The 70,271-nt window shown below is 42.1% G+C and overlaps 6 protein-coding genes and 1 non-coding gene across 10 annotated transcripts; 2 read left to right on the top strand and 5 right to left on the bottom strand.

The window, feature by feature from the left end:
- Window positions 1-1,585: 1,585 nt before the first annotated feature.
- LOC104447877 (ABC transporter C family member 10) lies at window positions 1,586-9,067 on the bottom strand. The gene is made up of 13 exons (XM_039300620.1): window positions 8,789-9,067; window positions 8,472-8,700; window positions 5,944-8,035; window positions 5,418-5,738; window positions 5,249-5,335; window positions 4,466-5,053; window positions 4,219-4,383; window positions 3,264-3,558; window positions 2,919-3,133; window positions 2,541-2,846; window positions 2,395-2,458; window positions 2,069-2,308; window positions 1,586-1,940 (listed from the first exon to the last, which is right to left on the bottom strand). The coding sequence occupies exons 3-13, from the start codon at window positions 8,002-8,004 to the stop codon at window positions 1,828-1,830; spliced, it is 4,455 nt and encodes a 1,484-aa protein (XP_039156554.1). The 5' UTR covers window positions 8,005-8,035; window positions 8,472-8,700; window positions 8,789-9,067; the 3' UTR covers window positions 1,586-1,827.
- A 15,777-nt stretch (window positions 9,068-24,844) lies between these two features.
- LOC104447849 lies at window positions 24,845-28,258 on the bottom strand. 2 transcript variants are annotated; one of them, XM_010061582.3, is made up of 5 exons: window positions 28,060-28,258; window positions 27,860-27,912; window positions 26,895-27,059; window positions 26,141-26,242; window positions 24,845-25,177 (listed from the first exon to the last, which is right to left on the bottom strand). In XM_010061582.3, exons 1-5 carry the CDS (start codon window positions 28,154-28,156, stop codon window positions 25,043-25,045), a joined length of 552 nt encoding a protein of 183 aa, XP_010059884.1. In that variant the 5' UTR covers window positions 28,157-28,258; the 3' UTR covers window positions 24,845-25,042. The 2 variants fall into 2 exon arrangements, with proteins under 2 accessions (XP_010059884.1, XP_010059890.1); XM_010061588.3 differs by having other exon boundaries at window positions 27,860-27,909.
- A 1,155-nt stretch (window positions 28,259-29,413) lies between these two features.
- On the bottom strand, window positions 29,414-33,279 carry LOC104447840. 2 transcript variants are annotated; one of them, XM_010061574.3, is made up of 4 exons: window positions 33,102-33,279; window positions 32,388-32,429; window positions 30,604-32,241; window positions 29,414-29,969 (listed from the first exon to the last, which is right to left on the bottom strand). In XM_010061574.3, coding segments are annotated over exons 2-4 (2,040 nt in total). In that variant the 5' UTR covers window positions 32,389-32,429; window positions 33,102-33,279; the 3' UTR covers window positions 29,414-29,568. The 2 variants fall into 2 exon arrangements, with proteins under 2 accessions (XP_010059876.1, XP_039156481.1); XM_039300547.1 differs by lacking the exon at window positions 33,102-33,279 and having other exon boundaries at window positions 32,388-33,095.
- Window positions 33,280-33,526: 247 nt separating this feature from the next.
- Window positions 33,527-33,598, bottom strand: TRNAM-CAU. Its single transcript has one exon. It is a non-coding gene; the product is annotated as a tRNA-Met (tRNA).
- Window positions 33,599-36,376: 2,778 nt separating this feature from the next.
- On the top strand, window positions 36,377-40,483 carry LOC104447817 (probable inactive receptor kinase At4g23740). 2 transcript variants are annotated; one of them, XM_010061555.3, is made up of 3 exons: window positions 36,377-36,835; window positions 37,733-39,031; window positions 39,458-40,483. In XM_010061555.3, the coding sequence occupies exons 2-3, from the start codon at window positions 37,798-37,800 to the stop codon at window positions 40,219-40,221; spliced, it is 1,998 nt and encodes a 665-aa protein (XP_010059857.2). In that variant the 5' UTR covers window positions 36,377-36,835; window positions 37,733-37,797; the 3' UTR covers window positions 40,222-40,483. The 2 variants fall into 2 exon arrangements, with proteins under 2 accessions (XP_010059857.2, XP_010059849.2); XM_010061547.3 differs by having other exon boundaries at window positions 36,377-37,038.
- Window positions 40,484-41,347: 864 nt separating this feature from the next.
- Window positions 41,348-44,986, bottom strand: LOC104447809 (myosin IB heavy chain). Its single transcript, XM_010061536.3, has 4 exons — window positions 44,437-44,986; window positions 42,587-42,905; window positions 41,927-41,985; window positions 41,348-41,821 (listed from the first exon to the last, which is right to left on the bottom strand). The coding sequence occupies exons 1-4, from the start codon at window positions 44,729-44,731 to the stop codon at window positions 41,790-41,792; spliced, it is 705 nt and encodes a 234-aa protein (XP_010059838.2). The 5' UTR covers window positions 44,732-44,986; the 3' UTR covers window positions 41,348-41,789.
- Window positions 44,987-54,761: 9,775 nt separating this feature from the next.
- LOC104447803 (ethylene-responsive transcription factor CRF4) lies at window positions 54,762-56,809 on the top strand. The gene has a single exon (XM_010061522.3). The coding sequence runs from the start codon at window positions 55,388-55,390 to the stop codon at window positions 56,462-56,464; it is 1,077 nt and encodes a 358-aa protein (XP_010059824.2). The 5' UTR covers window positions 54,762-55,387; the 3' UTR covers window positions 56,465-56,809.
- The last annotated feature ends 13,462 nt before the right edge of the window (window positions 56,810-70,271 follow it).

The raw sequence follows: 70,271 nt of genomic DNA, 5'->3' as shown, positions 1-70,271 counted from the left end.
AGGGTGTCCATGGAGTAGGATCGACTTCGGATGTGGATGTCAAAATTGGCGGATGGAAGGGCAAGATGGAATTCGAGGTAATCCCTCTTGATGATTATGATCTCATTCTTGGTATGCAACTCTTCAATAGTGTGAGATCCATGATCGACATGAGGACCAAGTACCTCGTGATCCTCGATTTGAAATACCTAGCAACGATTCCCATGATCAAAGGGGTGCTCGACACCAAGACCATCGCGTCGATCCGACGCCTCGACAAGAGCTTGAAGGCCATGATGCGCATAAACAAGCTGTCCGAGGTGAAGCTGAAGGTAGAGTTGGATCCTGCTCCAACACACACCATGCGATTCAAGTACTCTTCCCCGAGGTTGAGTACGCGCCGCATACTCCGTCCAAGCCAAAGATGAAACCGTGTGCCAAGTCCGAGCTGATCATTGAAGGATGTGGTCCTTCATTCGTGAGCGTCCGAGCGAAGCGAAACAAAAACAAGAAAGCCCGTGCCAAAGCCCATGCTTGTGCCAAGAAGGCCGCCCATCAAGCTGTGAGTGACGAGGACGTCGCTCGATTGAGTGGGGGAGAATGTCACAGGCCGAAAGAGAGTCGACCCAAGAGGTTCCTGGAGGACGACCGTGACTCATCCGTGGAAGACCTCCTGCTTTCACTCGGATTCCCATCAAGACTTCTCCCGGAGATTTCCAAGGGTGGACATCACAGTCATTACACTTGATTCTAGTACTCTTCCCCGAGGTTGAGTACGCGCTGCATACTCCGTCCAAGCCAAAGATGAAACCGTGTGCCAAGTCCGAGCTGATCATTGAAGGATGTGGTCCTTCATTCGTGAGCGTCCGAGCGAAGCGAAACAAAAACAAGAAAGCCCATGCCAAAGCCCATGCTCGTGCCAAGAAGGCCGCCCATCAAGCTGTGAGTGACGAGGACGTCGCTCGATTGAGTGGGGGAGAATGTCACAGGCTGAAAGAGAGTCGACCCAAGAGGTTCCTGGAGGACGACCGTGACTCATCCGTGGAAGACCTCCTGCTTTCACTCGGATTCCCATCAAGACTTCTCCCGGAGATTTCCAAGGGTGGACATCACAGTCATTACACCTGATTCTAGAATTCTCCTTTCATTAATGTCAGTAGCTAGTAGTTACCATTAAGTGTCGGTAGTTGAGGCGGTGCGATCTCGTCTGCCGGTTAAATTATAGATCAATGGTTGTAAACCGAGGCCCTCGACTATAAGAAGGGGTGTCCACCTTCATTTGTAATCATCCAACATTTCAGCAATACAAAGCTCCTTTCTTTCCAGAGCTCCTCTCTCTAAACTTTCTCTCTCTACGATCTCGGTGCGCGAGCGAGTTGTGCAATTGATCAAGCAAGACTTGGCTTGGGTGATCCGAAATTGCCCGAGTCACCGCGTGGTCATGATCCCAATCAATCGGCCCGTGACACATGCATGCTGCTAGGGGCGACCACCAGCGACTTCATGGTGGAGACTCAGAAGATGGGACGTTTGCGTGGGTGGACGAGAGGATTATCTGTGTCTTCTCTTGGCTGAGAGGGAGAGAGAGCTAGGGACACTGCAGAGCTACTTTCCGGAGGGTACTCTTTACCCATTGCCTATTGCTCATTCATAGAGAGCATAGTTGCTTGATACCTGATACACAAAAGACAAGACAGAACTATCAATCCACCTAATGTTTCTCCTCTTCTACTCCACCCCCGCATTATTGTACAATTGAACAATCTAGTCAAAAGTCCCCTCTCCTGATTGCTAAAACACCCCAGAAGGGGAACCAGAGAATGCTTCACGAGGAACCCGAATTTTGCTTCAAAGGGTCTCCGCAGCATTCGAGTGCGACCAGTATTCCCTAACTAGCTGCCCAAACAGCGAGTCCTCTCTTTTCATTAGCTTCATTGGCTCATCGTACTCCACTAGCTTGCCTGCAATGCCAGAAACCGCCTTGATGAAATGCAGAAATTTGAAATTTTGATCCGAAAAATTGATGTAGGATCGTTGTTTTCCAGTGGATCAATCTAAGTGAAGACTAAGCTTAGGTAGAGGAACTCACCATCACTAATGGCAAGGACCTTTGTGCAGTCCATTACGGTTGGTATTCTGTGAGCCACGGTGATCACAGTGCAATCAGCAAATTCAGCACGAATGGTTCTCTGCAAAATCATGTCAGTTGCATTGTCTATGGATGCAGTGGCTTCGTCGAGCACCAGTATCCGGCTTCTCCTCAGAAGTGCGCGGCCCAAGCAGAATAGTTGCCGTTGCCCCATGCTCCAATTCGACCCATCTTCCACAACTGAAAAATGAAGCGTGGCTGTGATAAGTTTTTCACTCGAGGCACTATCAAGAAGGCAAGTTCATGGCTTCAACATAGAGCCTTACCCATGGAGTCCAGTCCCTCTTGTTTTTCCTGAACCGATTCTCGGAGCTGACACTTCCCAAGAACCTGTTTATGTGCATTACCTCGAGTTGGACACATCAATAGTTTCTAACACATGTATTCCAGGACGAAGAGAAACAGGGTTTACCTCCCAAATTTCTTGGTCAGTGTGTTGAGATAAGGGATCCAAGTTATATCTCACTGTCCCATTGAAAAGAGTGGGCTCTTGAGGTATAATCCCGAACCGTGACCTGAGATCGTGAAGTCCAATCTTAGTGATATCAACACCATCTACAAGAACTTTCCCTCCTGCAGGCTCCACTAGACGGAATAGAGCACCAATCAAGGTCGTCTTCCCACTGCCAGTTCGACCCACAATGCCGATTTTCTGCCCTCCTTCGAAAGTGCAACTGATCCCTCGAAGAACCAGGGGCGTATCGGGCCTATACCTTATCTGTTTTGCATTAAGATTCAGTGATCTGACTGTTTTCATTCAATAATCTAAACAGTGGGAGCAAAAGTCTACCTGCAGATCGACAATCTCAACTTTCCCCAAAGATGGCCAGTTGGCAGGAGGTCGGTTTTCTTCTATCAGGAGAGGGGCTTCGCTTGGTATGTGCATGTACTGGTTAAGCCTCTCCACTGATATTATATGATTCGCTAGAGTGCATTGGTTTTGAATCGAGTAGACGAGGGACATGTTCAGGGAAAGACCATAAGACAATGCCATTCCGATGAAACCTGTTACAACATAGGGGCAACCACAACAAAAAATTAGTCAATTGATCTATCTTCCGTCAAATTCCAATTGACTAACCATAAAATATAAATGCTCGTTCATAATCAAGAAAGATCAAAGACTTTTACTGACCAGGGCTAAATGTTCCTGGAGGAAGCAAAACCATGCATAGTGCGGCAGAGGACAGAACGGTAGCACTAAGTGTTTCTAGACGCTGTATCAACCATTCTTTGGCTGCAAAACTGTGGAAAAAGGGACTAGCATTCTCATCAATGAGTTTCAGGTTCTTTCTGAAGAACCTTTCCTCCTCTTCAAAAGCTCTTATTGACATTGCCCCTGCCACTGACTCAGCAAGATGATTTGCAACATAAGACTTGGTTACGCCATCAAGTCGCATCAACTCCTTCGCAGATGAAAAATAGTATCTCTGTTGACCAAGTTCAAGTTCGATTAGGTTCCAGATGGAAAAAAATGCACGCACACACCTTAACATATCCAGTGAAAAACATATGCAACATTAAATGACAATGTCATAAAAGGAGTCATGCCACAATGTGAAAGCAGAACATTGTCGGATGAGCATCAATTTACGACTTCACTCAGCGAGTCATAGTTCCAAATCAAACTTCGGCTTGCATTAGGAACTGAGTCCGCATCTCTTCAGTGTGATAAAATGTTGAATCCATAAAATATTCCTTCTATTTTGTAGAATTCGTATTCAGACTTGTGATCTTGTAGAGTTCAGTTGAAGAATCAAATGCTCGCAAAAGAATGCGGGTTCCTATGTGAACATTTTAGGCAATTATTAAATTTTACTGAAGATTCCCTCTTTTCTTGATGTGAAAGTGTTCTCAAAATCAAATCTTTCTTGGATGACTTTGGCCACAATGGCTTTTAACTGACCATACCATTAATTTATTTTTGGATTTACTTATATTTAGGACCAAACAACGCCACTGGAACAACAAAGATGTATCCAATCCGCATTAGTTGAAAACAAAACTAATTGCTCTTATCGTGATTCTTTACTGCCAACTGAAGTATTGCAGAACTGCAGCAACTAACTGTCACCAAGTCATAAGTTTACCTGTAACCGAATTGCAAAATATATCATCGGTATCGACACAAAAAGGACTTGCCACGTAACAACTGCAAGTACTCCAAGATTAGAATATGCATTGGTTGTTGCTCCCACAGCAAAAACCAAACTGAACGGCACATCGATATCCACAATACTGAGATCAGAGGAGACCTGCACGAGGGGGGCGAATTTATATACACATGAGTTTGGCAAATGCCTTTCACTCTCCATAATAACTTTTCGAGACGCTTACCCTGCTAAGTATCCTCCCCAGGGGTGTTGAGTCATAGAAAGACATTGGTGCACGGAAGAGGGAGTTTAGCAGCTGAGAAAAGAGAGATTTTGACGACTGAAGGCCAAGAACAACAACAGAGAGCGATCTAGACAGCAAAAACAGTGTGGACGAAAACCCAATCACCAAGTAAACCACAATCAAACGCAATGTGCTAACTTGAGGATTGTCCACATTCACCGCCATCCAAGAGTTTTGAGATATTTGACAAGCCACAAACATAACGTGAGAAAGACTGGCCATAGCAAAGTATATATAGCCTTTATTCTGATTCAGATATTGTAGGTAAGGTTTAAACCCCGTGTCTCCAATCTCCCTTTCCTCTTGTTTGATCAATTGACTGCCTTTTGGTGCTTTCTGTTGTTTCCCTAAGTATGTCTTCTTAATCTCTTGCAAGGATGCTCCCTGTTTTGTGGAAGAAGTAACCTCAGCGAGTCTTTCAGATCCAGCAGTCTCTTTGTGGGCATGGACAAGGTCTTGAAACTCTTGGCTAGAGGAGAGCAACTCATGGTAAGGAGCTGCTCGCTGGATTTCTCCATCTGCCATCAACTGTCATTATGATAATTGTTAGTAAGGTCTCTTCACATGGGTATTCGACAAACTTACAAAGTTAAGTTTGATTTTGCACAAGAAAGAACGCAAAAGTCACTGTCTACATATGACAAAGAACAAAGAAAAATATCACAACTGATAATTTGAGCGGAAGTCAACAGCTTCAGATTGAGACAATGAAAATATACTAACCAGGACACAATCAAAGGCGGGAAGGAAATCAACTTGATGAGTCACCAGTAGGACTGTCTTCCCAGAAAGTGCTCTCATAATGTACTCCTGCAAAAAAAATGCGGGACAGATTTGTCAGATGGTTGTGACATTGCAAATATTGCAGCAAATCGGAATATAAAATAATTACATTAAATAGGCTGGTAGCTGTATGTGCATCTACAGCACTGAAAGGGTCATCTAACAGGTATATATCCGCGTCTTGGTAGAGAGCACGAGCAAGTTGAATTCGCTGCTTCTGGCCGCCACTGAGATTAACTCCTCTTTCACCAATTTCAGTGAGGTCACCATAGGGAAGCAACTCTAGATCTTTCACTAATGAGCATCTCTCAAGCGTCTCTTGGTAACGCCGACCATCCATTACAGAACCAAATAAAATGTTTTCTTGTATGCTTCCAGTCTGGATCCACGCATTCTGAGAAACATACGCGATCTTTCCATAAACATGAATCTGAAAATTAAGTGGACAAGTATATTAGCATCAAATGAAAACACTCAACTTGAAAAATGGGAATTGGTAGCATTAAGAACGTTTGGGATTGAAACATTACCAAGGGATAAAATTCTACTTGGGGCCATTGGAATTAATTTTTTTTAGGCCCATCAAAGGATGTTCTTAGAGCACATAAAAAATAAGGAGAATATTTAAAACTTACAGTTCCTTGAGTATTTGGAACTTCTCCTAGAATTGCTGCCAAAAGGGTCGATTTTCCTGAACCGACTTCTCCACATATAGCGACTTTTTCACCAGGCCTGACCTCAACGTTGATGTTCCTAAGAGTGGGATTTGGTGAATTCCCTTCCCAAGAGAAATTTGCCGACTTTATGATGATTGTGTGGTCTACTTTCTTGAAGTTTCTCTTCTGCCTGACGTTTGAATTCTGCAGCTCTGGAGCCTCAAGAAAATTCACAATCCGTGTAAATGCGACCTTTGCTTGAATTACCACACCAATCACATCAGGAATAGATCGGATTGGGTCCTGAACAAGGCGCAAAGTAGCCACGAACGTGAAGACGTTACTAGCGTGCAGAGGAATGTTTAGAAAATAACAAGCCCCAAATGTGGCAGCTGAAACCAAAACAGGTGAGGACCAGAAAAGAAGACCATTATATGCCTTCCGTAGCTGCACAGCTGATAACCATTTGTATTCCACCATCCTCAAGCTTTCAATGACATTCTTAAAATGAACTTCCCAAGCATATAATTTCAGGACTTTCATGTTCACTAAAGCCTCAGAACAAGCCTTCAGCCTCTCATCTTGTGCTGCCATAAGTCTCGTCTGGAACGTATGCTGCAACTTTGCAAGGGGTGTATTACAAAACACTGTAATAATTATAACTACCAAAGACGCAATTGTTGCCAACCCCACAGCACGAAATAAAATTACAAGTGCAATGCAGAGCTGGAGGCTTGTTGTCCATGTCTGATGAAACCAAAAAGGAAATTCTCCGATTCTATAAGCATCAACACTCACGTAATTCATAATCTCACCTCCCGAATGCATCAGCCGAGTGGCATTGGACAATCTCAACTGCTTCCTGTAAATGGCTGCTGATAGCAAGGACCTCACTTGCAGACCGATAAGTCTGCTCCTGAAGTACCATTGCCTTTGAGCTAAAGATTCCAGAGACTTTGAAAAAAAGAGAGAGATTGCCAACACATAACCTTCGTGCCTAAAGCTTTCTTTTCCCTCGGCAACCTCAATGAAGGCATTGAGAAGCAGGGGACCGGCAGAAATAGTGAGAATTTTCAGAAGTGCGAAGAACCCAGATATGATGATCTCTCTCCACTGGCATAGAATCATGGTCCTCAAAATAGATGGTTGCGATGAAGGTTCTGCTATCTTTTGTTTGTTCAGTTGCTCCAAGAATGACGCATAACAACTTTCTGCTCTATCAACGTCCCGCAACTTTGGAATATCTTCTTCCTCGAGGGTCTTCTCCCTCCCTCTTTTCATCAGAGAGTTCAACCACCAAAATGACATTTTGCTGAAGAATCCAGCTTTAGCAAATGGAGTAACTTGTGGAATTGCATTGGCTTTGTTGCTACCATTGGCCTCTCCAGTCAGTGGAGTATATAGATCGCCTCCATTTGTAGCATTGTCCTTATCAAGATCTTCATATCCCTTATAAGCACAAAATAACAACAGAGATGCTCCAAAGAATGAAAGGACATCCAAAGCTATCCTAAGAGAGACTTCTTCCCTTGTTATCGCGGTGAACATGGACAAAATGCAGAGTACACCTGCAAACAAGAAGGCAAGAATGGCCAATAGCCGCAATGGTGTTCTTGGGAGATGTCTCATCTGAAGACTACCAATGAAGCCCATCAACAACCACGTGAAACCTTGAAAAACAGCCGCTAACCATCGGTTGAGGGGTAAAGCAGTCTGCACTTGTCTCAGCTTCTCTTCCAAAATCCAAATGCCCAAACCTAGGTATATTAGTCCGACAGAGCCATTCACTATGGTCGATGCTATTTGCAATCGCGGTAGCCTTAGATACCGAGGTGCGGCATGGACTGACTTTGATGATGACTTCTGGATCATACTGAGCAAAAGCAAGACCAATAGAATAATGGTGCAGCAAATGACGAGGATGTGGTTGATACAGGTGAAAGGATGACCGAATGACAAAAAACTGGGCGTGCAACCTCCTCCGCCTGCATCTGTGCAGTCAGATTCCCCGCAAAACACATCCCATAGATTGCCCATCATCTTCTACTTCCTCTCTTCCTGCCTTTGGACACTGTTATGCGCAAAAAAAGGACCACTCAATTAGAGACAAACATTTCAATATCTTGATGGAACTGAAATCTGAAAAATTACAAAAAGAAAAAGGCCACAACAGCAAAACTAATAAAAAAAAACTCCTTAATCCAAATGAGCCATAAAAATACCAGTTTGCACTCTTCTTGGCGGAAACAAGTACATATATAGATCGCTAGTTATATATGCATGCGAAACTTTGTCATAACATGGAAGAGACAGAGAGAGGGAAAGACCAAAGTGGCCGGTCTGCACTTTGTAGTTTCATAAAATCCTTTAAAAAAAAAAAAAAAGTCCCTCAACATCTGTCGGATCCATTAGAAGTTTAGCGAACAGATGTTGCCCAGATTTTCTTTAACATTCCCAATGACACAGAAATAGAAAAGGAACCCATTGCACGATTTTACTGGGCATACCTTAAATGGTTCAAAGGCGACACCTTTCTTCTAGCCTTTATTTCGCAGAAGAGTTCCCTGAAAGAGCTCGTCCAGAGAAAAAAGAAAAACGTTTCGTTTCTGCTGCTGCAGAAGTTGAAATGCTCATTGAGTTCCCCGAAACGTTTCTCTCTCTCTAAGTCTCCCGGTTTTTCCACAGAGTCGATGCGCCAACAATGATGAGGAGACTTCGAAACCAACTTGAATTCACCTGCCTTAAAGCCTTATCAGATTTTATCCATTGTTTTTAATGATGATATGCCAAAAGGAGAGGAAAATTCAAAAGGGTGAGCACCGACCGGAAAACCACACGAGACCCGAAATCACCGGCAACGAGAAGCGTTCCGTGGTAAGCGAGGGAATTCAGGTCAGTGCAATCTCATTTCGCGGTCTGTGGCTCTCTCGCTTGTTCCATCACAGACTAGGGGAGGCTCTCGTGTTTTCCATGCGTGTCGCGGCAGCGTTATGAAACGAAGAAGCAGGACGTGATGGTGGCATGGCTAAATTCAACGCATGAATGCAGGACAAAGCACAGCTCCTGTCGGACAACGCCATGGCTCACGTCTCTCGGAAGTGGACAGTTCGTCGCGTTCGGGGTGGCTCGATTTCTTCTTTTTCTCTGCTGAAATATAATAAGACGTGCGGTTCCTATTTCTCGCAATCGATTTCCAATATATAGAAAATAGGTTGATGTTTTCTAACACTATCGTAATCTTCATCAATCTGCATCTTATTTCAGATTTTCAATTTCATGTTGATCTTGAGTTCCACCACCTCTTGCCAAGCTTGATAGATTGCTCTACAATAATGTTATCGGAGATCGGTTGATACATCTGATTAGATAATTTAAACAAAACGATTTCGATCAATGACTAAACTTTTAAATTAATTGATAATTCATCGTTCAAACATAATATTCAACTTGAACCTTACACTAGCAACACCCGAAGATGACAAAATCTTTTTAACCAAGATGACCCAACATAGAAATCGATGTTCAGTGATTATACCATCGGCGAGTGGTCTATAGCAGAAATACTTGTCGATGGCTGAAACAAACGATGACCATAAAGCAATTCTCAACATGTAATGATAACTAGTTCACGATTGACAATAAAATAAATTTAGTTAAGAAACTGAAGACAATCAAGATGCCGATTGATAGTTGAATCTAATGGAAATTAAGTTGTAACTTTCAAGGAAAAAAAAAAGGAAAATGGTTTCTGAACTATGGCCCAATATGTCAATTTGTCCAATGATGTCCCTAAACTTTAACTTAATATACAAGTGCTATCCTTGAACTTTAATTTATTTAATACGATCCATGAACTTTTGTTATATATTCAATTTACTCCATAAATATACTTATTATTATCCATGAACTTGAATTAATGAAAGGACAATATTTAACATTTTCATATAATTCAGGAATTACATTGAACATATATCAAAAATCCATAAACCGTATTGACTAAATTAAAAGTTGAAGGATCATATTACATATTAAGCTAAAATTGAGAGACCACGTTGAACAAATTAAAAATTTAAAGACCATTGTTGCACATTAGGCCAAAATTCAAGGACCATTTGTGTCATGTGCAATCATAGAATACAACTATAGAGCTTGAAATAAGGCAAATATCAATCTAGTGTTAGTAGATCAAATTGCGTTATAAGCGAACAACTAGTGGCAATTGAATGAAAATTCTAATTAATATCTATGATGCGCTCAACTAATTCATGATATTTCATGACAAATGACTCATAATAGTCTAGACACCTGGGAAAAATTATTTACTTGACACTAGCAATTAGTAGTACGAACTACAAAATGCAATAGCTTGAAGGACTATGTGCTCGAGTCAATATATCCATACTTATTAGATCGAATGGCCAACATGCGGTGTTAATTTTAGTATAATTAGGTTGAGCTTTTCTACTTATTTAAGTCTAGCTATTATTACATGTGAACAACTACGTAGACCCTACGTCCACACGGATCATATCAGATCAAAGTCGGTCATTCCCACCCAATTTTATGTTATAATTTGCTCATGAAATAATTTGCTCAGCACCAGCAACTCAATAGAAGCACGGTGGCCGAAGGACCATGTGCTCAATTTGAGATGTCCATATCTACTAGATCAAAAGGCCGACACACGGCGACACTTTTAGTACGAGTCAGGTCCGGCTTTTCTACTCAAGTAATTCTAGCTATTATTACATGTGAATGCCTACCTTGACCTTGAGTCCACACGGATCCTATCATATCAAAGTCGTTCCTTTCCACGCAAATTCTCTGGTTCACATTGCTCATGAGATAATTTACTTAGCAATGGCAACTAACTATAAGCTGAAGGCTCAATTGCTCGAGTTGAGATGTCCATACTTACCAGATCAAAATGTCAGCATGCGGTGATAATTCCAGTACGTGTTAGGTCAAGTTTTTTTTTCCTCGAATAAAACTAGCTATAATCACGTGCAAATGCCTATCGCATCGGACAAAGCCGTTTTTCCACCCAATTCTACAATGTACGTAGTTCATGCACTATGCTACACTCCTACGAGCAACTATTTTTGCAATAATTGCTGAAGTGGCTTTAGGATGGCTTTTGGGCAGGGCGCTTTTGACCATTGATATATAATTGTACTGCAAAAGGAATGCAATGGTGACTGAAATGCACCACGCCGACCCACTCAATTTTGGGAGAAAGCCTCGAGTCCAATAATTAGAAACGAACAAAAGACTCTAATACGACATGGCCCCATCGTGTCTCCATCATAGCTCTCCACACTTTTTCTTCCCACAAAAGCAGACGGATTCTGGATTTGGTGTGGATTCTGGATTTGGTGTCGTCACGCCTTACGTCATTCCGACTGGGTTCTTGGGTAAAAAGACGTGATAAATTTTTTAAGATAAATAATTCACCCAAGGACAACGCAGTTGGTATGAATTATCTCCCCGTCATCAAGGTCGAGAGTTCGAACCATCTTATTGCATTTCCATAACTTAAATGGGGATCCTAGAGGTGGATTATGACGAAAGCCCGACGGTTCTACCGAGCACCGGAGGGTCGTGTGATCCCCGAAAGATGATCTCTGGCGATTTCTCGGTTATAAAAAATAATAATAATAATTCAACACGCTCTTTAACAAAGTAAATTAAAAAATAATTTGACGGATCTGGGGTCATCTAACTTTTTTCTGCCTCCAAATCAGGGATTTTGAATCCTCTAAGGTGAGGTTGGTTGTTGATGTATATAGGCTTCATGATACCCCCTTTCAATTCCTCGGCCATTAATGCTATATCCACCAGGGCATTTGGTTGGCCATCTTGCCGCCTAGGGGTGCTGTTGGTCATAAGGGATTTTCTATATTAATATTGATCCACAGATTAGGCCTAGCAGGGACGGTAGCATTTGATAATACTGTACTAACTGTTGGCCTGGCATCTTCAACGTCACACATTGGACCCAAGCTGTCCCGTCAACCAACTTGATTTGCGATCCCTTTGTTACCAGCATGATTCTCTTGAACAATATCGTTCCCATTTGTTGGACCTTGATTGAGAACTCAGGTCTTCGCCTAATTCTTATGGGGGATTGAGTAGCGCAACCTGCACTGTGATAAAAAGAAGGGTTGGGAACATACCTTCCGTGCATTAGTAGATTGGATGCTCCCAACTTGGACAAGGCATCATTCACAGCATCGTAACCAATTTAATCACATCGGACATGTAACCAATGATGTGATTAGTCAAGTTATTCTACCGCTCCTCAAGTAACCTTCTCATGGTGACCGCCACATGAGGGCTCGATGCAACTTCCCTTAATTGCTCTTCGGTGAGACGTCAGAGAAGATTCGCCCCTTCGCATCGGCCTTCTTTAGCTGTACAGTTAACGATTGAAGATCCAAAGTATGTGGCAACTTCATTCCCTATTCATGGTACTGGGTTGTTATTACCAGAAGCACCATCACTGTCCGGCTCGTGTTGGTGTCCATCCCCGCAATAACTTCCTCAAATCAACAAATAAGTATCATCGGGTGCGCCACAAAGATATTTTGCCGAAAAGTGTCGACAAAGTACATTTCAAAATGTTGATTGATTTGGATATTAACAAAGGATGTAAAAGGTCATTTGTTAATTCTTGGACAGGAAATGCGGATTAACAAGAAACTTAAAGGTACGAAGATCGGAGACAATCGTGACCAGCCATGTAAAAGGATACTAAAATTTAAAGGAGAGGATAAAATTAAATAATTGGTGTTTGGTGATTGATTGGCGGATCCTTGCTCCATTTACAATCCTAATACTTATACCTACTATAAATGGTTGACAACGATTACAAAGAAAGCAAATAACATTATACGTGACTCCTAGAGCCCAGCAACAAATGGTTACCAAAAAAAAACCCACTACTTGACGATCATGGCCTTTATCACTTGCCCCATGTCAACGGTTTCTTTGGTAGCTTGCAATCCCTCTTTCTAATAGTTATAACAGCCTATGTTTCTCGGCCATTATTATTCGTGGTGTTCAAGATTCACGACTCTTACTAATTGGTGATCGTGGCGATTGAATGGGTCATTATGATTGCAGCCTGAATTGTATGCTTCAAGACTTGAACACTCATCTCTCTCTCAATTCATTGATCTTCACTTTTACTTCAATTCTTTTATTGATTGAAGCAAGTTTCACTTATCAACACTTTGTGGCTCGACGCTTAATAATTTCTCTTGTATCATCTATCGGCAACTCCTCATTGCCTACATCAATTACCCATAGTTACCAACCAAAAGGACCTAGCAAATTTTACCTTAATCATGTCTTGCTCGGTCCTATCCAATCCGAGTTGATGGTCAAGGAAACAAATTTTTGTGTTAATTATAGATTATATAAATAGAGATGATTGTATTAAAGATTAAGCTTGTAAACTGGTTGTCGATTTCTCGTTGAACTCAATATTCAACACGAACCCACACGTTGGATTTTTATATGTCTCTCCCCTCTTTCCGTGATTATTTACATGTATTAACTATCATCATCAAGCAATCAACGTGCATAAAGCTTTTGAATGGATCTTGCAGTCTTGTATATGAATATCTCTCTGCTTCTCGTGTCAATCATTTATTTATTTTTTTTATCGTTGAATTATTAAAACATAAGTTCAATGGCCATGCATCGCTTATATTATTAAGTCAATTGCGAAGGACACAAGCAACATTTATAAAAAGCCGCACACAAACTAAGACTTTAATTAGGTTTTCTTCGTTGCCACGAGGCCTTGTAATTTAACGTACAAAACACGCGGGCCCCTTGACATCTCTTTCGTTAGAAAGCTAATTGAATTTGCATTCCAGTAAGATAGCTCTTGATTGACTAAGCATTCAGTAAGATAGCTCTTGATTGACTAAGCATAGTCGACTAGCTCTTGATTGACTAAGCATAGTCGTCCAATAAAAACCACTCTCTAATCGAATATCCTAAAATACCAGGAGCAAAAATTCAAATATGGTTGGTAATTTTAAGGGGAAAAGTACCAAAAAAGTTATAAACATATTACATTGAATTTAGTCCTAAACCTTTTAATATTGGTACCAATTCAGTCCATCCGGCCAATTTTAGCTGGCCGGCAATGAACGTTGGCCAATGGCCGGACGCTAACGTGGTAATTTTTATGATTTTTTTATTATTTTTTTAAAAATTTTAATTATTTTTTTTTCTTTTTCCTTTTCTTTTCCGGCAGTGGCCGGCAAGGGTCGCAACCCTTGTCCGGCCTCGCCTCTCCCAAGCGAGGGGGAGAGAGGGCATACGGATTCGAGGAAAGAGATGGTGACCCGGTGAGCGTTAGGAGCGGAGCTCCAATCCAAGGCGGTGGTGATGGCGCGGGCTAGGTTGCCAGCCATGGCGTTCGCTTCCCCAATCGCTCCCCCGAACAAGCAACCACCACCCGCTCTCCTCCAATCCATGGCAAGAAGAAGGGGGAAGTTCTCTCGATTCAATCGGGGCTTTCCATCGTTTCCCAAAGCTTCTGCAGGAGATGGTGGGTTCAACAAAGGTGCTCGAGAGAGAGAGAGAGGAGGAATGGGTTTTGCGGGTTCGCTTCGCAGGATAGAAAAGTTCGAGCTTTGCGCTGCTCTTCCGGCTTCACTAGTAGTGAAGGCAGCCATCCCTAGGGTGGAGGCGAGGACCGAGGGCCATGACCCTCATTGGCAGCTGGCGAGGGCTTCGCAGCCCTCGCCTCCGCCCTAGCGATGGCCACCATGGCCTTCGCCAATCACGGGCGAGGGCTGCGACCCTCACCGGCGGTAGGAGAGGGCTTTTGCGGCCCTCGTCGGCAGCAGGCGAGGGCTTTGCGGCCCTCACCGGCCACCTCCAGAAAAGAAAAGGAAAAAGAAAAAAAAAATAAAAAAAATCATTAAAAAAATCATAAAAATTGCCACATTCACGTCAGTGCCGACCGGCCAAAATTGGCCAAATGGACTAAATTGGTACCAATATTAAAAGGTTTAGAATTAAATTGGTCCAATTGAAAAGTTTATGACTGAATTTGTACAAATGTAATAGGTTTAGGACTTTTTTGGTACTTTTCCCTAATTTTAAGTGATTGTGGTAATTTTTAAAATGCGTCGGTAATATTTAAAATTTCATTATATGAACTTTCGTACATGTTGAAACAGCTCATGTCACTTGACGATAGGGTTTATATGTTCTTTGTACAAAAATGTTCTTTCTTCATTTATTAGTTTAAGATTTTGGATTGAATTTTCTAATATGATATCAAAACCATATTCCGTTACTTTCACATGAGCATCCATCCACATTAGTAATATTCCACCTATCAGCTTAATCTTTTTTAATGTTATTCTAACAATATAGAATTCATTATTGTCTTCATTTGTTATTTTTTCTATTGGGCTTTTTTTGTGTATGCAAACTCAATGTATGAGTTGTGTATTTTCTTTGTACACCCAAGATCGCTCTTGTATACTTCTCTTCCCCGCCATGAAACGAAAGAAATAGAGGAGCATACGAAAAAAAACCAAAATTGTAATTAACATCCTTCACGGCGACACTAATTTATATTATTTCATGACGAACAAGAAATTAAAAAGAAAGAGTGACAACATGTCCAAAAACATCCCTTCAAACTAGAACTGAGAACAGCACTATCAATCTCTCTCTCAAAAATGCAGAGTACTTTCCTCTCGACTTGCAGAGTTTTTTACCCATGGCTACTCATGGCTTAAAACCCTAATCCCAAATTCCATCCCCATTTTTCATCTAACCTTCATCCAGGGCGGTCTTCTTATGCTCTCATCCGAATTTCAGCGTTTCGTGGACTGTCGCGATCCTTTCCGGAATTGATGGTGGGCCCAGATTCGAAGCAGATGATCCCCTTCATATCTTCGTCTTCATCCCCAATTTGGTCTGCTTCACTGAGGGTTTATTTTCCCCTGTTTTCTTCTACCTCCTGAGTCATTCGACATAATCTCCTTTTCATGTGGGGCCTTCGTATATCTGTGCCTTTAGCTGACTGTATTCTTAGTGCGATCCAAGTTCCCTTCGCCCTGCTTTATTAAACTGCTAATACCGTCTAGAAATGGACACCGAAGAACATAGTGACTTTGACCGCCTAGCTGCTCTTTGTTCACGTCTGGGTCGACTCACAACAGAGAAGGAAATAGCATTCTGGGATGAAGAACCCTCACCGCAAAATTGGCGGAATGTAACTTAATCTTGGTGTGCAGAATTCTGTCAAACCCCACGGTAAATTTCCCGCATTCCAGTACAATTAAGAAAGCTTGGAGGACTGATCGAGTTGATATCTCACAACGTGAAGATGGCTTCTATGTAGCTAAATTCCATTATATTACCGATAAACAGCGTGTCCTTGAGGGGGGGCCTTGGCTTTTTTCGGGTCACCTACTAATCTTAAAGCCATGGCAGTCTAATACTCCCTTGCATTGTTATAATTTCTCAAATTGTGCTTTCAGGTACAAATATTTGGTCTGCCTTTGGAATGGACTGAAAAGATGATTATCAAGGCAGCGCAAGATATTGGTCGGGTAATCGAAGTGCGAGTTGATACTAAAGAGGGCATGACTTTGCGGACTGCTAGGGCGAAGGTTGAACTGAAACTACAGGAACCCTTAAGGACAGGTAAACTGATTCGTATAGAAGGAAAATTATTATGGATTGACTTTCGCTATGAGCGACTTTCCCATTTCTGTTACTCTTGCGGAAGGTTGGGCCATTATGCTATGTATTGTAAAGAGATCCCCTATGATGAATCCAAATTTGAAGGCAGGGATACTATGGCCTATGGTCCATGGCTTAAAGCTGAGGTTAAAGCAGCTAGTCCTTACTGGAAAACTTTTTATAATCCTTCATCCTTCCCGGATCAATCAGAAGAAAGCATACCTGAGACGCCTCCTTCCCAACTTCCGATTATCCCTCTTTTGCCCCCACCAATAGCTACCGTTGTCTGCTCCGGAGGCCGACCAGCACTTTCTTCAGATCATGGAGTTAAAGCACCCGCACAACAGAAAAATCCGAGCCGATCATGGAAGGGACACATCTACATACAGCGCTCATTCCGCAATAGCTAAAATGAAAGGAATTCAATCATCACTTATGGATTTCAAACAAGTCAAGAAAACAAAGAATTCTAAACGCCACCAAAGGTGGGTGTGGCTAAAAAACAAAAACGTTATACGCCATATGACACAAAGGGTGTCATTCCCGCATGACTGGATGATGAACAATTCGGATACCCCTGCGCGAAGCGGGAAGCTGACATTTGGGCTTTGGTGGCTGGCCCTCAACAGCCACCGAGTGAAAAATGAAGATCATAAGCTGGAATTGTCAGGGGTTGGGCAATCCCCTGACAGTTCACGCTCTACGGGCCCTCATGGTCCAAGAACAGCCCCACTTGGTGTTCTTAATGGAAACAAAGAACCAGAATGAAGTACTTATCCAACTCCAACAGCGTTTGAAATTCCCTAATTGTCTTATTCAAGATCCTATTGGATTAGCTGGCGGACTGGTGGTTTTTTGGACTGACAGGGTCTCTCTAACTATGGAGCAACAGACAGCAAATTTCATGGATATGGTATGCACCAATTTGGCCAATGGGAAGTCTATGCGTCTCACATGTCTTCATGCACCGGCTGTTTACTCGCTAAGACAACACCTCTGGGAAGAATTATGTCATATCAGTTTTAATAATGCTTTACCATGGGCCTGCATTGGGGATTTCAATGAAATCCTTAACTATTGGGAGAAGGATGGAAAGAGACCGCCGGATTGCTATCGTATGCAATCTTTTCGAGACTTTCTAAATACTTGCCGCCTTATGGATGTAGATAGTAAGGGCTGCACCTTTACTTGGATCAATAACCGGGAGGGTGATGAGCTAATTAAAGAAAGATTGGATCGGGTTGTTTGTACAATTGCTGGCGTCTAACATTTCCCCCGAAGCTGAAGTTTATGCACTTGTCGGCGCTAGGATCGACCACGCCCCATCTTGTTGGACACCGATGCTAAGGTTGTTAAGAGGAAGCGGGATTTCATATTTCAGGCCTTTTGGATAAATGACACGGAGAATGCCAGATCGATTTATTGCTCATTCTTGGCTTTCCCTACCTAGATCAATCCACCCTATCTCTTCTAAACTACAATGCTGTTTCAAAGCACTCTAGCATCTTGGAGTCGTCGTAAATTTCCTAGGGGTAACCAGATTAGCATTTTGACTCGGCAACTCCAAGTCATCTCTAATCAATCCATCGGGAACTACGACTCGCGGAGGTTAAACGAATTCAAACTGAAATCCAGTACAGTGGCAGCAAGAAGAGCAATATTGGGCGATGAAATCTCGTGTTAGTTGGCTTAAATGGGGGGACAATAACACAAAATTCTTCCACAGCACAACTATTCAGAGGAGAAACCGGAATCGAATCACTATGCTACAGGATGAAGATCTTACTTGGGTCCGAGATCAAGAAAGATTGAAGAATATGACTAACCTTTTCTTCCAAAGGTCATACACCTCGACAGTCACCGAGATTATCGACCAATCCTAATGCGTGTCCACCAAAAGTAACAGAGGATATGAACATGGCTCTTATAGCTGATGTTACCCGAGAAGAAGTAAAACAAGCCGTATTTCAATTGGGTTCAACAAAAGCGCCGAGGACTCCGATGGCCTAAATGGGATATTCTACCAGCACCATTGGGATATTCTTCAGGAAGACATCATTAATTCGGTACAAGACTTCTTTCTCTCGGGTGCTATGCGTCCGAACTAAACCGAACTTCCATATCTTTGATTCCCAAAACACCGAACCCAACGACTAGATCAATTCCGCCCAATTAGTCTTTGTAACTTTATTTACAAAATTATCTCAAAGATTCCGCGAATCGTTTGAAACCTATCCTACCCGATTTAATTTCTATTGAACAATCTGCCTTTGTGAGTGGTAGACAAATTCAGGACAACATCTTAGTCGTTCAAGAGGTCTTGCATCAGCTTAGAATTCGGAAGCCAAAGAAATCTTTTCAGGCCGTTCGAAATTGGACATGCGAAGGCATATGACCGCGTTGAATGGGACTTTCTTCGGGATTATCTCCTACATCCGGGCTTTCACTCACAATGGGTTAAGTGGATAATGCAATGCATTACCTGAGCTTCTCAGATTAAATTTAATGGTGAAAATCTTCACTATTTTAATCCATCAAGAGGTCTCGAACGTGGTGACCCTATTTCTCCTTATCTTTTCATCTTGGTGGCGAGATGTGCTGTCAACACTTATCCATCACGCAGTGGACATGAATAATCTTCACGGCATTACTTTAAACAAGTGGTGTCCGACTCTATCCCATCTCTTTTTTGCTGATGATGCTATCTTTTTCCTTGACGGGAAAATTCAGGAATGTCAAAATTTGGCCAACATTCTAAATCAATATTGCCTAGCAACGGGTCAGGCGGTAAACAGGAATAAATCTGGTATCTACTTCAGTAAAACCTGCCATGCTCGCCTTCAGGAAAACCTAGCCCGAGAACTTAGGGTACCGGTGTTAACGAAGATTGGCAAATACCTTGGGATTCCCTCGGATTGGGGTAAATCAAAAAAGGAGATGTTCGCCTGGCTGTTGAGTCGAGTAAATTCAAAACTTGAAGGTTGGAAAGAGCAATTCCTATCTAAAGGGGGCAAGGAGACACTCATTAAATCGGTAATACAGGCAATCCCTCAATATGCAATGTTTATTTTCAAAATTCCTATGTCCTTATGTACATCTATAGAGAAGAAAGTTGCTAGATTTTGGTGGCAGAACAATCATCATCACTCTGGCATCTATTGGAAACGTTGGGATGTACTTAAGGCTAGGAAAGATTTAGGAGGCATTGGTTTTCATGATCTTATCACTTTTAATAGAGCACTACTAGGAAAACAGGCGTGGCGTCTCTTACAAAACCCGTCATCTTTATGGAGTCAACTCTTTAAGGGTCTATACCATCACTCCACGAGTTTCGGCATGCCAACAAAGGGTCGAGACCCTCTTGGGGATGGTTGAGTCTGCGACGGCCGAGATTCAATTATGCAAAATCTACAATGGTCAGTTGGAGATGGGAAACGGATCTCAATCCGTGATGATAAGTGGCTGAATAATGGTCCTATTGGCGGTCCTGCACCAAGAGGAGAACCACTAAGGGTTTCTGATCTTATTAATTTGGAGAGCAACCAATGGAATGAACCCCTACTGCGTAGAAGTTTTGCTGATCAAATAGTCGAAGAAATTTTGACAATCCCCATTCGAACAGATTGTACAGAGGATAGACTTATTTGGAAAGGATCTCAGAATGGTTATTATACTATCAAGAATGGTTACCATTCCCTACGATCTACTGCAGATGTCAAGGTACAAGATATTGCATCCTCCTCCTACCACCCACCCCGACAGCTTTGGGACAAGATTTGGCAAATGAAAACCCCACCGAAGATACGCATCTTTATGTGGTCCTTATGCCACAACGCTCTATCAACAAAGGACAATCTTTATCGCAGGAAAATAATCACTGATCCTACGTGCCAGATTTGTCATCATCACACCCGAGACTACGGAACATATCTTTCGCATTGCCCATGGACGCGCAAGATTTGGTCTCATTCAGCGATTAAACTAAATCCAACAGACTTTAATACAAATCGCATGGATGCTTGGTTAGCGATTTGATATGCAAGAAGAAGGCCATACCCGATTTGGAAACCCCGGCACATATCCTCTCGGCACCCTCGGGAAATCCCGAAACCTTTTTGTATTTTGCAGGGCTGTTCCTGATCCACAACAAGTTATTTTGGCAGCTTTTGCATCTACCCAATCTGCTTGTCGATCCCATGAAGTGTGGACGCGCTCTTCCCCCTGCCCCGACCTCGAGCACCTATGGAAGCCTCCGGATCCTGCCGAGATAAAGATTAATATAGATGGAGCCTTTTCTTCCACATCAAAGGAGGAATCTGTGGCTTCTATTTGGCGTGATCACTCTGGTCGACTAATCAATGGATCTACACAGACCGTTCTAGCAACTACGGTGTTGCAAGTAGAAACTCAAGCCCTTATTGTCACCTTACACGATTTGCTACAAAAGAAAATGGAAAGGAAGCAACTCATTGTGGAATCTCGACCGCCGGGTGCTTGTCCATGCTCTGCGGAATCCATGCTCGACGCCATGGGAAGCTCGCTCTCTCATCTCCGAAGCCGCGGCACTCATCCCTTGCTTCTCTAGGTTACGCATACTGTTCGCGGGAGGGAAGCGAATAGAGTAGCCCTTTGGGCTGCACAGCCCATGAACACCGAAGTCTAGCCCATAATTGGATCTTTTCTCCTCCATCGCTCCTGTTGGATTTGCTTTGTACTGACATTATGCCCTATGGTGGCACTTTTGGTTGATATCAATCTACGGTCCTCTGTTTTCGTCAAAAAAAAAAAAAAAAAAACTAGAACTGAGAGAGAGATAGAGTAATGGCGCACTACGAAAAGAGTAAGACTAACATCGTTCAACAGTCAAGATCGAATGGACTCACATGCTCTCGAAGCATGAAAGAAGTGCTCATTATTCTGCATCAATGTAATGGAATGCTTAAAAGTTCGCACTAGTAGTAGAAACTGAAGTGTAAATTAGAACAATAATTCCATCCTAGCTGTTAAGATATATGCTACAAGCACATTGCTAACTTGTTTCCTAACAATTTAAAGGAAAATAATTATCTAACATGGTATCAAATTACAGATCACAAGTTTGAATCTTACAAAACACCCTCTTAATATTTCTCTTATATTTTTGTTTTTGCATCTTTTCCTAGTATACAATTATATCGATTTGATTAATTTATGTCATGTGTTCTGCATAAGAACATCATCTTATACACCAAGAGAATTATTAAAACACGTGTTGTGAAAATAATGTTAATTCGTTTCTTAATAGGTTAAACTTTTAAGAAAAATGATTTCCTTAATACTGACTGCTAACCCTTACTAACCTTGAGCATGGCAGGCAAACAATCCCTTGCTTAGTCAAGATCTCCACAACTACCACAACGAAAGGCCAAATTGACGAGCTCGAGAAGAGGCCTTAAAAAAGATCTTCTCTAAGCGATTATTTTCAACTGTTACAAACATGAGACAAAAGATCTTCTCTAAGCGTTTATTTCCAACTGTTACAAACACGTCCTTGTGAGTTGTTGGGCGGGACACTTTGGTTCGGATTAATAATTTAATATATGATATAAGTGTAAAAGAGGGCAATGATCATTGATGTAAGCGCACTCCACGTGTGGATCCTCTCAATTAAGTGAAGCAGCCTTCGAGTGCCATCGCTGGCTGTCGCTATTGGACTCGACCCCGTGGCTTTTCCCTTTTACACTTCAACAAGAGACGAATCAATGCTAGATATTACGCTCAGGCGACAGATTTGACCTTAATCAGTTAGCTTTTACCGCCAACCACAGGTTAAGTGAACACCTGGACTGTACCCAAATAACTCGTGGATCTAAACAACAATTCAAGTCGGCCGTGAGAAGACACTGATTATATCAGTCAAATCTGGCGATCTCAAAAAAGAAAATTGCCAATCCGTGGATGGTTATCACCTGTTAATAACCTTGTAAAACATGTAATGAAAATAACCCAAAAAAAAAAAAAAAGAGGCATCACCGAAGTTTCAATATTCATGTGACGTGGGGAACTTAAATAGAAATGACTCGGCAAAATTACTCTTTATCGTTCGTTTAGATAAACGCGGAAGCAAATATACCCATTTTGATGCCGAGCAAATTAGCCCCACGGTTCATCGTGTCATTTCTGATTTTATGGACAGAGAATACTCCGATTTTATCGACAGAGAATGCGATTATCTTCATATTGATAGTAACCAAGGGTTCGAGCAGAGCAGCTTCCATGAAATTCACGGCGCAGAAAAGAAATGAAACGAAGAAAAGAAGACGAGAATCTGGTTCACGACAACTTACTACGGGACAAAGAAAATGAAAGAAGAAACGAGGTAGTGGTTGAAAGATGATGTAGAAAACGAGACGCAACAATGAGAAAGGGACGATGACTCGGGCCACGAAACCGGTGAATCAACTTCGACCTCAATTTCCAAGAAGATAATGTAGAAAGAGACAGATTGTAAGGGCTGTAGAGACTTTTGCATCACGAAATACAGTCTCCGTCCGAACTGATGGTTTTCCAACTTTTGACCGCGGATGCAAATTCGGCCGTCCATGCATGTACACACGTGCATTCCGAGACAAAACCGTCTCGTTCATGCAGATGCGGACGGGCCCCCGGTTACTGTTGGAAACTCCGACCTCGGCCCAACACAGATTCTGCTCGCGCATTCCCACGTCGTGTCGCGTGAGATTGAATCGGCCGACAATTAGCCGCTGGTAATCATGTCGTTAAGCGTCAAATCTGGCGCTTAAGACGAGCACTTGTTTATATGGACGGCAGCTTGATCCAATGTTGTCGGCACTCGTCGGGACCCAAAACGGACTCTTCGTGGGCTCGGCTTGCTCTGAATGCTTCAACTTCGAGACTTAATTTTCTACATTGCGTTCGGTCTCATATTTATTATGTTGATCACCTTGTGTCGCCGCTTAAGGCAGACAATCCCATTCTCTAGCTGCCTATAGTTGTGAAATATCACATCCCAGCTCCAACAAAAATGGGGAAATGATTCAGTTGTCCCGCCATCCAAAAGTTGCAGTCTCAAACACAAATTAATATCGACTTGATATCAAAACATATATCTCCATGTATATGTATATACAGATGATAAATCAGCGAATTAATTACAGTAGCAGAGTTTTTGCAACTTGCAAAAAGAATATATACATCTCATAATTTATCTAGACCCAACAAATATCATCTATATATATAAATAAAAGCTCATTCTCAATAATCCCACCACAGAAAGATCCTCTGATAGCACCCTCGTCTATTTCTCACGAGAAAGCTCTTTTGAAGTACCAAAAAAGACCTTAAGCTTTGCCGGCCCAAAATCTAGTTGGCAACGGACACAACTGGACACAAAATGCCGCTGGTTGAGTTCCTGTGCAGCATTTCCCAAGGATTTCAACAAAAGAATAAATAAATAAATCTCTCTCAAACACGAGGTACAAATCGCAATCTGTAAAATCCTACTAGTTCCGAGAAATGTGAGGGACTAATAATCACCATTGATCAGCTCAATCTCGACCGGAGCATCACTAGCAAAGCAAACATAGCGAGGGCAACGATTTTGACTCCTAAAACAAAAACTAACTAGCAAGAGGGAAAAGCACTTACCAATCAAGCGCAAATCCGACATCAATCGACCTTTTCCAACCAACCATTGTGATTTCTCTCTCGATTTATCCATGCTATATTTCCCCCCTCTCCCCTCTTGAATCGCTGAAGGCTTCGGAAACAGGGAGGAGAAGAAAACCTTGTGAAGTATATTTGGGCTGAGGAGGGGCTGAGTTCAGCCTCTAGTCGCTGGCCCAACGCTAGGTTCTTTAATTTTTACTCTTTGGGCCCAAATGTTACATCAAACTGTAAAGTACGTCCTCTTGCTGTGTATATGGAGTCGTGTCCGTACATGCTAGTGGCGCGCCAAAAAATTTCCAGAAACGTAAAAGTTCAGAAAATGATGTGCGAGAACTTTTGCAATTCGGTTTTTTTATGTTATTATCTTCAATTCAATCTAGCATTCGATGCATTTGACCAAACGATAAGATCAAAGACTACTCATCCAATCTCATCTACTTTAGAAAGCTTAGTAATTTTCAAGTAAATTACGAAGTCGTCAAAGTAACTTGCTTTGGATCCTGGAAGAAATATCACGTCACCATTCGCCACAGAAAAAAATTGTCTGTCGTCCTCTATGTATTAAACAGTATTTACATGAACCAACTAGAAGCCAAACAAAAGTCACACAACTATTTCCGGAGAAGCGTGTCCCCACAATTACAGATTTTATATTACGTGAAGACATCCAACTATCGAGTACTCATGATGAACTATTTAGAAAGTAAGCCAATGCTTCATCCATATTGTTGTTGTTCTTGACCAAGGCCTCGGCAATACTGCTTGAAGAAAATCCCATCTCGCGCAGGCGAGTATAACCATTGACAAATTCCCTAACCTGGTTAAGAGAAACAAGAGACGGTTCATTCCAAACTGAAAAAGGAGAGAGGTTCCATTTAAAGGCCAGTAGAAAAGCACACCATCGCCCTATACTTGAGAAACAAGCATCCCCTTGAATGGCAAACAGACAGCAGTACACAGTGGATTGTGCCGGGAAAAAATGTGATCGTCGCTATGTGCTCAAGATATTCAATGCAGTTACTCGTCAACCAACATAAGATATTCCCCAGGTGGACATGGGCATGTGCGGAGATGTTAAAACACCACACGTGGTCCCCTAGTTTCATTTAAACCAAATCCAATTGTTTTGTAGTTTTTTCTTACAGGAAGGATCAGTCATTGACTGCCATGAGCCGTTGAATTTGTAAGAAAGAACTTGAATGCACGAGGAATCTGGCCATGCAGTCCCAATCAAGTTCATGGTAAAGACATCCCCTTTTGCCAATGCAAGGAGAGGGTACAGACTATTGCCCAAATTACCGATCATTGACTGCCACAGACTGTTGAATTTGTAAGGAAAAAGTGGAACGCAAGGAACCTGACCATGCAGTCCCAATCAAGTTTACAGTAAACACAACCCTTTTGCCAATGCAAGGAGAGGATGACTACAGATTATTCCTTAATTACTTAAATTTTAACAATAATGACCACCGACACCTGCTACAATCAAACTAGACTGCATTTAGCCTGGAGAGCAAGGCCATGCTACCAATGCTTCAGATTCTGGAAGGTCTAAATTCATCTAATACTTGGTCACTCCTTCATTACAAAGTGTTCAACAGGAAACGGCAAAAATAAAAAGCGGTAAGATGGGATTGCACTCACTGGTGGAAACATACTGGTGTGCTCTAGAGAATCAAGGACGTGCACATAATAAAGAAAAGAAGGAGATGCTTCTAAATGGATACTACGGTAAGAAGTTCGTGAGGGTCAATTAACGCAAATAAAAGCTCAGACATACCTTGGTTGGATTATCCCCGTAGTTTGCCACTGCAAGAGGAACAGCTTCTCGGCTTAATCCAGATGAGATGTACTTGTTGATTATGGGATCTCCTGCAGGACCCTGTACAGACAAGCACGTCCACATCATTTCTAATTGATCTTAAGTTAAAAAATAATGACTGCTAGATGACACTTTTTATGTTACATCCATTGTATTAACTTATTTACATGGATAACAAAGTATCACATGGTACTGGCAACAGGTATGGAGAGTAATTTCACCTATAAGGCTAATCAAAATTCTAAACCTGCAGACAGGACTGGAATTAGGAACCAAATATGAATTATTTTGGTCACAGCCAGCAGCAGCTATGGGGAAATTGAAAGTAAAGAAAAGGACAAAATCAGACAATGGGAGCCTAAACATGGTGTATTTATGGGGATTTTAGGTTCAATAGACTCAACAACCTCTCACTTCTCCATGCTACAGATAACTTGTTATGAACTATCATGACAGAGTGGCACAACTTTGTGAATGGACATGCAACTCTTGATCTTGTGGCACAAAGTCACAAATTGTTTATCTTATTTTGCAAAGAAGACTAATTTTACCCCTAATCATTTAATTCTTACTGTAAAGGCTACAAAAATCAATTATATAGAAGGCGATGTCACCCTAAACATGCACCCCTCTGAGCATTTAATGGAATACAACCAAATTGATAGTCAATGAAGCTGAAAAGAGGAGCGGACTACTGGAATGAGCAACATACTGATGGAGGCGGTGCCTCTGAACTCCTCGATGGAAGATTTTCTAGCCCAAGCCTGCTCCAATCAGGGCTTTCCTTCTCTAATTCAGCTAGAACTTTCCTCTCAAAATCAAAGTCAAACTGAAAGTTGCTTCGCGGTATATCTCCCATTTGTTGTATCAATTGAGGCTACAATTTGAATGATCAAGTTGTGTCAGCAACATATTGCATGATTTCTGTGATGGAACTATGAAACTTCCGCATATACAAGAACTGTCGGGCAACAGGAAAGGTATAAACTAATCCTGTTTCTCTTATAAAATGCAAGTTGAATCTTCCTTGACTCTATAACTTAGCAACAATACATAATTGAGTTACATAAACGTAATTAATCAGCAAAAAGTCGGGGACAGAGATGTGTATACTAAAAGATTGTTTAAGTGGAGTCCTCTTGATCATTATTTTTCACTATAGTTGCAGTGAAACTTAGCCCCTGTGAAGACATATTGAAACCGATCAGTGTCGAAGACAACTCAATTATTGCCAAGTCAAACTAGAAAGGGCCATTCAGAAACTTGGAAGGCAAAAAATATCACATGATACGCTCTAAAGCTAGCTTCAAAAGTGATTGCATCCCATACATCTCTAAAGATAAAAAAAAAATTACATATTTAGAAACGATTCGTCATGAAAATATGTAGCTAGAAGCCTTGATCAAGACAATGACAAAAGACACAAGCCAGAAAGTGAAAATCTGACGAGATTCCGCTTCCACTGTCGATACGTTCCCCATTGGGTACCAGAAAAACATCAATTTAAGAGGCACAGACACCGAATTGAATCGAATTCAATGATCCAGCCCTAGACAACTCAACGATCAGAAGCACCACAAGCACAAGCCTAAAGTGATTCATCAGAACCACTATCGTTTCGCGTGTGAAGCCGCTGGAATGAGCTACAAAAACAAATTCTCATCCAACCAATCTTACCGGAGGCGTTATCCGATACTCCGGCTTCACAGCAACCCTGATGCCCAATCCTGCTGCAATATCATCGCCAATCAGAAGAAGAAAAGGAAACAATCGCATCAATATTCCGGATCGAATCTAGCACCAATCAAGAGCGAACCGACAGACGTCAAACTCCAAAGACCACGAATTCGCTTCAGGAGCAGCTCGAAAAAACTTACCGGCGCCGGAAGCGGGAGGGGCGGCGTGGTGGAAAGAGGAAGCACGGCCCGCCGTTACGGCGGGATTGCCGTGGTGGCTCCCGATCCTCGGGTACATCGGAGATCGGGCTTCACGGCGGCGGCGAGGAGGGCGGCGGCGACGACGACGAGGACGACGACGACTTGGCGCGAGAGGGAGGAGAGGAAGGAATGGAGGAGTTTCTGAGACGCGTGACGGAAGGAGATGGTATAAAAGGCCAACGGGGCAGCTAGCTGGGGCCCGGCCCAGGACCGCCAATGTGGGCCAGTCCTCTCAAATGGGGACGGGACAATTATCAAAATAATCCTAAATCTATTATAATTTTTTCGATTCAATAATTAATATTTTTTCAAACAATTCAATTCTAAACCTTTTACAAATATATCAATTTAATCCGTCCGATCATTTTTGGCTGGCGACGCTAACGAGAATGCCTACCACTAGCCGATACTAACATGGATAAATTTTTAACAATATTTTATTTTATTCAAATTTTTTTATTAATTTTTTTCTTTCTCTTTCTTTCTTCCTTCACTTCCTTCCCCTCCCTCCAACCAAAAACAAGACCGACAAGGGACCTTACCAATCGCAGTTGGGCGACCTCGCCCAAGCCGCCGCTAGGCTGGCAAGACTCTCTGAAGTTGAATCTAGCAAGGGTTAAAGCTCATCGACCATGTACGAGGCTCGACTTCGCCAAAGGCCACAAGGTCAAAGGCCACGACTTCTAGTGAGGCTTGCTAGTGGTTGGTGAAGCTTGCCCTCGCCAAAGGCTATGTTAAAGGGCGCAATGCGGCCTCACGCAGCATCTAGCCTAGGCGAGCCTCACTAGTCACAAGTAGGTTGCGACCTCACCAGATTTGACAGGGCCTCACTCAACTATGGTGAGGGCAAGGCTCATTGTTGCTAGTGGCCAATAGGGACGAGCCTCATTGGCGCTTGTCATTTGGTCAACAAAAAGAAAAAAATCTAAAATAATAAATTATTATTAAAAAATTGTCCATATCAATACTCGTTGATGTCCACATCAGCACCGGTCAATGTCCATGTCCATCCTGATGAGATAAAATTGGTCAAATGGACTGAATTAGTATAATTACAAAAGATTTAAGACTGAATTGAAAAATTGCAATGAATTTAAGATTATTTGAGTAATTTTCCTCGATGTAAGATCTAATTGACCGATATTAATTTTCATGGTGATAATAAGAAGAAAAGAAAGAATTTTTTTTTAACATTTCACATTCATCCGAGATCAGCTAATTTTATCATTTTTTTTCTTATTATCACCATGAAAATTAATATCGGAGCTTGTCTTTCCAAATACTCTTTTGAGCGTGAGATAAATTTAGTTCTAGTTTGAGCTTTAGTTTGAGCTTGAGTTATGAGCGCTAACGCCAAAGTCAACTAATGTCCTCCATCTATAACAAGATACAGAGCTAGAGCTACCATACGAACATTACATGTACAATAAACTGAGGACAGCTACAATATCACAATCCAAATATATGGTCGTTTGCACTAAAGATCGACGTGTTGAACTGTCTAGTGTTCAAATCGTTTCCGTCCAGAGCAGAACTCAACCGATCGAGCCACTGAGTCGGACTCGGGTTCTCACTCTCTTCTGCCCACTCTGAAGTCATGTCGATGTCGTCGAATTGAATCGGGTCGGCCTCTGGAGATCTCATCTGCCTCGCTAATTTGAGATTGGAGTTGATGTAGATGAGGTCGTTCATTGTTTCCTTGTCAATCTTGTTGCGCTTCTCTGAGTGGATCTGCTGAAACGCGCTCCAGTTCCTCTCGAATGTGAATGTGCTGCAGACTTGGCTCAGGATCCTTATGGCGACTCGCTGTAGTGCCGGTGCAGAGTCTCCATATTGTTCCCACCAAAGTCCTGCAAACCAAGCCCATAATGTTGAGTCCCGTATTTGTTTGAGTTTGACGGATTCCATATCCATAAAGAAGGCAAAAGTCACCACACCACTCATTGATGCAAAACCCAGGAGAAAGCATATAGGAAAATAGCTTGCCAATTTAATGTTAAGAAAAGAAATTAAAGAAGCTGCCAAATGTGGAACATCGATTCCTGGATGATTATTTTATCTATCGCATCAGATTTTCACACTCAATTGCTCGACATTTCTTGTGAGGTTGTTCCGGTGGATACTGTAGTGAGAAAGAGGCTGCCCTTGCAATCTCTCAGGACAGGATTAGTAATATGTGGCAGCAAACATAATTGGAGAGATCTCTACTAATATAAAAGCAGTGTACACAGCTAATGCATAGGTTTGACAATAAAGAACTACATTATAATATAACAGCTTCACACTAAGTAATGTAGTCATCACTTCAAGATGTTCTGTTGAAAAATAATGGGCTTGAATTTCTCAGAAAAACGTGTCATCATCTTCAGGGACAACATATACAGGACCCATGGCCGAGTCGAATAACATAACCGGGCATGACGTCTCTCTCAGTCACTTAAATGCACAGAAATGTACTGTCTAATGGGGGAAAAATATACTCACCAGGTGCGACTGTCTCTCTTGCCTCCATGGCTAGGCTACAGCCAAACATTCCTTTTGCCCTTGTGAAGGTAAAGATCTGATTGGTGATATCACGTCTCATGTCAGGCGCTGGAAGCAACTTCTCTAGAACCTTAAAGAAGTCTTCCTTTATAGATCCAAGAAACTTGATTTCTGGATTGTATTGGATGCTAGGGTTTAAAAATGCAGCGGCAGAATGCAGAGGTGAATGTAGCTGATCCCTCCATTTTCTATCAACTATATCTAGAAAAACTTTGCACTTGTTTTCATCCATGATAAAGTACGTCCGGATAGATTCCTTAGCCCTGGTCATTAGCTCATATATTGAACCCACAGCTGGTTTTCCTCCAGAAACTTCTCTCAGCACTTTAAGGAATGGCTCAGAAATGGCAACGCTCTCTTCCAAAGCTCTCCAGAACTCATTATCCTCAACTATGGCAACACAAGAGATGCTTTGGGGTTTATTTGAGTATGATGAGTTCATAGAATACTCAGGACTGTTGAACATAAGCTTCAGTTTTGGCTTTTGCCTCTGTATAGATTGCAATGAAAGGAAGTTTGATATGGACTTTGTGATACCCGTCGTAATAAGTTCATGTCCTCCTGTGAACCTCTTCATGAGATCTAGCATCATCGCACTGTTGTATATGAACTTTGAGATAGTCTGTGCTTGTAAGATACATCTGTTCACCCAATCTACCCTGGAAAATTCCTCCAGGATTAAATTCATACATTGAGAAGCACAGGGAGATGCAAAAATTGTCCCATAGTTCTGAATGATGTGGTTGGCCACGCCGGTGTAATTTAAACTACTGTCCATGATTATTTGCACAACATTTTCTGGGCCAAAATCTTGGATCACAGAATCAAACAAGTCCGTGAGGCATTTGATGTTCCTAAAATAAGAGGACGCATCCACAGATTTGTGGAAAAAGGTTCTGGACGGTGATGAAACTAAAAAGTTGATAAATGCTCTTGACTTATTGTCGGTCCATGTATCTGCAATGATAGTGCAACCTGTGGTGGACCACTCTTTCTCAGTATCTTTGGACTGTAGACTTATTTCAGACTTGATCTTTCCCAACCATGTCGTTCTCAACATGTCTGCAGACGGAGGGATAAATCCAGAACCACATTTTCCAACTGCATCAATCATTAACTGATAGGATGAAGATCGAGCCACGCCGAAGTCCAGCTTATTTTCAAAGAAGAACAGAGCAATACTTCTCTCCGCATTTTCTTGGTTGCTTAAACAAGAAGGACCCATAGGTGAGACTGGAGAGAAGACCTTCGTAATTGGAGGCGAAGCATCCGCTGACGTAAAAACTTTATTCGCCGAAATACTCCCCGGAGGCTTAGTTTCGGGTACTGCCAACTTCGGCTTTTTAGAGTTCGATGGTTCCTTGACATCCTCTTTCAACGCAATGATCGATCTCACTCTATCACTGACATCATCCCTTACTTTGCTACACGGGTTCACGCCCTTACTTGGAAGTCGAGAAAGATGATGTTTTAACCTACTGATGCCCCCGTTCAAGACCCTGAAGCAAAATTTGCATCTTACCTTGTTTCCATCCAACTTCTCGGCATACTCCCAGCAAACATCTTTCTCCCGCACCACTGTCAGTAAATGAAACACGAAACAATCTCATTGAACTAATTCCCGGTCATCAAACATTTAAGAAATCAACAAAGAAGAGCTAAGCAACTTAACCATTGGAAGACGGTACGCAGATTAGAAAAAAATAAAAAAAATTCCAACTTACTTATGATGCAGAGAACTTCTCCCTTTGGGTCGGCGATTTAACCTGGATAAGAGGTGAAACGGTGATCTTTCAATGAGCAGCAAATAAGAAATGCTCGATTTTGATAAACTTCGACGAAATGTCACAAGGAAATCAGCTCGTTCTTCACACGGCAATCGCAGTGACCGGACCAGAGCGACAATTCGTCGAATTACGAGTACCTCGAGGAACAAGCAATGCGTTTTCAAGCCCGCGGCGAATAAACACGACGAACCGAATTCAAACATATCGAGCGACCAACTCTCAAGAAAAACACAAGGAAACTTCACATCCGCGAAGGATCGGAAGCTAACGAGAAACGAAAATCCCTCCCTAACTTCCAAGTCACGCGCAGCTCAGTGCTTGCCGCATATCCTCATAAGACGCCTCCATTTCTCCGAACCGATCGCTCCTTCCCTCCCTCGCACGGAGGTCCATTCCGGCCGCCGGCGACTTCCGCGGCCGCGGCGGAGCGAGCAACGGCAGTCCCTCCGAGGAAGCTCGTCGATCGAGTTCGGGCCGGCCGGCGAGATCGAACCGAGACGGTCGAAGACGAAACGAAGTTCAAACGGCGAGCGAGCTCTCCGAACGGACATGGCGGAAGCAGCTTGGAGGGGAAAATTGGGGGGGAACGAAAAATTGAGAAAAAGGAAGGAACGCAGAGCGAGAAATTAAAGAGGGGGAGAAGGAGCTTACGGAGGAGTTTCTCGAGCTCTCGCCAGAGAGAAGATGGAGAAGAAGAGGGGGGGGAAGGCGCGCGGGGATTCCGGGCGTCCGTGTAATTTATCGCGAGATTTTGGGGGTTAGGGTTTTCTGCGCTTGCGCTTCTTCACGCACGAACTTATCATTTTCTTTTGTTTTCTCCTTCGTATAAACGAGATGGAGAAGAAGGGGATTATCGATGGCCTTTGTATTTTTCGTTTTTATGCTTCTTTCTTTCTTCTTTTTTTTTTCTCACCCCTGCTGTCGAGGCGATATATCGCGCGGATCGACACGTTTCGCGACTTCATTGGTGGACCGATCGGAATACTTCCCTAGGGGAAAACGGCGTCGTGGAGAGCTTAGAATGGACGGGAGAGAAAAAAGTGGTGACGACTTTGGGAAGCTACTCTAGTATTTAATATCAGAGCCAGGTTTCGATCCTGGGACCTGTGGGTTATGGGCCCACCACGCTTCCGCTGCGCCACTCTGATTTTGTTGATACTCCTTCTACAAGTTTTTTTATTTATTGGAAAATGCTGCTCTTCCCTCCGCTTCACCTGCTACTGTATGGGGGGATTATTTATATTTGATGACAACGGTCCGGAAGGACTGTAAACCTGAAAATTTTGTATGAGAATCTGGATTGTTGATGTGAAGAAATTGAAAGTCAAGAACTAACGGTCGTATGTTTGTTCAAATCTCATTGAGTGGGTGCAAATCATTCTAAATTGTAAACTTAACCGATTCATGGAGTTTGTATGGTATTATATAAGCTTCCAAATAGCTGCGCCTTTACATTGCTAAAAGAATTGAAAACATATGATTTTGCATTATCATTATTTCAAAAATGGGATGCGCTATTATTTCTATGGGTCAGTCAATATGAATAGTGGGGACATGAAAATTAAGAAAAATAGAGATTTAATCCGCCGTTCCTCCACCAAGTGCGAAATGAACATCCCTTCACCCCCTAACAGAAAGAATCAAAGACTAACCTCAAACACTAAAGTTACATGTGAAGAAGGGTTTCTAACGTTACCCAACATTTAGAACGCCTAGGGGCTGCGCTCAGGCTCTCAATTGATTTGGGACACAAGCCAAGAGTCGAGGTCCGCATTCACATTCAAGTGGAACTGAGCCGATGAAGACCCCTTCATCTCTTTGTTGATATTGATCCACCCTTTGTGGAATGTACAAGCCCAAAGAGAAAATATTACATACCCTAACAATGCCATGTCATTTTTGCTCTAATCCATTCACGCTTCAACATTTGTGGTCTAGGCTCACCACGTATGCTCTCTCTTCTCTCCCACTTCGTTCCAATTCAAACCAACGCATGGACAGAAAAGCTTGGCATTCTCTCTCCTCTTTACCTTCTCTCTCTTCCTCCTCCTCCTCCTCCTCCTTCTCCTCCTCCTCTGCTCTCTCTGCACTCTACCCCAACACACTAAACCTTCCGGTCTAGCAGTTCCTTCGACGGCCGTTGCTCCCTCCCGATGACAGCCTTTCTCTCTCCACTCAACAGCCTCATCTTAGGGCTATATTCTCTCGGCACACTTCTTCCTAAATCGCGCTCTCTCCCGATGGCTGATTTACCCTAGACTATACCCTAGCGTGAGGTCCAAAGGCATCGGTCCAAAGGCATCGAGACCTTCTTGGGCAGTCTCTCGAAGCTGATGCCACAGTTGTCCCCCTTTGTGGAATGTACAAGCCCTAGACTCTGTCCTAGCGAGGTCCAAAGGCATCGAGACCTTCTCGGGCAGTCTCTTAAAGCTGATGCCACGATAGTCCCCCATTGGCTTTGGAGACCTTTAGGCAGAACTTGCTAGAAAATATGGACAGACTTTCGATGAGCCTATCAAGGTCCGACTCGCTAAGGTGGAAGGTGGTGCCGCCACCAACGGTGGAGGGGCACTATCGGTCACGGTCTTCGCCCTTTCTCCTTTTGTCAAAGAAGGGAGAGCTATTTTACCGTGGGAAATGGATTGAAAATGGGTTTTTTTCTATCCAAGATGGGTTTTTTTCTATCCAAGACCCACATCGACTTGGAATTTTTTTCCCTATGAAACTCATTATAGTCATATCTTAAGTTAGAAATAATCCATTTATGATCCACATCTACAAATACGAGCTGAAGGATGGGTTTTGGGACCCATTTTGACAACATTGGGGTTGAAATCGGATTTGGTGCTTATTCTCCAAATAAAAGATGCACAAGTTGATCGTTTTACACCTCAAAAGTCGTTGTCGATAACAACGGCAACAGTGACTCGCTAAGATATGTCGATCTCAAGTAGAAGATTGTAGGGTCCGCGAGGGCATTGCTCGGAATTGCATCGCATAATGGTTGTTTCTACTTTTGCACTAATTGGGGTTTGAAATATGACTCCAAAACTAACAAAGACTTTCGACGAGCCTGTCTAGGGCGGACTTGCTAAAGTGGAAGATGGCACCGCCATTGATGATGGAGGGGCACCATCAAATGCAGCCTTCACCTTTTCTCCTTTTATCAAAGAAGAGAGGGCTATTTTACTATGGAAAAAGGTTGAAAATGGGCTTTTTTTCCCACCAAGACCCACATCAAGCTTGTTTTTTTTTTCCTCCTGCGAAACTCATCATGGCCCATATCTTAAGTTTGAAATAATCAATTTATGACCCACTTCTATAAATACAAGCTAAAAGATGAGTTTGTCGCCCATTTTGACAACCCTATACATAGCTTAGTACTTCAAGAAAAACGAGGTTGAGTGCTTATTCTCCAAGCAAGAGATGTGCAAGTTGATTGTTGTATAAAATAAAAGCTGTTGCTGATAACAACGGCAATAGCAACCACCTAAGATATGTCGATCTCGAGCATAAGATTGTGGGGTCCGCGAGGGTGTTGCTCGGAATTGCATCGCACCGTTGTTGTGTCTACTTTTGCAGTAATTGGGGTTTGAAATACGACTCCCAAACCTATCTGTTTTTTTGCAGCAATTGGGTTTTGAAATCTGACTTAAAAACTCTCTTCTTCTGGGACACAAAGTCAACGATAGTAATCTACTTCGGCAAAACAAATCCTCAACGGATCGCCCCCGGATCGATTTGAATCGGACACCGTGCGCATCCGAGGAAGGGATACCGAGGGTCGTGCTGTCGAATGGGGTCGGGTCACATGAACGTCCAACCGAAACAGCGTGGAGGCGGACCAACTAATTCAAGCCACACAACTAACCCCACCTAATTCCCAAGAGGAGAAGAGCAGTGCTTTGAATTTCAGCGCCCCGTAGAAGATAACGCCACCACCGCGTCGATCCGCAATCTGTTTATCCCACCGAAGCATTTTCGAAAGTCTCCATCGCTGATGATGGTAGATCCGTCCACCAAAGCACTTAATAATGAAATTCCATGACGATAGCTTCGCCGCCCGCACCGCTGCACGATATTGATAGATTATTCAAACGTGGGAGACTCGGGAGTAGTTGAGTTTTACTGGGAAACCTCTAGGAAAGCGATCGGGATCGGGGAAAGTTGAATACCCAACATTCAAAATCGCTTCTTTTTTTCGAATGGATGCCGGGAGATTGCTTCCGAGCAATAAATTTTTGGCCTTTCGGGAGCACGCAATCGCACGAATCCAAGAGCAGATGCGTCATTTTCTCTTCCCCGCAACCCCGGCGTACCCCCTCTCCTTGTCTCCACATGTAGCTCCCTGTTCGTGCGCACGAAGATACGCAATATTTTATCGGGTTGAGTCTCTTTTATAATCACCCGATGGTTCGGGCTCGCATGTGATGCTTCTTTTGGAGGGAGCAAACAGCTCACTCTTCGTTTGCTTCATCTTCTTCTCCTCCTCTCTCTCTCTCTCTTCTCTCTCTCTCTCTCTCTGCTTCTTGCCAAAATAAAAAAGAAAGAAAGTACAGACGAGGGAGAGAGAAGAGCCTCATGTTAGGTATGGCAATTTGATTGGATGATTCACTGAATGAGTTAATTCTTCTGAAGCTCTTGCTTTTCTGCGAAATCCCTGTTGACCCGTTTCTGGGTTGAGTTCATTTTTGGTTGTTTGTCTGTGTTTGTTGTTCTGGCAATTCTGCTCCTGTTCTGATGTGAAAATAAATGTTTTCCAATTCTTGTTTTCGACTGCTGGATTGGATAAGCTACATTAGGCAACCCCATTCCACAGTAGTACGATGACATACAAGGAACTATGCTTTCTGTTATTGATGATACAGCTAAAAATGTATGTCAGAATTAAAGCTTTACTTTAAGCTATAATTGTAGAATTTGATAAACCCAAAGGAAGACATCTTTTCAGGTCTAGCTTTTCGTCATGTCAAGTGTAGTTTTCAGTCGTTACTTTATTCTTGGCATCTAGAAGAAGATTCAAACTAATGACCGGACAAAAAAGTCAGATTCTACACGCTTGTAGTTTTTCTGACTTTGAATGGAAACTTTTTTGGTCTTAGAAGTCATTGACTGCTATAGCATTTCTAGATGATCAACTATGCATTTCTTGAAAAAGAAAAGTCTGGAGAGATAAGTACGAATTCTGCTACTCGTTCCCAGTTCATTCACTTCTGCCTTTGTGATTGTGATTGCAATTTGTATAGCTGAAAATTTACGAGAACGTGGTCTAAACTTGACAGGAAAGGTTCAATCGTTGATTGTAAATTAGTTTCTGGAAGTTGTATTTCAGCTTCGGAGGGGAATCATGGGTCGGCAATTGTTCATACTTGTGGGAATTCTCTTGTTAGAAGCAATTATCGGTTGTGTTGTTGCTGACTTGGTTGAAGACAAGCAAGCTCTGCTGGATTTTCTTCAAAATATTCCTCATGCACACAAGCCCAACTGGAACAAGGACTCTGTTTGCCAATCATGGACTGGAGTGGGGTGTAATGCTGATTCTTCAAGAGTGATTTCCCTTCGATTGCCTGGAGTTGGATTCCGAGGTCCTATACCACCCAACACTTTGAGTCGCCTATCTGCAATTCAGATTATTAGTCTCAGACTAAACAATATCTCAGGTCCTTTACCTTCTGATTTTTCGAATCTCAGTAATTTGACAGAGCTGCATCTACAGTTCAACAGCCTCTCGGGTCCGCTGCCACAGGATTTCTCTGCTTGGAAGAACCTAGCGATACTTGATTTATCGAATAATGGATTCAGCGGGGGTATCCCATCTTCTATGTCCAATCTTACACATCTTTCAGATTTGAATCTAGCCAACAATTCGCTTTCAGGTGAAATTCCTGACCTCAACATTCCTAGTTTGCAAGGGCTAGATTTAGCCAACAATCATCTCACTGGAATGGTGCCTCCGTCACTTCAAAGATTTTCAAGTGCGGCATTCGCGGGAAATAATCTTTCATCAGAGATTGCTCCTCCTTCAATTTCCCCAGTTGAGCCACCCAATCCTCAGCCAACAAAAAAATCCTCTAAACTAAGCGAATCAGCTTTACTAGGTATTGTACTAGGCGGTTGTGTGCTCGGTTTCGTACTATCTGCTCTTGTAATCATTTTTTGCTACTCTAATCCTGACAAAGACAAGGAGACGTCCTCCAAAAAGTCCCAAAAGAAAGAAGGCTCATTGAAAAAGAATGGGGCTGCAGCTGAAAGCGGAGAGAAGGATAACAAGATTGTTTTTACTAAGGGTTGTACTTATGCATTTGACCTGGATGACCTGTTAAGGGCATCTGCTGAGGTGCTTGGGAAAGGCATGTTTGGGACAACGTATAAGGCAGCATTAGAGGATGCGACTATTGTAGTAGTCAAGAGATTGAAGGATATTAATGTGGCTCGAAAGGAGTTCGAGCAGCAGATGCAGGCGGTTGGCCAAATGAGGCACGAGAACATCGCTACTCTCAGGGGTTATTACTGTTCAAAGGAAGAGAAGCTGCTGATATATGATTACTACAGTGAAGGGAGCGTGTCCTCTGTATTACACGGTAATCTCATCACTACTTTTCGTGTCCTTGAATAATGCCGTATCTTGTTTACTGCTATCACTCTGTTGTCAAAGCGTCTCTAATCTGTAATAGACTCCAGATGGTTTTTGCTAAAACATTACTCGCATATCAAGTGCAATAGTAAGCGTTTGTTTTCAACTTTCTTATTTAAAGGAAAAAGGGGTTTCCTCAGGTGCAAAGATTAACTTAAACACTTGGTATTTGTGGATTATATAGGTCGTAATCTGCAATATTATCTTTGGACCAATATAAGATGCTTTCTTATTAAATGTCAAGTATCTGAAATGAATTCTTACAATGGCAACTGAATACTGAATCGCCAATCCTGTCTACATTTTATGTTGAGGTGCTTAGAGAGGATAGTTCTATGCCCCCTCATTTCCACTGTATCGAATCGTTATGCAGGTAGGGGAGGGGAAAAGAGAATCCTTTTGGGCTGGGACATCAGAATGCAGATTGCAATCGGCGCGGCCAGAGGTCTCGCTTATGTCCACACGCAAAACAGTGGGAAATTCATCCATGGAAACTTGAAGGCATCGAATGTTTTCCTTAATGAGAAAGGTTACGGTTGTATTTCGGACATCGGTCTAGCAACAATAATAAACCCCATCCCACCTACATCCACAAGGGCTGCAGGCTACCGTGCTCCCGAAGTAATAGACACAAGGAAGGTGTTTCAAGCATCCGATGTCTATAGTTTCGGGGTTCTGTTGCTCGAGCTCCTCACAGGGAAATCGCCACTCCATTCGACCAACGGAAACGAGTCGATCCACTTGGTTCGGTGGGTGCAATCCGTGGTTCGGGAGGAGTGGACCGCCGAAGTCTTTGACGTGCAGCTTTTGAGGTATCCCAACATAGAGGAAGAGATGGTGGAGATGTTGAAGGTGGGTATGGCCTGTGTGGTCAAGAGGCCTGAGCAGAGACCCAAGATGCCTGAGGTAGTAAAGCTGCTGGAGGACATCCGGCGAGGAAGTTCCGCAAACCGGCCGTCCTCGGAGAATAGATCGGAGGGGTCCACTTCACCTGCCGCGACGGCCGCAGTAGCTGAAATGGGACAATCTTCTATGCTGCAACAATCTGAAATTGCGATGTCTTCGGCTATTCAGTCCCAAGCAGATTCCTCGGCTTCAGAGTCTCAAGCAGGACCTACTGCTGCTGCCTCACAGTGACATTTACTAGCTTTTTCCACAGGTTGTCGTTGTAGCTTTCGTTTCCCCATTTTTGTGACATTCCATTACGTGCTTCATTTTGCACAGTAGTTTATTTTGTAAGATAGGATCTGATCCTCGCAATTGTGTTCATCTGTTAGAATATGGTTCCCGTGCAATTGGACTCAATGGTGGTTGCTCGAATCTGCAATGAGAACGAGTGGCTACTGAGACATTCGTTCTGTGAAGGGAAAATTATCTAAAAAGTCCTAAACTCAGTGTATTTTTGTCAATTCAATCATAAACCTTTTAATTTTATTTATTTAATCTTAAGTCTTTTTACTTCTTATCAATTGAATTCATTCAACTAATTTTAACGGAAAATGCCGATGTGAACGCCCGGTGCCGCATAAAACCGCCGGTACTAACATAGACAATTTTTAATAATATTTTCATACTTTTTTTTTAATTTTATTTTATTTTATTTTATTTTTTTATTTTTAATTTCTTTCTTTTCATTTTGGCTTTTTTCTATTCCTTTTGCCGTGGCCAATCACCAACCATAGGCAACGGCAAGATTGCCGCAACTAGACAGATGCCTTGCCCACCACAGACAAGGCCCAGTCAGGCAAGGGAGACCCCCAACAAGGGAGCCCTCGCCTAGGTGCAGCCCAGCCAGGGTCGGCCTTGCCCAGGCTAGATTTGGTGAGACTAGCCCTCACACAGGTCAAGGTAGCCTCACCGAGTGTCAGCCAAGTAAAAGTGCAATATATTTAAATTTGAATTGATAAAAATATAATAGATTTAGGATTTTTTTGGACAACTTTCCCATTTTGTGCATAAGTTTTGTGCAAAAGAGACAACTAGGATTAGCTAAATCGCTGCCGTTTGAGAGCTGTCATATTGAATGGCGACGTTTGACGTTTCGGTCTTTGCCGTGGATTGGGAGGTAACTAGCGAAGACTTCTCGTCACTTTCATACAACTGTCATTGAAGAAGAGTACGCCACAAGCTCTTCAAAAACTTACGACTCTTGTAGACATGAAAGTCATTACGTTTTCCGACTTTCGCCCGGAAAAAAACGACTCGTGTTTACAGGATCCTGTCACACTTGTAGTTCTAGGGCAGTTACCAAGAATTTTGTCAATTGTTGGTGAAAGTTATAAACGACCGATCCCCTCCATTTCAAATCACACTATAGTCCTAAAAAAGCAATGTTGGAGAGCAGAACTTACACAAGTAGAAGCATAAGAATATCAGGGCCTTGTGGACCCTAGTCGTTTCCCACTTGAGACCACTTCCGCAAAAACCTAAGAGCTAAAAAGTACGTATTGTACAATGCCTGACTCTCCTTTCGACATCCTCAACTAATCGACAAAGTTACGTGTATACATGGATGATTTGCTGGTTTACAATTTGAAAACAACGTTGTTATCTACCCATTTCCCGCTCTCCAGCGAAAGCCACCACTCACATCAAACCAAAATCATATGCAGACAGTTTGGTGACGTGCGAACTATTGCCTAGGCCCAAAAATCATCGATCATTCGCAGGATGTGGGTAAATCGGTGCAAAGAATCAAATGCAGTCTACTTCCTCGTGATTTTTGTCTTAACGCCACCTGAAAATCACACACCAGGACTTTTGAGCACGCAAAAAACAGCACAGATAAAAGAAAAGTTAAGACACTGGGACCAGCCAAGTGCTCAATAACTTAACCACATACCTTCAACTTCCGCAAATTGAATTTCTTTCACCAGTTCGGCAGCTGCATTGTACTCAAACCTGGACAAAATTAAACACCCTGTGTTGAGTTCATTCCAAACTGCTACTAATATTATGACCCACTCAGCCAACAGTTCCTTTGCTTCCACAAACTTTACATTAATATGCATATTACAAGTAGAAAGACCATCCAAAATTCTATCTTCACTAAAACTCTTTGCTATATGCTTTTGAAACGTAAAGAAGCAACTGTTCACCATATGAAAAATTTACAGAAACAGAAGTACATTATAAATTAATGGCTTAGGCCTAAGTAGCTGAAGCAAGGGGACATTGACCTAAGAACCATTCATGATTGCAAAACGTGTTGAGCTGATTATTTTATATATTCAGATTGAATGGGATAAAATATCTGAATATATAAACTAGACAGTGCTTAAAAGCATAGCAAGATTTGAGCCCATCAGATTCCTAATCCAGCTGAACCATCAGGACTTGAGGCACGCCATGTCCCAAGGCTGAATGCCTGTCCAATATAATTCTTTGTGGAAGTGGTGCAACAAATAGCTAGTATTCCAATTAAAATTCTACCTGTCCAGTATAACTCAAGAGTGTGTGCAGAGAGAGAGACAGAGAGAGAGAGACAGAGAGTAATGCTGACCTATTGGAAAAATTCACTTCAAGTTCATAGTCAGATGCGCTCTTCGTGGCTTCAACTAACACAGTAACAATTTCTGTTTTCCGTGTACTAGCCATGAGTAAATCATATTCTGTGGGAACTATAACCGCAAAGAAGTTATCACTTAGTTCGCTCAAGCACATTTTCTCCACAGCTGCCAGGGCTATCCGCCGTTTGAGGGCATCAGTTTCAGGGTCAACTATGTATAAGGCAAAGTCGGTGATCAAAAGAATACGTCGTTTCATTTTCCCCGAGCCAGTGAACTTCAAAACTTTATCAGCAAATAGCACTTGCTTATCACCTGGAAAAAGAGAAGATTAACAAAGAAATGAACTGAGAAATCTGTGAACACTATAAAACTAACACAAAAGCAAACTGTCCATTGGCCCCCCAGAGGATGAAAACATATAAAACACCATGGATCAACTAAGCTCTACTTTAACAATGTCACACAAACAGCCTAGTTTAGTATCTTCCTGGAAATTAAATTAGAAAAATTACTTCTAAGCCTGTTCACTCAGCTTATCAATTATTGTAACGAAAAATTATTAGGCACACTAACAACAAAAGGCAAAGAAAACAAATGAATAGTACACAGTAGCATCATAAATGTGATTTTCATGCTACATTCCTAGATGTTAAGTCTGTCTTGATTTCTAGCCAACATGAGACTTCATGGATGTTAATCCTGCAAGAGAAAAATAAGGAAAGAGCAAGTTTCCTAACCAATTGGGTCTTATATGTAGTTAACATTCCTGTTTTGGATAGGAAAACAAAGAATGAGAAAGAGCTATTCCAGGTTGTGCAGAAAAGGCAATAATCTTCGAAGATCTCTTCGAAGATTAACATCAAAGGAAGTCATTAAGCAGCAGAAGGAAGAACAGTGGCTCGAGTTTTTACAGACTCAGGTGATTGCTACAAGATACTTCCTGAAAGTACATTTTAATTTTTCAGTCCAGGGCAGGACATTAAAATGATTTTCATCTTTGTTTTCTTCATATGGTCCCCAATACTACATATGCTTGCTAAAGTAACAATTTTAATAAATGCCATTACTAATCAACTACAGGAATAGGTGATGTGCTGTGAATTATCGCATGGACCCTTTTCAGAGCAAACCATCAAAAAACTTCAGTCAATGTCGAACGAACTTTTGAGTTTAGGTGTGGTTTCAATGAGAAACCTCGCCATTTCAGACTACAGGCTTGTAATTTGCACGAACATGAACACAGCTATCATCCCTCTCTCAAGAACTCCATTTCGCATTTGACATACTCCCTCAAGAGCCACTTCTCACCTGTTCTGCCAGAAAAACTCGACCACCGGATAGCAACGATTAAGGCAAAAAATCGCCTATCCAAACCCACACTACCGACATCCTGAGAGAAACCTCGCCATTTCAAACAAACTACAGTTTTGTAAATTCGCATGAAACATGAACACAGCTATGGTCGCTCTCTCAAGCACTCAATTCTGCATTCGACAAACTCCTCCAAGAGCCACTTCTAACTTGTTTCGCCAGAAAAATTTCGATCAGTCGATAGCAATGATTAATGCGCAAACTCGCCTATCCGACCTCACTACCGACATCCCGAGAGCAGCACAACACGCCAGAACCATAGACCAACGACACCACCGCCCGACTTTCAGCGAGCCGCGATTCGACAAATCGACCTCATCAATTCACCTCCAAACCCAAATCACGCACCAAACTCCAATCCGCGAATCTAAAAATGCTATCCAGCCGCCACAGCCAATCGATTCCAAAAATCAAGGGGACGCAAAACAATCGAACGACCGCGGCGACGGCGACGGCGACGGGGAGAGCTGACCTTGCTTCTGCAGAATCTTCATCAGGAACGGGTGCGACAGAACGTCGAGGTAGTCGCCCTTGTAGTCCCGGTGGAGCGAGGCCTTCCGCCGGACCTTGAACCCCATGAACGGCTCCTGGTTCTCCGTCACGTTGTTCGCCGAGTGCTTGAACCGCACGCTGTGCTCCCGCTCGCCGCCGCCGTCGTCCCCGTCGATCCCGCGCGATCCCGGGGAATCGTCGTCGGCGGCGTCGAATTTCGGGGGCGGGGGCTCGTCGATCCGGACTCGCAGCTCCGATTTGTACCGGTTAGCCATGGGATTGAGGGAGGGAGGGAAGCCTGGGAAGGGAAGGGAAGGGAGCGAGTTGAGTCGGGCGACGCGGAGGGATTCGACTCAGTGAGTTCGGGCTTTCGGCGGGTGAGAGGTGGCGGACCTGAGAAGCGAAAATGATTGCTTTGCCTTGCTTTGCCTTGCTTTGCCCGGTGGCGGCTCCTCCCGGTTGGATGGATGGCTGGCTGGTGGTGCTCTCTCCGGCGCACGTTCGCTGAGCTGGCGCTCCCCTGTTTCTCTTACCGACAGCTGAGCTGGCAACAAGCAAGCGGAACGTATTGATTCGACGAAACATATAAAATAAGGAAAAAGCTACTAAAAACTCCAATTTTTCAATTATGACATATTTATCCTAAATTTTAATCCCAAAATTTTTCTATGACATCAAATTTTTGGATAAATGTGTTACACAAACACAAGTTTGGGATTTTTAGTATCACAAAAAAGATTTGGAATAAATATACCATAATATATAAATTTGAAGTACATGTGTTACATAAGTAAGTTTGTAGTAAATGTGTCATAGTTGATAAAGTTTTGAATAATCTTCCATAGTTTTTCGTTAATGACACATATTTTATATTTTTTAGAAGAGTAAAATTAAATTTTCTTTATTTAGTTATTTTTATGAGGCACGAGACACCAATTAATATAAACAAATGAGGCAATGCTATACAAGAATTTTAATTTCTAAGCAACTTTTGAGGCTTAAATTTTTTTATAGAAAATAATGTTCACATAATTATATATATATATGCTATGTGAACAAAATTAAAATCCTTTCGCTCGTTCTATTTATGGCATTAAGATTGGAAATGTTGTGGAGGGACGACAGCTCATCTTAATCGAAAAGAGGAATGCTTTTGATTGCTTGAGGGGTGGATTTGTCTAGGTGCGTAAAAGCTGGCTCAAGTGCTCATAGAGAACAAGTGTGCACATTCCTCTCTTGGTATGTAAGGCACCTGAAGATGATAATTTCTCGGCGTTCCGACTATTTTCTTTTCGATACATTTTGTAAAGGTGGTGGTGACATATAATTTTATGTCATTTCTCTTGCATTCTCGCATCTCGACCTCAATCAAAACAAAACACGGGAATTGAAGGATCCTATACTCCATTCGATTTCAATCTCATTTCTACTTCCCTTGAACTTTCGAGTAGGCCTGCCAAAACTACAAACATTTCCCAAGGACATGCCATGGCCCGATTGAATGTGGTCTGGTCTTCTTATGATCCGTGTTGAAGATGGGCTCAGAAAGAACTGGGCCTATCATGTCACAACTTTGTCCATAAGAACTTCTTCATTCGAGACTCAGTTTGACTCCCGACAAGCTGATGCCAAATTCACATGTGGTCGCTTGAGTTTCTTTTTTTGTATGTAATAATTTTTCTCCGCCCATCAAGAATTGATAAACTAGCGGCCTCCTTCTCGACACGTGGCATGCATCTTAAATGGTGACCACTGACCATAACTTCGTCCATATTCATTAAAATGAAAAAGATCGTTTGCATATCTACTTCATGTCGTTTCATTGACTATAAATAAATAAATAAAATTCGAATGACGAGAGCACTCAAATCTACAGATTCAGAAGTGGACTTATCATATTTGCTGTTATGGATAACATTTCCTCGCAATTTGATTATCAAAACAAGCAACTTAAGAGTTTTGAAGTCTAGTTGACCGAATTCTCTCTTGCTAAACGAGAGGTATCAAAATGAGTTGAAAACATGTATGATGAGATGGATCAAATATAGGTTATCTAAACATTGCCGAATGAATTATTATGGGTTTGACCGAGTCGAGTATAAGTTACTAAATTTGTATTATAAATAAATTGATGAAAATTAGTTAAATTGATCGGTTTGAGTCTGATCATTTTCGACTCATTCCGATCCAACGCCATTGGACTGCCTTAACTAAAGCTTACTGACGAAAGCGAATTAATGAGGAACACAGCAAGACCCATGTCAGCTGTACCCACGTCCAAGTATTTTACGAGCGGTCGAATCCTCCATCTCCTTCCAAATCTCAGTCCAAACTATTTTCTTATTCGAGAGTAGATATACAAGCATAGTCAATAAATCATATATTAAATGGGGTCGTGCCCACTAGGGGGAGTCGGCATGGACAGGACCCTAAAAACCAGGTTCACTTTAAAATTCAAACCTAAACATAATCTCAGTGACGTTTTAATAAATATAAGTCACGCACTATAGTGTCTGTCCATTGAACGGAGTACACGAGCAGACACGATTAGAGTCATTTCGGCACGACTTCAGGGTCTTTGACTCCTGCTATGATTCACGAGGACTCTATTTAATTAAACAGAGATATGCTACTTAATGTTTTGCCTTCTTCAAAATGCATATACGACGACAATGACATAGACCGAAAATAGGAAGTTCGCAAATTATCTAGCTACCGAGCATGCACTCCAACGTAGCAGTGCATGGCAGCAAACCATGCATCAGTGCCGGTCGTATCGGGATTGTCTAGGGATGGCCTTGAAGCCACAATGCGAGAAAGGATTTCTCTAGAGTTTTTTTTTTTCTTTTTTTTGGGTAAAAGGTAATTGGATTGAGCTTTAACCAAAATATACAAGCGAGCGGCACTAAACTTACACTCTAGAGAGGATTTCTCTAGAGTTATGTAGTTGTTTGGGGATATTTTTGAATTAACGCCTGTACAAAATTATTTATCTTGACCATTCTCTATTTAAATTATAAATCAATGTGCTAATCCATGGAATGCTTAGTTCGAACCAAAGAACATTTTTGAATTGACACTTTCGAATGCTGAAATGATCAAAAAGGGGAAAAGGGTTGATCCATGCTTAGTAAAATCTAGGCATGACTTGTGACTTATAGAGATTAGGGTGAGTATGCTTTTAAGGTATAGCCGAGAACTTGAGAACCTGAAACTTAAAAAATTAGTGAAAACCATCTTGACATGTGAATGCAAGCTTTAGGATATGTAAGGCAAGTTCTAAATTTAAAAAATTAGAAATCCATTTTGACATGTGAAAACCTGAAACTTAAAATAAGTTTTTTTTTTGTTTTGTTTATCTTCATTTATATCTCTATGGGATCTTGCATCATTTAATTACATAATCTGAAACCACTAATTTGAGTTTCCATTTCCAACAATATTCATGATCGTGACTTTTATTTTATTAACATTGATAATATTCATTGTATAAATATGAGTTATAGTCGTGGTCATTAAAGTAATGATGTACTACAATAATTTAATTAAGAATATGAGAGGAATTTGGATAGACCTTTGAATCAATTTTAGAATCCGTGATAGGTTAGGTTTCAAGTTCTGAAAATTAGAAAGTCTATCTTGATGAGTAGATTTCAGGTTTAAGGTGAAATTTAGATGGAATCCGAAATTGCTATCTTTATTATAGATGCAACGCAACGACGATGATTAGCATCAAGGGACGTGCGTGCATGCGTACGCGTGTGAGCGAGCGTGCGAGAGAAGAGGGAGAGGAGAGAGGGAGAGAGAGAGAGAGGAGCATCTCTCGCTTCGAAAAGACGCTGGCGGTGACAGACCGGCCCTCGCGAGGAGAAGAAAAAATTATCTTGGCGTACGGACGCGTCGGGGATGAATTTTTCTAATCCCACCCCCACCCACTTCGATAAATCTGCCTCCCCACCCCGTCCATCAAAGTTCGAGCTGAGGCGCTTGTTTTGCTGCAAGACTTGCAGACCCCAAGGTCCCCATGTTGCCCTCCCCAGCAACGGAAAAAGCTTCAATGTCGTGTTAGACTTGGCCCGTTCCTTCCTTTTTCCACATTTAATTTCTCTTCGCAAATTTCCAAATTTCATCACTAATAAGTCCATATTTCGAGCTTCATTATTGCCTTTTAGCGCCCCACCCCAAAAAAAAGGAAAAGGAAAAAGACAGGCGCTCCATTATTGTCAACTTGGGTTAGCTACCTGGCTTGTCCCGCTTGACTCGTGTCGATGCCGGGCGTCGGCGTCGGCCCCCCCGTCCGTGATTTGGAAATTTGTACGCAGCCAACAGTCCGACGGGCGCGGGTTTCCCGGTTCGCCCTCGGATCGAGGGGCTTTCTTTCTAGGACATGGCGGTAGATCTTCTCGTATATGATTGATCAGATGATTAGCGAAGAGGATCTCTTCGGACTCGGCGCTTCTTGATCTTAGCGTGCTCAGTGCTCACGACCGGGAAATGGTGAAACAAGAGAGACAACTGGCGATCCGTCGTCGTCGAACTTGGCGTTGTGTTTAGTTTATTTTGTAGCCTGTCGTCCGTCCGTCCTTGCTGGTGGTTTCGCTTGGCTCGATGGGAGCGGAGTCCAAGGTAAAGCTATAAGCTCCGATATGAATTGAATCAACTAGGCTTCTACGAGCGTACGTACATGCTGCATTTACTTAGATTTTTTCGTGGATTGCATTGGTTTTTCTTTCTTCTTCCTTTCTCGGTGCGCGACAAAAGCGGTCTTCCCTTATTGGGTCCATGCGATCCACTTGACCCCTTTTCTTTTCATGAATTTTATGTCCATAGAAAGACCCATCGACCAAATCATTAGGAATTCTTCATGTTCTGTACTAATCGATCTTTAACTATAATAGTACTCTCGATTTTTCTGAAAATGAATCCCAACAGAGAATTAACGCACTTACCATGCTCGTGCGACGTGTGGTATGTCATCAAATCCCAAACGTCCTCTCACTTCGACTTTCGCGTTCGCATATTATCTTGCGGAGCAACGGAGATTGCTCCGGAATCGAAAAATGGAGAATGTTTGATCATAGCCAAATTTCCACGATAACATGACCGAGTTAGAATGAGAAAATTGTTCAAAAAGTCTTGAACCTATTACGTTTTTACTAATTTAGTTCTAAATATTTTAATTTTATCAATTGAGTTATAAACATTTTTGTTATTTTGCCAATTGAGTTCATTTGACTAATTTTAGCAATGATCGTTGATGCAAACATTGACGATCTTGCGTGGCACGGCTAGCATTGATATTGACATTTTAAATAATATTTTCATATTTTTTCAAAAATTTATTAATTTTTACTTAATTTTTCTATTCTTTTCTTTTTTTCCTTTTCATTTTTTTATTGAGAAAGAGTGAAAAGTAATAAAATTCAATTGACAAAATTGAAAGATTTAGAATTAAATTACTAAAAGTGTAATAGATTTATAGTTTTTTGGATAATTTTCCAAGTTAGAGCCAAACCATTCCATTTGCTGATTTGTCCGGCCCTAGAAGCATCCAAGAATTTCCTACGTTTCCGTTGACTGACACGTATCTTACTGGATCGATTCGGTATAAGGCATTATTGCCGAAGTATATTTGCTCTCGTACATTGATTCGTTCGTAGGAATAAGAGGTATCTTCATACACAATCATCCTGCCAAAAGCTCGAAGCAAGTGTCCAAAGATAAGGGAATTGACTGGTCAGACATTCACACGTCGCGTTAATTTCCGGCGCTTCCTTACGTTTTACTCCTCATCGCCTCAATTAATTTAACATGGAGATTAAATTCCCCTGATGGGTTTGCTTCAAAAGTTATGAATTTCTTAGCACTGCGCTCGACATGCCGGACAGGAGTGTAATATAAGGAAAAATCTAGTTTTTGCTGCTATATTACGTGTTTACTTCCACGGACTTTGGAGACCTCCGGTCGCAGGTGCATGTTGGTCGATGCCAACAACCGAGTCAAAGGATGTAGTAAAACATGCAGCCCTAGCTAGATTATGGTCTTATATAGTCAAGACATCGAGAACCAACCAAATTGGCGAAATGGACGCGATTTGTTGCCTCGAGAATTCCAACAACTTCGTCGTGTTGCATTATTCACCACTAGAGATGTTTCATCGCATATAACTTTCACTTCACCCGTAAGATTTTGTTGTAGGGATGTTAGCATAATGATCTTTATCACCCTTTTTATTGGGGAATAACGGAGAACTCCCAACTGCACATTCCAATCCATGGAATTTGGCAATCACAACTAAATTTTGAGCTACCAAAACCTATCAGAGAGCTATTTAATACAAGACAAGGACATGTAAAAGACCAAGCTCTACATAAGGGGCTGCCATAACAAAATTTCTGGCCATGTTCCCTTCCCTATGCTACACATAATTTCATCTTCAGAATCCCTCATTTGAATGACAAATTTAAATACATTCCAATTTTTTTGATCCATCCTTCTTCATTTTCCTTTATTTAGACCTCACGTAATTGGAAATGTTAAATAATTTGAACACAACGAAATATGCTCATCAAAATACCAAGCTTCTCGAAAAGATACTTGTTTTGTTTTTATGGATTAAAAAGATGGGAACAAGGACGAGGCACAACTATCCATTGTGGCGATTATCTCTCTCACCAACCAATAACGTTCAATTTGGGTCATAAATATCATCTACTAGAATCGCAAAGGTTTCAGATTGACAAGCCTATAATTGCAGTCTGAGCAACATACAAACAATTACTTAGTAAAGCACTTAATAAAGTTGCAAAATTTTCAAACGGCAAACCACTGAGAATATATCGAGTGAAATAGTTTACCATCTCGTTCAAACCCTTTATAAGGGAAAATGAATTATTAATATTACATCGACGTGCAATCAGTTGCTCTTTGTTTATGATTATTTTTTAAGATTTTTTTGGGTAAATTCTCTTATCCTCTTTGATCTCTGATGTTACTTTTTTTTTGGTACTGAAACATGTTTCGGTTATGAGGCGAGGGCGGTACAGCCCCGGTCTCCTTGGCAATCGGACTTCGAGATTTGATCGTACCGTCCTCTCCTCAGCCACGTATCTCCTTTTCGGGAGTTACGGTCTGAGATATAGCATTGGCTGAAATCAAATCGGCAGACCAGGGGCAATGCAAAGGCTGCATCGGGTCGCACGATTCTGGCGAAGGCAGAGAGCGAGTACGGGAGGGATTCCCGGGCGGCGGCGTCGTCGTTGACCATTAGATGTCGGCAAGCAACTGGCGCGGGCGCAGCAGGCGAGCACGGGGCGCGACCGCACGGAGCGCAGCCCAGGCCGCCTCTGCGACGTCCACTCAGGGGCGGCGTCGTGTACTAGCAAATGCGACTCGGCTGGCTCTCGCGAGTCGGTGGGTGATTCCAATTATTTCAATTTCCCCCTTTTATTAAATTTTATTTTTCCCTCTTTCTATTTATTTATTTTTTTTCTTCGGTGAAATTTACAAAATTGAATGGACATTGAAAAAATAAAGAAAGGAACTGCGACGGTGGTGGTGGGGCAGTGGACAGGCGACGCGCTCTTTAACCAAGTGATGTGGAAACGGGAAGATCAGGAAATGGGCAATGGCGCTTTCGCTTTCAGCTGCCGATTGGCACATCTCGTTGTGAAAATCTTGCGTGGAATGGACGGGTGGCAGCCATGTGAATCAACGTGATAGGCGCGAGGCTAACACGTTTGGACTTATTACAAAGGTAAAAAGGGGTTAAAAACCGACACATTCACCTATTCATGTACAATCCCTTACAATTAGGCCATGGGTCTTTTTCTGATCGATGCAATTAGATCTCAAATCTTCTTTTTCTTCTTCTTTTTTCCAATATATGTAAGCACAATCAAATGATTTGTGTCTATCATTTTTTTTTTGTAGGAAATTGCCACTGCCCGTGCGGCGATCTTAGATTACTCATTCAATTGCAAATGATTTGCAAACTTCGAGTAAATGTTTAAGACTCGGCTATATCTTTGATTAAAAGATTAGCACTTGATATGTGTAAAAGTAGTCTCAATTATGAATCGTCAATCCTGGCAAGTGAACAAGCGAGCATTTTATGATAAAAAGCTTAGCCCACTTTGATTGCGCTCAACCTAGGCTCACTTGATTGTTAAAGTAATTAGATATTAAATCCTGCATTCATTTAATAGATTAAGCTTTTTGAATAATCGAATATGATTTCATAAAATCTCACATGGTATTAAAATTAGAAGTCATAAGTTCAATTTTTTCTAGAACACATTTGGCTCCCAAATTAAATATGTCTATGTTTAGTATTAGATAAAAAGACCATATTAAGCGTAAGAGGAAGTGTTAACATAATTAATTATTAAAGAAGACATTCATCTAGTAGTTTAAGTTTTTAAAAGAATCGACTATAATCTCACACAGTCTCACGTGGTTCAAAAAAAAAAATGATATCGTATCATTTGTCGAGGGGTCAACACGGGCAATAAGTTAGGCCTAGCTCAGGGACTCGGCTTTATTCAAGTTAGCCAAATGATTGCGTTCAATTTGAAAAGTTTAAAATTTGATAGTACTTCGTAAACCCGGGGGGATGTTTGGGCTCTTCTCAATCCCCCAATTCGTCAACATCTATTATTAATAAGGCAGCCACACCTTCCACACTCTACTTATATCATTACTTACACTCTTTTCTAACTTCGTATGATTAAGATAGGTAAATTTTAAAATGATACAAGGTCCAAAAACCTACATTCGCTATTTGCGTTTTCGAATTCATGAATGATAGCCCAGAATAATTTCTACAGCCATTTTAAACCAACAACCCCCCAAATAAAATAAAATGAAAAATTCACCTTTACGTTGCGAAATGATGAACATAACTGGCGTTGAAGGGTAAAACCTTCACGGACAAGTCTCAATCCGTGGACAAATGATGCGCTAGTCAGATCCCATGAAACTACAAGACATCACAAATTGAATAATTAACTTGGTGTTACTGTTTACCTTTCATTACCTTGGCCGGTTCGCCATACTTTTTTTTGGGTACACTTCTGGGGTCGCTAATCACGTGTCACCGGTAAAGATTATGTCTTCATTAGCATCTTGATAATCCTCTCTAAAGGACGTCTAATGACAAATTATTAATTTTTTTTTTCAAACTTTGAGAAGAAACGGTTTTTGGGGTTTTCAGCGCCATATATAACATCCCGATACAACAATATGTCCTCTCCTCTACAAAGCACGAAGCAATATAATATAAAAATTTTACGATTTGTGAAAATCCCGTTCCTCGCTAAATTTACGGCGCGTGAGGGGCAGGAGGCGGTAATCGGCGCGTGATATTCGCATATCTCGGTGTTAGAAACCACTGGAGCAGAAACAACCCAGACGAAGTACAAAGCCGAATAGTTATATTGGCGGCAAATTCTAGGTTGCTCCCCATGTTACTCCCGAGCTGTAAAAAAGTAAAAAAGAAAAATATTAAATATTAAAATAAGATTTTAAATTTTCAATCAGGGGAGTTTAATCGCAATAAAGTAAAATTTTTAAAAAAGTCTGTTGCTCGACGCTTTAAACGGGTGTAAAACCAAACGACTTGTTAAACCCACACTCTCGCCAGCTCAAGCTGAAGCGTTAGGCTCGCTGAAATTACCGGTATGACCTCGCGCCTGGACTGCATTTGGCCATTGTCAAGGGCCTGAAATGGGTAATAAAAAGGAGTAATTAAGGAAGTGAACTCCCCCCCACTGAGCACTGTTCCGGTCAAAGCAGTGAAGTGGCAGTAACCAAAAACGATTTGACCGACTAATTCTTCCTTTTTCTTTTTCTTTTTTTTTTTCGGTTTTTATTTTTAAATTTTTGCCGAGTGGTGGGCAGTGGGCAGGGCCGGGTATCTTGGGCCTCACGTGACTGCCATCACGGTGTCCGAGACAAGCACTCCCCCTATGCTGACTCACCGCCCACTTGAATCGCTCTCATTGGCGACCCGTTCGCCCCCGGGCCCCATTCGGGTCGCCACGTGTCGAGATCGCGAGCGGTCGCCGGGATGCGGCGGGGAGACCCGGGATGCGATCGTGGTCGTTGCCGCGACCCGCCCGGTCGGGCCGGGCCGGTCCTCCCGACGTGACCCCCCCCTAATTTCTCACCAAACCGATAGAGGGAGAAAAAAAGAAATTCCAAGAAAAGAGAAAACTCAGTTAATAATGAATATGGGGCGAGGGGGCTGTCGCCTTGCTTCGGCTGCAGGGACGCTATAAAACAGGGAATTCAGTGCATTCTCAGTCTATCACCGTTAAACCCATCACGAACACAAAGCCCTTGTCCCCCTTTCGAGTCATCATCGTCCTCGTCCTCATCTCCTCCCTCCCGGTACTTACTGTTGCGTCGCGTGTGTCGCACCTGGAAAGCATTTCCCTCCTCCTCTCGAGAAGAAAAGTTTGGACGGCTCTCGTCTTCCCCTTCCCACCCCGTCAAGTGGTGCGTCAAAGTCATCTGCTGCGAGACGCTTTCGCACTAGTAATGTTTTTAATACATGTGCAATAGTGAATAGCATCTGCCGCTGCTGCTATCTTGGAAAAATCTTGAGGCCACCTCCTTCCCCTTGCGAACTTTCCACACACGAGAAAAGCCACCCGCCCCTCCTTAATAAAAGGGCCTCTTTATCCCCCCTCTTTTCTCTCGTTTCAGTTTTGGCAAAGGTTTTTTAGCTGGGTTTTCTCTCTCGGTTCGTTTGAGAGCTTCCGTTTCACTGCTCTCTCTACTCTGCTTGTTGCCCCCACACACCCCATCTCTTCGGGCTCTTTATTCCGAAGCTTGCCGTTATACTCCCTCCTTTCTTCTTGTTCTCTCCTTTTCGGGGTTTTTGCCTTAGTTTGATGCGAGTGCGGAGAGGGAATCCATAGCCAAAAATGGACCAGAGCATCCTATGCCCCATCAAGTACACCGAGCACCGAAGCCTAACCCGGAAACTCCTGTCCAAGCAACTCAGGAACGACGTCCCCAACCCGCCCCGGACCGTACGGATATCGGTGACCGACCCGTACGCCACGGACTCGTCCAGCGACGACGACGACGAGGGCGACGCCGCCGAGTCGTTCTTCCGCCGCCAGCGCGTGAAGCGCTACGTCAGCGAGATCAAGTTCGAAGCCGCCTCCAGGAGCGGCGCGGGCTCGAGCGGCGGCGGCGGCCGCAGGAGGAGCTGCTCCGGGGGCGAGTCGGCCCCGGCCGATCTGAGGACGCGGCCCTCGCTGAAGGTCTCGCCCGCGGCGGCTGCGGCGGGCGGGAAGAAGTTCCGCGGCGTGCGGCAGCGGCCGTGGGGGAAGTGGGCCGCGGAGATTCGCGACCCCACGCGCCGCGTGCGGCTGTGGCTGGGCACCTACGACACGGCGGAGGAGGCCGCCATGGTCTACGACAACGCCGCGCTCAAGCTCCGCGGCCCCGACGCCCAGACCAACTTCGCCACGCCGTCGCCGAGCAAAGAGCCCTCGCCGGAGAACGAGATCCTCGCGGCCTCCTCCCTCTCCGGGTACGAGTCCGGAGAGGAGTCTCACAACCTCTCGTCCCCGACTTCCGTCTTCCACTTCCGGACTCACTCCAACAACAGCGCTGATGCCGACCCGGCCGGACCGCCGACTCAGGAGCCGGCCGACGAAGCCCGCGACTACCCGGAGTGCGAGGGCGAGACGAGCTTGGCCGATTCGAGCGAGTACCTGCGGCTGGACTTGCCGTTCCTCGACAACTTCTACAACAACTTCGACTCCCCGCTGGAGCCGTCGCTGTTCGAGGACGCCCGCAACCCGGCCCTCCCGGAGAGCAGCATGCTGAGCCTGAGCGACGACCCGAGCGACGTCTTCACGAGCGACGTCTTCCTCGACGCCACCTCGTCGGACGACTTCGGGTCGCTGCCGATGGACATATGCCAGGTCGACGACTACTTCGACGAGATCGGCGACTGGCTCTCGTCGGACCCTTTCCCCGTCCTTTGAGTGCGCGAGAGAAGCGCGACCAACAACAGCGTTGCTGTTGTTTTGGAGAGTGAGCACAGCCGCCGTTGACTTGCCGGATTTTGGGCAGATTTTGTACCGGCGGCGGAGAAGTCCCCGGCGGGGCTCGCTTAGTAATTAGCACCAGCAGTAAAATTAGCGTTAGCGTTTGTTTAAAATTATTTATTTGTTTTTGAAAGATCTCCGTCAAAGTTAACGGAGGAGAGAGAGAGAGAGAGAGAGAGAGTGAGAATGATGTGGAGCTGGTTTTTGTATTTGCCGAGATTTTGATTTTATGTACTATTTTCTCCCTGAGAATAATAATAAAAATAAAAAGTCGAAGTGTAATGCGGCCTTTGTCTTGTGAAGAGTGTACACAACCGTTGACGCCGACGGAGCGATGGAAAAAAAGAGGGAGAGCGGTTTCGCAAAATATATGTAATTTCCGTTTGGCGTTTGTTCCGGCTTTTCACACGTGGCGCGCTCCGGCTTTATTAAATGTATTTATTTTTAATCGGCGTAATTACCTTCGTGGCGAATGGAAAGTCCATTACGTGTCTACGTTCGATCGTACACAGTGGCATTCCTCTCCTTCCTCCCCCCGCTTTTATTATTTTTTTTGCCTTTTCTTCAGGAGGCGCACCAAACGAGCAGGCGCGATTAGCGGTTGGAGCCGAGCTTTTTGATCGGGTCAAGTCGGTGCGACTTCGTATGAAACGGCCTCCCGTTTTCGTTTTCTCAAAAAGATCCCCCTTTTTTTCTCCTCATCTTTCCTATGGTCCATACTTGCCATTTCCCCCCTCAACCGGTCGATAAAGTCAAGTCGACCCCATGGACTGCTAGGCTCGACTCAACCAACGGACTCACTACATCGAACATTGCTCAAAAGGAAATTTTCCAAAGAGTCATATATTTGTTGTATGACGATCGTAATTTTTTTAATTATGTCAATTTAGTCTTAAGCTTATTGTACGATGATCAATTTAGTCATAATTTTTTTTAATTGTGTCAATTTAATTCTAAAATCCTTTGATTATGGCCAATTTAGATTTAAACTTTTCAATGATCTGTTAAAGTAGTCTCTCGACGGCTTCTAGCCAAAATTACCCACAAGAACCGCATTACCCAATCGTTGAAAGGTAATAGAATAATTAAATATTAAATTATATATTCGTTTAATAGCTTCAACTTTTAAAATAATTAGTAGTGGCCCTACAAAATCCTACAAAAAGCTCGGCCTGATTTGATTGTCGTGGAATAGACTCAAGACCTAAATTGATACAATTAAAAAGTTTAAAACTTAATTAGCGGCCGCATAATAAATTTCACACTGAATTGGCATGATTACAGCCGTTACTCGGCGTTAAAGACAATCGAAAAACTTGACATCGATTCCACTCGACTCGAATTCGTCGTGGTGGTGCTCTTGCGTGGACGCTCTGCCAAATTCTGCAAGCGAGGAATCATCTCTTCCCTGGTGGTGGAGGAGAGTGGATGACAGCAGAGCTTCGTTTGGCCCCCACCCCCTTTTCGCCGTCTGTGGGGGGCGCTGTTGCGAAGACTCTTGCTGCCGCCGAGGCGAAGAAAAAAGTCAGACGGCATCCGAAATTGCGTTTGAACCACAAAGCTAATGAGGGGAAATCGTTGTTGCGCATCATCGTTGACTCTGTCAACGCCCTCCCCGAGTCCTTCTTCTAGCCACTCGATCCGATTTCAAAACTTCTCTACCCCCAATCTAAAGACCGTTCCACATTAGTCCTCAGAAAGAATCGACAAGCTCGAAACAAAACAATGACTAGTTCCCGAACAGGGTAATCGGAATCGAAAGGGTGACCGATCCCTTGCCGGTCGGCTGAGCTTCTACTAACGATAGCGATAAGCCCACTTGACGATTGCTTGCTTGACGGGTGACGAATAATTGGACTATTGATATAGTTAGCAGTCGGCGATAGCTACTTCTGTTTTCAATTATGAGTCTTTTTTTTATTTTGGCCCCGAAGAATTTTCAAAAGAGGGAGAACATCTACTCTTTGCCGGATTGGTTGGGAACAACACATCGTTATCTCCACCCACTTGGCTGGGCAAGTCAAATAAAACACCATCCCAGGAATCATTCTCCACACTCGTATCTGCCAGCCCCATTCTCAGTATCTTGGACGAGTCCGTCGACCCTTTTGACCGTATGCCCATCTCTGCCCCCACAAGATCAAAAAGCAACAACTTTTGTCATTAGAGTTTTAACTATGTATTAACCAGAATGCGATGATGATGATTGAGGTGATTATAAGCCTGCCCATCATCAAGAACTCGCTAATGACGCCCCTTAAGGATCCCAACTTTCAACCTGTTCCGGCAGATGCAATTAAAGGGCGTGATGATTGGATCTCCATTGAAACCTCAACCTACCAAATATCCCCAGGGGTCCATTTTTCTCACCAGCAAGATGCAACAACAACAACATGCCGATGAATCGAAACGGTACGCTTTCCGTCCTTGGGACAAAGGGGGCTTTTGACTTTGCATGGGGGTGTTAAGACAGACTCTACTTTCGCTAGCCATTTAAGTATTTGATTAAACCGACGCCCTTTATGTCTAAAGCAAGCATCCGGGCGACGGTCGAGATTCGAGAATGTCCTTTTCTTTTTAATTTTTCCCAGCAAAAGGGCAATCTGCTTTTTCTCCCTTGCGGGCGCATTGATTTGGCGTAGATAAAATTATAATTATTAGATCTCGTGCGAGAGAGACTGTGGGAAGACCAGGCACTGCTTCTTGCTTGACCATTACTCCAACCAGAAGTTTTGAATTGTGCGCTGATAGCGACCCCATGATGGTGTCCGGAGCCAGACGGAAGTTTCTTTTTCCCCTCTCTCTCTCTCTCTTTTATATTTTAGGGTTCGAATTGAGGAGGGGATGGGATGAGGGCAAGGGAGAAGGTTCTTCCGCACCACACGTCCCCCCCAAGTGCCACGTAATTGAAGTTAGTAGACATGATTGGGGAGAGCCTGACTTGCTGTTCTGATCGTGAGCATTTTGGGTGCGGGGCATTGCAGACGGGTCAGCTTTCGTGAGGGCTCTTGGTCAATTTTGGCGAAATTGGGGAAGTGCGACACTTGGAATGGTCGCCCGGTCGGCGTGCGCGGTGTGATTAGGACGCGAATTGAGTGGGATTAGAGGAATGACAGCTGCTTCTGAACCGTATTATACTCTGATTTTAGACTTCTAATATCCATAAAAAGAAGGGCCTGCTTCCCTAAAAGATCCAAAATTTTAATGCTTTTAATCCCAATTTTATCCTGAGTTTTTTTTTTGTCTAAAAAAATCACCAACTTTCTAGACCTAAATCTGCCCCATGTCCAAAGACTTCTATTGGTTTTATCAAAATTATCAATATTAAGAGGCTGCAGGTGAGTATTTTGGTGAAGAAGCAAGCTGATAATAAACTTCTAACTGACCCCAATACTAATAGCTCTGAAGAAATTAGCAGCGATTTTTGGGCATAGAGCTGGATGTGTGGCTATGTTGAAAATTTGTGACTTTTTCTTAGAAAGAAAAATAAGTTTGGGATAGAATTGAGATTAAATCTAAAGTTGAGGGGTCTTAAAGTAGATTAAACCTGAAAGGAACAGAGATTAGAAACTAAAACAGCTCTAGATTCATCGAATCTTAATGGCCACACGATTCAACGGCGGTCCCCCCCTCCCTGATTCAGGACAACGCCGGGGACACAAGCTCGATCGTTGAATCGCCCTTTCGATATATTTTAAGGTCATCGTGGGGAAAATGAGGGCGATTAGTTTTCTGCAAAGTTGACCACGTGACTGCGTGACCTAATGCGACAACCCCGTGCGTATTGGCTTCTTCGGTGGACGCAGAAAATACGACACGACTAATACGCTAAAGCATGCGTCCCCATACCTTTCCCCCATTTTTGCTTTCATCCTTTGTATACATTTGTTTATTGGGGCCACGTTTTGTTGCCGGTAATGTGCATGGATGTAATGTCTCGTGGGGTCAACGAGAATTCTCGTCCCCGACCTTGGGTTTAACGGGCTGCCTAAATTCGAAAGCAAGCAATACGCTAAAGCGATAAGTCAATTGAGAAAGAAGGCTTGCGGAAAAATCACGTTTTATAATTCAAACAATAGATAAGGGAACACTATGGAAAAAAATATGATAGATTCGATCCCCAATTTGTGAACTCTGTTGTTCCCGGGTACTGGACAGATTTAGCTTGGGGGGTGTATCCCTGAAATTCGTCGAGTGGATGCTAAGACCGAACTCAAAATTGGCAAATCCGTGACATACGTGATCCTTATAATATTGACAATTTACGGTCCTAAAGGGAACATGAACTAAGCTTATGAGTGTCCAAGAGCTTAAGCAACACAGCTCAAAATAACCACACAAGAGCAAGGGTCTACAAAATACAAAAAAAGAAAAAAAGAAAAAAAGAAAAAAGAGTTGGAACGAAATCTTGGATGAAGTAAGTAAAATCTTGAGCTTTGGTCGATTGTGCATGCCCTTCTTGCCTCACAAGTAGTCCTTTCTAATAGTTATGAGTTTTTAGGATCTTACGTCCATGCAAGTTTTGCAGTTTTGGACATGTCCCCCATGAGACGGTATCGATTTTCTGGTAATAAATCTGAAAGTCATGTTAACAGTTTCTTTATATACTTCAGATCTATACCGATCATAATTTGATCAACCTTGAGATGATCGCCGCTTTGCAAAGTCAACACCTCTCTTGAAATGATCAATGCATACCTTGGCCATCTGCCGGGCATAGACAGCGAGAACAACAACAACAATAAAATATAGACTAATCCTAACGTTATTAATATTAGTGTTATTGTCGTCGCGATAATCACGAATCAGAAAAGGCGATGGCCGTGATCGATTGGCGGGGGCCAGCAGCATGTCAATGGCTGCATCACCTGTTGACCCACCACATGCGAACGAGTAGGAACGAAGGGGAGCCGCCCTCGCTCGGTGTTTGCTTGCGAAACATGAACATCATGGTCTTAATTTTTTAAAATTTTTTGGGTAATTTCGCCACCGTAGGGAACATCCTTTTCAATCGTCCCCTCCAATCCACTGCTAATTCGTCTTGACCTGTGGAAAATTCTTCCGCGACGGCCGATGACAAGTAGCTGTCCATCCAATAATGGACGCCACAAAGAACCATTATCCATATATATCAATTCAACCTTTTTGTTAAGTGCTTGTGGATTTGGTTCATGTATATCTCTCTAATTTATGTGACAATGTTTGGGAGTTTGGAGCTACATTGCCTTCACTACCCTTGGAAAAACTACCTAATTAATCTTAGATCTATTATACGGATATCGATTCAATCTTAAACTTTTCAATTTTAGTATTAAATATTTGTGCGGAGTTCTAATGTAGCCTTTCTAATCAATTTCTATTGAAAACTGTTGACATGGCGGTCCAGTCATCGTTGGCACGTCAATGATTCCCGATAAGAGGGACTACTCTGGAATTTTGTATAAATAGTTAAAATTGAATTGGCAAAATCAAGAAGTTTAGCATTCGTGTACTAGGTTTTGAAATAGTTGGATAATTTCTCCCTGTTTCTTCCTAACATTGGTCAAAGCACCTTTTCAAGTATCATGGGAAGTCTACATATGTGTCTTATTAAAAAAATATCTTTTAATATGCTCACCGAACTACCATTTTCTTTCATTTTTATGTTTAGACAAAAAGGACTGCTAGTTATTCAATGGGGTGTAACGATATCTTGCTGTCGGAGGACATATAAGGTGCACACCTAACCATAATATGTTTAATATTTTACGTGCTCTTTCGAGGATAATAAAAAAAAAGGAGTTTGTTAGCATAACTGTTCCGTTACTCCTCATTCAATAACAGTGCAAAAGAAGCCACCCGTTTCATTTTGCATTTGGCCATCTTTATTGCTTTACAAATGTTTTGCCTATTATATTCTATAATCAGAGTGTATATCTAAGGATAATATCCATTTTTTTTTTCAGAAAATATAATTTTGAGTCAAAGGATGATGATTTATAAATAGTTGCTAGTCATTCATAAAAAAGATTAATGGAACAGGTAAAGTAGATATCCTTGAAATTTAATGGATCTCTCTAATGACATTATCAAATTTTTTTTTCTTTTTGCTAGTGATGACATTTTGTGGTTATCAATATTTCGGTATTTGATTTACTTTGTTATTATATATTTCGTTATATTGTCTTTTCTTTCTTCATCTTTAAGGAATCTTACTTAGTGGGTGTGGGATTTGAGGAGATCGCACCAAGTAAGACTTTCTAATTCAATTTTTTTTCAAGAAAACCGGCTAATTTCTTGGAAAGAGTTGTGGTGGAGAACCTACCATTTATTTTTGAAGACTAACAGTCTGTCGGCTCATCATTTTTCCAATTAAAAGGGTTAAAATGTTAGAATTGTGATGGACAACCCACCGTTTGTTTTTAAGACTAACAGAAAATATCGTTTTGCAAGAGTACCAAAAGAAATGTTGACGGAAATTTGATGTGCGGTGATCAATCCAGACTTTTGACAAATGCACAAAATTTGGATGGAGCTGAGTTTTTAGAAATTTGTGTGCGGTGGAAAGTAATTACAGTGAAAAAAACATTTAAATTGAGTCAAAATGTATGGAAGTTGAATTACATGAAAACGATTCGGCCAAAAAGAAGAAAAAGAAGTACATGCAAAGGAAAAGTACATAGAAATGTAAAGTGCAAGGAGTTGAAAAATGTAAGGAAAATTTTCAAAATAGAAAGCTCTTCGAAAGAGTGTTCACACGTGTGTGTTCTCTTTTCAAAGTGTCGAGCTCTCTTTTACGATAAAGGGGGTCTAATTTTCTAAAAAATCTTAAATTTTTAAGTCTAATTTAAATTCTATTCTGAATGTTCCGAAAGTTTCTTTTTATTTAAAAGAATTTCAAAATTCGTCACAAGTTTATTCAAGATTATCAACATCAAGACAAGCTAGGGGTTTATCATCAAAGTCTATGTCTTCATTAATGCTTTCACTATTATATCAAACAACAACAATCTGATATTAATAATCTCGAAGAAACCGATAACCGATTTATTGAGGTGGGAGTGGATTTGAGATAAGAACGAAAGTTTATTCATTTATTTATTTTAATAAAAATAAATTCGAATCATAATTGAGATGAGACTTATTAAAGTCGAGGATTCTGTTTAAGAAAAATCAGCCCATGATCTTTGCCATAAGAGCCGCCGTTATTGTTGCTGATAAATTCCACTAGTGCACTTTCTTCGGCAGCCACTCCTATCTTCTTGCAAATCGATCGCCTCCACTTCCTCTCCGTGTTTGCTCACTTTCACTTCCTTCAACTGTGCATGCGCTCCACGTGTACAATTAAAGGATAATATCAAATCGAGCACTAGCACTAGCACTAGTAGATCTTGACTTGGCCGGACCCTTGTCATCTTTTTCATGGCGTGTTGATTTTTGGTCGAGTGAATGAAACATTTAAGGCATGCTGGACATCACACGTTTCGTCAAGTCTCCACGAGATCGTCACTGCTCAAGTCACTCTCAAGGAATCCCGTGACATTTGCATTAGTCATCTCTTGGGAAAGGTTTTTTTTTTTATTTTATTTTTTAAGAAAAGAAGTGTTAAACCCATTATATCAGCACCGACTTATTCTTAAACTTTAAAATTATTCCAATTTAATCTTAAATCTTTTACATTTGTGCACACTAAGTTTATTTGATTAATTTTACTGGAAATCGTAATGTGGATGCTAGTTATCCTATATGATATAATTTAATAATTTTTTACAGAAAATTATATTTTTAATAATTTTGGCCACCTCACTCATGAGTCATGACTAGTGAGGACATGAAGGCCCTCCCTTAGGGCTTGTGCGACACTAACGGCTGTGCTCAAGGCCCTCATTGGCTGCGAAGGCCTTGCCTTAGGGCCATTGTGACCTGGTTGGCTCTAGGTAAGGGCCTAGGCAAGGGCCATGACTCTTGACGACCAAAATGAAAATGAAAAAAAAAAGAAAAAAAAAAATAAAATAAGAAAAATAAAAGAAAAGAATAAAAATTTTATAAAAATTTCAAAATATTATTAAAATATTATAAAAAATGTCAATGTTAGTATTGGTTGCACCATGTAGGATAATTAGCATTCACATTAGCAATTTTTGGACAAAGTTGGCCGGATGAGTTCAATTAGCACAGATACAAAAGTTTAGGACTAATTAGATCAAATTTAAAAGTTTATAACTGAATATGAATTGGTACTACTACAATATCTTTCAAAATTTTTTTAGTACTTTCCCCCCTCTTAAGTATATGATAGAAAAAGGGTACAATGGCATTGCATACATTTTTTAATAATGTGTCGTATGCGCTATAGAACAACTGCCAATATAGCTAGTCCCATATTAAAAAACCCAAACTCTATCGGAAGTACGTTCCACTTCGTTTAAGTGTTTGTTCGACTTTTTCATTAGATTAATCCACAAGCGTGATTAAGGGATTGATGGTATGTACACACGTTCGGTTAAATTTGATAACCTTATTCATTCCATTAGTAAATGAAATCTTTCGTTCAATTATTATGTATTTCACGCTAGCTAGCCGTGGTGTTTCTAATAAAAATCCTTTCCTAATCGCATTCTTGAAAAAGCAGAAGCGGAATGTCTGTCCTCCTTCGTTTTCTCCGGCAGAGAACTGGAGAATAAAGGCTAAGAGCCGGAGCGGCGCAGCTGGCCGACACGAGGTCACATGCATGTATCCCAGACAATAAGAACAAGTTGTGAGAAATCAGATCGTCGAACAGCAAATCCATCATCCGTCATTGTCTCTCGCACCTCAAACGACCTTCTGTATCTGCTACATCCAAAGGACTAATTAAACCCCTTTTTTGGCGGATACACAGACAGACACGCATGGCTATAAAATGAAGAAGACGAAACAGGGATTGTATTCTTGCGTAGCGCGAGTAGGAAATGCGGAGCAGAGCTTTGTTTAGTAGTCCGCATGTTGGAAGATATGAGGGCACAGAATTTTTGGTCGCATACCACGTTGAGGCCACAGGACAACAACACTCGATGTCCCTCCAAGATTCCGATAAGAAAGAACTGCTTTACCCTAACGAGTTTGTATTTATGCACGTATGTATGTACGTCTGTATCTGCACGCATACGTAGGGATTTATTACGAAAAAGTTTCATAATGACCTATCAATGCTAAATCACTTATGTAGGTGTAGCTGGTCCTGTTTAATCAAATTGCTTTTACTATGTCTACCGTCAATGGGGAAGAATGAAATTTCATATTCAAGAATCACTTAAACCATCATGTTTTTGGCATAATTATTCAATTCGCTTCGCAAAAGCTTTTCACATTTTATAATTTGACCATTCTTTAAACACAATTCAAGTATTAAGCCTTGTTGGGTCTCTTCTTCTTTTTTTGGTAAAAGCGTTGTTGGGTCTCTTGATATGACATGTTGAAACAGTTTTCTCTATTGACAATGGACGTAATTAAATTGTCTTTGGACTAAGGTGACTAAGCGAGCTCACCTCGCCGTCGTTGGGCGAGCCCCCACCGGATTTGGCGAGGGCTCGCCTTGCTGTCACTGGGCCAGGGCAAGCTCCCAGACATTAGTGGGGCGAGCCCTCGCTAGATCCGGCAAGGGAGTCCTTGCCTAGCAATGGCGAGGCAAGCCCTCGCTAGGTCCAGCTAGAGGAGCCTCGCCGTCGCTCAATCTGGTGAGGCGAGCTTTGTGAGGGAGTCCTCGCCCAGTGACGGCGAGGCAAGCTCGCCTAGCTGTCTTAGTTCAGCAACCGGCGAGGACCGGTTGATCACCGGAGCCAAAAGGAAGGATGAGGGAGGAAAAAAAAGAAAAGAGAGAGAAAAAGGTAAAAAAGATTATAAAATTAATAAAATAATTTGAAAAATAAAATATTATTAAGAAACTTGTGGCCGGTGCCAGATGCCGGGATGCTAGCCGGCCAATTTTGGCTGGTTGGACTGAATTGACACAATTGTAAACAGTTTAAGATTCAATTGGCCAAAAAAATAAGTTGATTACTGAATTGGCACAACTGCAAAAAGTTTATGACTTTTTTGATAATTCTCCCGTTTGTAGTATTTAAGAAGATTGGACATCTTAGCTCTTAATATGTTGGTCGGGCCTTTTGTTTTGTGTAGGAATGTCAATATACTAACAAACTCTCACCATGGAACCTATTTCATCTTAACCTTACCATCAGCGTACGCGACCATCGTTCATTTCCAACCTTACTTTTTTCCAAGACTTAAAAACAAATGAATCACGCTTGCTAGATCCTAGAGAACCTAGATTTTACCTAGACATGATTAAAGTCTATCTTATCAAATCCTGCAAATTACGAGCGGCACACAGTGCATCTACAGCCAGTATGCAAGTCGCGTAGGTCATGGAATTTTTATAATAGGCGCGTCATGCACATGAGTCGCTCGGCTAAATATCAAGCATCCGGGAAGCATAGAACCGTAAAATGCGAGCTATGTAGGGATGAAGGAGACGCCAAACTTTAGTGGAAGATAAGCATATGTGGCCATGCGAGGCCTACCTAGGTTCTGCAGGCTTTCAGAGTAGGTTAAAATTGGGAAGAAGAAAATCTGCAGAAAACGACTCAAAACGCGAGCCCTCTTGCGTCTTCTGCAACTGGGGCTCACCCTCTTGGGGCGATGCAAATTTAATGATCGACGACAACGCTGTGTCTCTCGTCGTTCTGCTATTTTTTATGCGCCCTTTTTCATTCACGCTTGAAGCAGCTATCCCTTATTCTTTTTCCTCTCTCTCTCTCTCTATTAGTTTTTCGAAGTTCTTGGTCCCCCACCATTTAAGGGAAGGTTAGGTTTCTCAATGGTTTCTTGCTGTCTTGACTTCGTCTCGAGATTATTGGAAGTCCCGTTAGGGTTTCGTCGAGCCTTTCCATGCATGAAGTTTCAACGTGTCCAGTTGCGATGCTCGGACGTGTTTTTTAAGCACCGTTCTTTTGGAGGTTTGAATAAGGTGAGCTCGGGCTTAGGGTATAGAATAAGGAATATTAAAAGATCGAAGAGTTTTTATAATGATTATTAAACCAAATTTTATGAAGTCATGTGCCATAAATATAATGGAAATGTACTAAAAAGTCCTAAACTATTGCATTGGTACAAATTCAGTCCTAAATATTTTAATTGAATTAATTTAATTCTAAACATTTTTATATTGGTATTAATTCAGTCCATCTAGTAGTTTAGTCCGAAAATCGGTGACATGGATGCCGGCGATCCAGCGAGCCTATATGGCATCGTCGACATTGATGTGGATATTTTAAAATGATTTTTTACTTTTTTTATAGATTTTTTAATTCTTTTGAATTCTTTTCTTTCTTTTCTTTGGACTGTGGCTGGTACTGGCCACCATCAACAACTGGCCACAAGTAGGGGTTGGCGAGGGTCACTCTTGTTGGATCTGGTGAGGGCGAGACCCTCGCATCCTGGGCAAGGGCGGCCCTCACCAGACTAGACTAAGGCGACAAGAGTCGAGTCCTCACCAGCCCCACTTGTGATCAGTCATTGACCATGGTTGGTATCGGTCACAGTCAAATAAAGGGGAAAAAAAAAAAAAAAAAAAAAAAAAAGAAAAAAAAGGAATTAAAATATATATAATAAAAAATTATTTTAAAATAATATTTTAAAATATTATGTCGGCACCGATGATGCCACGTAGGATTGCCAAAGCATCCATGTTACCGACTTTCGGCATAAATTGGTTAGATGGACTGAATTGGTACCAATATAAAAAATGTTCAAAACTAAATTAGTCTAATTAAAATGTTTAAGACTGAATTGATACTCAATGTAATAAGTTTCATACTTTTTTGTACTTTCCTTGAATATAATGCCTTCCTTGGGAAATTATCTAAAAGTCCTAATTTTATTGCAATTATGTTAATTCAATTATAATTTCAATTTTATCAATTGAGCCTTAAATATTTTCAAATTTTGTCACTTGAGTCTATTTGATCATTTTTAACTAAAAATCGCTAAATGGATATTGGCCATTTTATGTGGTATAATGAGTACTGTAAATGTAAATTTTTTAATTTATAATAAAATTTTTTCCCTTTTTCCTTTTTGCTAGCCATCGCCGAGCCTCATCTTCGCCGGCCTCAAACGAGGGCAGCCCTTGCTACTCTTGGGCCAGTGATGTCAAGCCTAGGCCAGCAATGGCCACCTTCACCAAATTGGGCAAGGTGTGCCCTCATTGGCCTAAGGTGGGGGTCACGCTCATTTGGGCTAGCGAGGGCAAGCCCTTGCCTAGTGTGATGAACAACTACCCTTGCCTAGGCTAGGGTGACCTTCCTTGTTGTGGGCCTCAAGTGATCCTCCACCTGGTTGGCCTCAAGCTACCCTTGCTAACCTTGGTCAAGGTGTCCTTCCTCTGAGGCAAGTGAGGGTGGCCCTCGCTTGAGACTAGTGAAGGAAAAAAGGAAAAAAAAAGTAAAAACAAAGGAGAGAAAAAAATAAAAAAATAAAATTTATTATCAATGTTAGCACTAATCATGTCACATAAGACAATTAGTGTCCACTTCGCCGATTTTTAGGTAAAATTGCCTTAATGGATTCAATTGTTAGATTTTCAATAAGTAGTGAAACTTAAATATTTTTATGTAATCAATGAATTTTTATAGAGAAAATATCAATTATCATCCTCACTTTTACACCTTATATCAATTTCCCACCCATAATCCCTGTCCACTTAAGTGCCACCACCTAACTCAGCTGCCATGGCTGGTGCTTTCTTAGTTCGAGTCGCCATCTCTAGTGGCTCGTACTTGCGACAATTCCCTTCACCCACATTTTTAGGTCGCTGGTGGCCGCGATTATGGTGGCTAATTTTGGATTCGGGGACAATGGAGCTTGGATTGGTTAGGTGGTGTGGGGTAGCTATTTCTTGTTTGTGTTCTGTTGGAAAGAGGGGCCAACGAGTCTTTTGAGCTTTATATCTTGTCTTGAACTACAAATCGCAGGTTTTCGAAAAGTGAAGATGCAAATCGACATGGGCGAAAAAGACCCAAGTCGGTTTTTGATTCTAACTTGGAGATCTGGCAGGGCAATAATTTACAACGCTTTGCAATAAACAATTGGCATAGATAGTGTTATAACGATGTACTAATCACCCACGATGGAGCTAAACTAAAAGGCGCAGCACACAAAGTTCGTACGCCTTTACATCATGCAGCTAGCAATTACTTTAAAGCCGCTCCATATTGCCCCCGCCTAATCGTAGGGCATCAGACAAATGAACCCTAATCTTAAATGAGACAAAACTACTAGACATAAAGGAACGATTCCAGTTATGCATTGAGAAACAAAATTCAAGTATCAATTATAATCATATGTGGAAAACATGATAAAAAAATAAATCTGACTTTCAGCCATTGTTTGATTTTGCATTCGTTAAAAATCCATAAAGATTTAATTGCAATTATGGGCACACTCTACTAACCTAATCATCTCGCATATTGATGGTGTATTTTTGAATGATAGAATTTCCGTTAGATCTTGTGATTGTACTTACGTAAATGAACGATTGTCCTTATAAATTGCTGAAGGCAATTATCAAATGGGCAAAGGGTATGAATGTGGAAATCGTATGTAGATAATTGTTACTTAAAAGAGAAAAGCGGGTTAATGCCTAAGGATAAGTTGTTATTTTAAAAATCATATCCCTAAAAAATGTGGGGTCACGTTATAGATAACAAGATTACCTTAGCTCTTA

Source organism: Eucalyptus grandis, chromosome 1 (assembly GCF_016545825.1).
Source record: "Eucalyptus grandis isolate ANBG69807.140 chromosome 1, ASM1654582v1, whole genome shotgun sequence".
In the NCBI taxonomy this organism is placed as follows: domain Eukaryota; kingdom Viridiplantae; phylum Streptophyta; class Magnoliopsida; order Myrtales; family Myrtaceae; genus Eucalyptus; species Eucalyptus grandis.
The sequence above is the reverse complement of the archived record's forward strand: the minus strand, read 5'-3'. Positions and strand labels throughout refer to the sequence as shown.

Coding starts and splice junctions, on each gene's coding strand:
- LOC104447803 (XM_010061522.3), top strand. CDS start 55,388: ATGGACCAGAGCATCCTATGCCCCATCAAGTACACCGAGCACCGAAGC.
- LOC104447840 (XM_010061574.3), bottom strand. Junction 29,970..30,603: donor AAGAGAGACAGTCGCACCTG/GTGAGTATATTT, acceptor CTTGGTTTGCAG/GACTTTGGTGGGAACAATAT.
- LOC104447817 (XM_010061555.3), top strand. CDS start 37,798: ATGGGTCGGCAATTGTTCATACTTGTGGGAATTCTCTTGTTAGAAGCA. Junction 39,032..39,457: donor CGTGTCCTCTGTATTACACG/GTAATCTCATCA, acceptor ATCGTTATGCAG/GTAGGGGAGGGGAAAAGAGA.
- LOC104447877 (XM_039300620.1), bottom strand. CDS start 8,004: ATGATGGGCAATCTATGGGATGTGTTTTGCGGGGAATCTGACTGCACA. Junction 3,134..3,263: donor TCCAGGAACATTTAGCCCTG/GTCAGTAAAAGT, acceptor ATGTTGTAACAG/GTTTCATCGGAATGGCATTG. Junction 2,309..2,394: donor AGAGGGACTGGACTCCATGG/GTAAGGCTCTAT, acceptor TTCATTTTTCAG/TTGTGGAAGATGGGTCGAAT.
- LOC104447849 (XM_010061582.3), bottom strand. CDS start 28,156: ATGTACCCGAGGATCGGGAGCCACCACGGCAATCCCGCCGTAACGGCG. Junction 27,913..28,059: donor CCCTCCCGCTTCCGGCGCCG/GTAAGTTTTTTC, acceptor ATGATATTGCAG/CAGGATTGGGCATCAGGGTT. Junction 27,060..27,859: donor AGTATCGGATAACGCCTCCG/GTAAGATTGGTT, acceptor TTCAAATTGTAG/CCTCAATTGATACAACAAAT.
- LOC104447809 (XM_010061536.3), bottom strand. CDS start 44,731: ATGGCTAACCGGTACAAATCGGAGCTGCGAGTCCGGATCGACGAGCCC. Junction 41,986..42,586: donor GAAGTGAATTTTTCCAATAG/GTCAGCATTACT, acceptor AATTTTGTCCAG/GTTTGAGTACAATGCAGCTG. Junction 41,822..41,926: donor TCAATTTGCGGAAGTTGAAG/GTATGTGGTTAA, acceptor TGTGATTTTCAG/GTGGCGTTAAGACAAAAATC.